This window comes from Lepidochelys kempii, chromosome 2, assembly GCF_965140285.1.
Source record: "Lepidochelys kempii isolate rLepKem1 chromosome 2, rLepKem1.hap1, whole genome shotgun sequence".
Lineage (NCBI taxonomy): Eukaryota > Metazoa > Chordata > Testudines > Cheloniidae > Lepidochelys > Lepidochelys kempii.
In genome coordinates, this window is record NC_136381.1 from 51,943,768 (window position 1) to 52,014,999 (window position 71,232).

The 71,232-nt window shown below is 43.4% G+C and overlaps 3 protein-coding genes and 2 pseudogenes across 3 annotated transcripts; 3 read left to right on the forward strand and 2 right to left on the reverse strand.

The window, feature by feature from the left end:
- Positions 1-2,513: 2,513 nt before the first annotated feature.
- LOC140905884 (fatty acid-binding protein, adipocyte) lies at positions 2,514-5,861 on the reverse strand. The gene is made up of 4 exons (XM_073329376.1): positions 5,789-5,861; positions 4,874-5,046; positions 3,516-3,617; positions 2,514-2,564 (listed from the first exon to the last, which is right to left on the reverse strand). Exons 1-4 carry the CDS (start codon positions 5,859-5,861, stop codon positions 2,514-2,516), a joined length of 399 nt encoding a protein of 132 aa, XP_073185477.1.
- A 1,356-nt stretch (positions 5,862-7,217) lies between these two features.
- LOC140905885 (myelin P2 protein) lies at positions 7,218-9,978 on the forward strand. Its single transcript, XM_073329377.1, has 4 exons — positions 7,218-7,290; positions 9,001-9,189; positions 9,430-9,527; positions 9,928-9,978. The coding sequence occupies exons 1-4, from the start codon at positions 7,218-7,220 to the stop codon at positions 9,976-9,978; spliced, it is 411 nt and encodes a 136-aa protein (XP_073185478.1).
- Positions 9,979-35,246: 25,268 nt separating this feature from the next.
- Positions 35,247-37,456, reverse strand: LOC140906101 (myelin P2 protein-like; annotated as a pseudogene).
- A 2,719-nt stretch (positions 37,457-40,175) lies between these two features.
- On the forward strand, positions 40,176-43,052 carry LOC140905886 (fatty acid-binding protein, adipocyte-like; annotated as a pseudogene).
- Positions 43,053-53,237: 10,185 nt separating this feature from the next.
- Positions 53,238-58,712, forward strand: LOC140905887 (myelin P2 protein). Its single transcript, XM_073329379.2, has 4 exons — positions 53,238-53,400; positions 56,632-56,804; positions 57,068-57,169; positions 58,464-58,712. Exons 1-4 carry the CDS (start codon positions 53,328-53,330, stop codon positions 58,512-58,514), a joined length of 399 nt encoding a protein of 132 aa, XP_073185480.1. The 5' UTR covers positions 53,238-53,327; the 3' UTR covers positions 58,515-58,712.
- Positions 58,713-71,232: the final 12,520 nt, after the last annotated feature.

A 71,232-nucleotide genomic window follows, 5' to 3' on the forward strand; every position in this document is an offset into this window, starting at 1 on the left:
TGTCAGCATAGTATCCCCTAAATAACCTGCAGTTTGTAGACAAGAAATACAAACACACATTCCCATAAGGAGCCTGCATGGTGGTGCAGCTTCCCTGCTTTGGGACCTGAGCTAACTAGCATGATTGCAGCTTAAGCAGACATACCCTGGGATTTCAGTACAAACAGACCCAGAATTTCACCCCAATGAAATTTTGCTTCTAGGTTGATGAGCAACAAAGGAATGACCCTGAGATGATTTTCATCCATTAATTCTTGGATAGTTGAATTGAGATATATAATAAGCAGGGCCCCACCCCATCAATTTCACAGCCATGAAAAATGGGTCACAGACCATGAAATAAACCCCTCCTTTTGAAATCTGATTTCCCCTGTGCTGCTAGGAGCACCCTACCTGGGGGGTGCCTAGCTGCAAGTCCTAGCCCAACCTGGTTTCCTGCAGCAACGAGAAGGTACCTGGAGGTGGATCTGATCCCTCCCTCTTGCCTCGAGAGCAGCCATCTAGGGGAAAGAGCAAGCCCCTTTCATCCCCAGCCTAGCCAGGATTAGCAAGTAGGCGGCCCAGACTGGGTGCTTCAGGCAGCATGGGGAGATCAGACCCACCTCCAGGATACCAACAGGTATAGCTGTTCTCAAGGGGCTCAGCACAAAAGTGATGTGGCAATCCCATGATTCTCCTCCCCCCACCCACAACAGGTGTGGGGCACCTTCCTCCCCCACCTTGTTTTTGGGTCAGGACCATCATGGTTACAACACCATGAAATTTCAGATTTAAACATCTGAAAATGGTAAATTTACCAATTTTCAAATCACATGGCCATGAATATGGTAAGGCCCTAATAATAGGCTTCCAGTCACATATGATTGTGAAGCCCTGTGTTAATAGCAACTGAAGATCTAAACAGGAGACAATGATATACACCTGATTCAGGTATCTATGTCACTATTCAGAGACTGGGAGGTATGGAAGTGGTCAGTGTGTAATGCTATTTACACTGATGTGTGGAAGACTGGTTTTGTTAGCTTTAGAGGGTCTTACTGCTTTAGTTGGGTTTTCATAGAATATCAGGGTTGGAAGGGACCCCAGAAGGTCATCTAGTCCAACCCCCTGCTCAAAGCAGGACCAATTCCCAGTTAAATCATCCCAGCCAGGCTTTGTCAAGCCCGACCTTAAAAACCTCTAAGGAAGGAGATTCTACCACCTACCTCCCTAGGTAACGCATTCCAGTGTTTCACCACCCTCTTAGTGAAAAAGTTTTTCCTAATATCCAATCTAAACCTCTCCCACTGCAACTTGAGACCATTACTCCTCGTTCTGTCATCTGCTACCATTGAGAACAGTCTAGAGCCATCCTCTTTGGAACCCCCTTTCAGGTAGTTGAAAGCAGCTATCAAATCCCCCCTCATTCTTCTCTTCTGCAGGCTAAACAATCCCAGCTCCCTCAGCCTCTCCTCATAAGTCATGTGTTCCAGTCCCCTAATCATTTTTGTTGCCCTTCGCTGAACTCTCTCCAATTTATCCACATCCTTCTTGAAGTGTGGGGCCCAAAACTGGACACAGTACTCCAGATGAGGCCTCACCAATGTCGAATAGAGGGGAACGATCTGCTCGCTATGCCCCTACTTATACATCCCAAAATGCCATTGGCCTTCTTGGCAACAAGGGCACACTGCTGACTCATATCCAGCTTCTCGTCCACTGTCACCCCTAGGTCCTTTTCCGCAGAACTGCTGCCTAGCCATTCGGTCCCTAGTCTGTAGCTGTGCATTGGGTTCTTCCGTCCTAAGTGCAGGACCCTGCACTTATCCTTATTGAACCTCATCAGATTTCTTTTGGCCCAATCCTCCAATTTGTCTAGGTCCTTCTGTATCCTATCCCTCCCCTCCAGCATATCTTTGTTCTGACCTAAGTTGAGCTGCAAGCTGTTGGAATTTTTACATGTACTTGCATAAGCTAGCAGCAGGATAATACTATGGTCAGTTATTTTCACAAGGGTCTATTAGATTTCAGAGACTAGGTACAGTCTTGAAGCATGGGTCTGGGAACATCTAGCTCTCAAGTACTACGGAACTTAAAATGGAGGGGCTTCCCTACTTGAATTCTCAAACCATATCCTCAAACAGTCAGAAGAGAAGAGCTGTCTAAGGACAACTATTGCTTTAGCTAGGACAGCGTTGTGAGCCCTGTCAAAATATTGTTCTTCTAGAAGTCACACAGTGAGACGATTGCTCTCAAAGCCTATGTTACTCCGTCACTACAGAGGTCAGTATTAGACAGACAGTTAACCTTCCTTTGGCAAAGAATAAACTAAGATTACACAATCCCCACTATATGCTCAGAAATGATTTAATAGCCACAGTCACTAACTGCAGATTAGTTACAACTTTACTAGGAATATGCTTGTATCTCAAAGTGATTGAAGAAACTTGTAGAACTGGACAGCAGTGTTGTGCAGCAGTCATTGAACAGATTCTTAACAGCAAGTTCTGATCCAACATGGAGATGGGAATTCCTCAGGCCCTCTCATAGACTCTTGTGCTGGTGACATTATTTATAGTGCATTCCTAGAAGGCAAGATGATTAATTAGGTTTCTATTACAGCAGAGTTCTAGGAGTCTAAGTGAACAGGGATATCTGTCATATCAGAGTCTAAGATGTTTATTTAGTATGTCACTCTGATATTTAATATCAGCACAAGAGTCAAGCATTTCTTGCCTCCTGGAACAGGTTCGAGTGATCCTGATATGAGCTTAAATTATCAGCTAGCACTAGTACACTTGAACAGCACGCTTCATGTCTGCCTCTAACTTTCTATCCAGCACTCAGATTGGTGTTTAGTACAAGAATACAAACTCTTGGGTTTTGGTCTCTTTAGGGTCTCTCCACTAGTTTTGTTACAAGTGGAACTTGCCTACTTTGTAGGTTATGGGTTGGGTTTAACCTTGTTTAAAATGGTGGGTGTACAGTCCCCCTTCATTTGTGAGAAGTGTAAGAAATAATTACGTGCCTTTTTGGAACCAGACACTGAAACACTAGGAGCCTCCACCCAAACACAGGTATATCACCACCTAAGAACAGATGGAGAATTTGCATAATCTAGGCTTTTGTTTGGTGGAGGTTTGCATCTCTGTGCATGGAAAGACACTGAAGTGGCAGAGAAGCAGAGAACAAGGATAGAGCCAGAACCTTAGAACCTAACCTTGAGAACCTCAAGAGACTGCATACTTTTGGACTAAGTACTGGCAGGAGAGGGGCTTGGAACGGAGCAAAGATACTGTGTGTTCAGGGAAACAGGACTTTGTGCACGGTAAATACCAGATGTCAAATCGACTCTTCCTCCTAAGCAAAGAGAGCCCACTAGACCAAGTTTTGCCTAGCTGCTCAGGCAAGAGGGGTAACCATATTTTTGTACCTCACTTGGTTCTTACATGCACCAGCAGCTTTCTTAATGAGCATTTCTGTTTCAGCTAGAGCATTTAGTGCTCACGAGGGTTTAAAAAAAAATTTGAACTCACCACCACAAGCTTAGCATCCACCAGTTTTCTCTTTATTGTCGTCTCTTTGCCATCCCACTTCTGCACATGAATCAAAGAGCCATTGTCCAAGGTGATAATGCTCTGCCAAGACAAAAGAAGCAGAGGGACTCTGGGTCAGATAGTCACAGCACACGGAAGATTTGCCTCTTCAAATCATTTAACAAATCCCATGTTCACAGGAGAGATTCAAGCTGACTTTCAGGAAGCTTCCTGGGAAGATCCAGGTTTCAGAAGCTTCTTTACCACTGCTTGCACAGCTTCTTAGAAGGCACAGATCCCACTGTACTGTGGCTGTGAGCCTTAACTAGCATAGGAGACATGTGCCACCACAATACATCCATTTTGTCAGCCCTCCTCCCCCCCGGCTGGAAGAAAAGTCAGGACACAGGTGGGGATTGGAGTTGGGCTAGTCCCCACTACCTTGTGGTTATCACTTGTGATTTGATGTAGTGCCCTATCAGATAATGCATTACATGGATGCATAGGGGCACCATCTGCTTTGGCCTGCCACAGAAGCTTCTCCAGTAGGTGCAGCTGCATGTTGAGATTTAAGAAAGCATGGCAAAAAAGGGGAGTAGAAATTCTAGCCTTATCTATAGGGGTTTTTCCTCCCTTTTCCATCCGGACTGATGTGAGGGTGAGTAGACATAGTAAGAGATGCCACTGCCAAGGCTACTACATAGCCCTCCCCTCACCCCAGAGGCACTTGTCTTCCCCATGTAATTCTGTCTGCCTCAGGCACCTTGTATTCAGTAAAAACGTCCCGTTGACATTTTGCAGCTAGTCATTTTGAGAGACAGTCCTATTCTACACCATGCAGCAGATAAGGAGCATTTACTGGTCAGCCTTTAGAGGGAAGATCTGGGCTTGTGCCCATTTTCTGCTTTACATAGAATGAAGGAGGGCTGGATGTAGTCAGTTTTTTAGTTGTCTTTTTAGTTGAGCGTTAGCAGTTGAGGTATTTCCTACCCAAAAAGGCAATAGCAACTTAAGTAGTCAAATTACTACTTTAAACAAACACTGAAAGCCAAGCCATTTATAGAAGGCATTTTTTAGAGTAAGCATTTTATTTACCATCCGTTAGTTCCAGTGACTAGTGAACACTTCAAAGAAAGGAAGTTGTTACACCTTATTGATCCAAGGGAGGCCTTCAGTTTGTGGGAGTACAATGGCCATGAGGATTGCCCCAGAGCCAGCCAGAAGTGCCAGGCATGACATCCCCAGTTCTTATGAGGCCAGGGCAGAGGGGAACCATGTCTAAAAAAAATAATCATGAAGCAAGGAAGGGCACAAACCCAGGAGTCCTTTGCAAGTCACCTTTAAAGATTAACCCTCACCTTGGTTTTCCTGTCATCTGCTGTGGTTTCTTCAAACTCTTCCCCCAGCTTGAAGGAGATCTCAATGTTTTTAAAGGAGCTCTCTGTTTTGATGGTTATTATGTCATCATTAGTACTGATAATCACACTCGGCTTGGCCAGGCTGCCAAGCTTCCTAGTAGCAAAACCCACTCCTTGAAAAGAAAAACAAATTAGCAGCTTGGATTTTACATACACACCCATGAGAGAAATTGGTAAATAGGTCTGAATGTACTAGAAGGCATCTCACGCTCAACCATGTAGGCTCTGCAGTTCTAAGAGGAGTACAAAAGAGATCAGCAGATACCATATAGACCTCTTCCCTCTGTATGTTGTAAGAAGGTAGCATTTTAATAGTCAACTTAGCAGTTGAAACAGTAAATTGAGTTGTACTAGTACGCTCTAAGAGACAGCTAGATACAAGCCATAGATGTGGCGTTTGTATCCTAATCCAAGCTTTCCTAAATAATAGTGGTGTTTGTTTGGGCCACATACTTAGTATCAGCCATTCAAGGAATTACGTTAGAGCCCTCATAACATTTCCTGCTTATGAGTAAGAATTAGTTTGTAGATGTACAAACTATCAATAGTTAAGAATGCAATATCGGTAAACAGCACCATGCAGATACAAAACTTCTAGCCTTCCCTTTACTAGGAAGGAAGAGCTATGACTATTCATTAGGAAAGAAATATTTGTAATGAAAGTGTTCTGTCACCCCAAATAATATCAAACAATCAAGACTACAGAGACATTCTATTCTGTTACCAAAGTGAATCATCTATAAATAAAGTAAACCAAACAAACCCCAAATACTATCTCAGTATTTTCTATTTTAAACGGGGGGGAGAGGGGAGGGAGAAAGATGAGCCTTGTTTAACTTATAATATATTCCTCACCCAATTCTTTCATATAGCTCCCAAAATTTTCACTAGAAATGAGTTTCCAGCTTCCTAAAAAGGACTCACACATGATAGAAAATGTAACTGGAAGGACGACTAAGCAAAGAGGAAACTAAAACCTTCTAAAACCAGAAATGTCTATGAAATATAGGTGCTCAATCACTTCATTTTAAAGATGCCCTAAATATGTGATACTCAGGGACAACCAATCAGAAGAGGCAATGTGAGGACTCCAATCACTTTCACTTTTATTTCATTTAGCACAGAAGGGCAATTAATAAAGGTCACTCATCCCAAATTAATCTGCTATTCAAAACTGAATGTTTTCAATGGAGAGACACAGTAAATATGAAGAATCAGCTTTCCCCAATTAGAGAGGGATCAGCTGAAACAGACCTGTCAGTTTGTGTAGATTCAAAGAATCCCTTCCTGATGTGCCTGTGAGGCCCTACACAGGGCTTGATTACTCCCTGTGGTGATGTTTCCTGGCTCCTACCAAGTACTGATCGTGCCCCTAGACTGAGCAAGTTCTGATTGCTCTCAAACCTGGCTCCTGCAACATCTATCTCCTCCCCTCACAAATACAGTGCTCAAATTGGGGGGCAGGGAGTGGTGATGTACTTCAACTTTTGGTCAACTTCCCCCTCCTGCCCCTGCCAGCTTCAGTGCCGAGGGCTGCACTGCCATGACCACAAAAGTCCCTCAATACCTGCATCAGTTAAGAATCCTCCCAATTCATTCCACCTGTAATCCCTAACCCCCACTAATCATTATGTGCCCCAGAGCTCCTGACAGTCCTGATTCCCTGATTTGTGTTCTAGGTCTGTTGGCTCAGCTGTTGCTGGGAGGGAAGGGAGGCAGAACCTGTGTTGTTGGTTTCTTTAAAATACAATATTATATGCTAGGTATCATGGAGACTTTAGGAATATAATCCACTGGTTTTTAGATTCCACTTACTTTATGGGGGCTTAAATAGTTGACCCCGTCCCTTTCAGATAGATGCAACTCTTGTTTTGGAAGGCTATTTTTTTTTCAAATTATCCCCGGTAGTGTAGGTGAAAGCCACGATCATTATCCTGCAAATATGTACTTAACTTTAGAAACACTGAAGCCAAAGAGAATACTTAATACTGCATACGTATTTGCAGAACCAGGGCCCGAGTTTGTGGATTCTTTCTGCCCTTGTGGTTTTTACCGTAAGCACCTTGAGTTTAACTTTGTTACAAGAAAAAATACAAATGAAATATTGGTAATTAGAGGGCCTGACATAATTTTCTCCCATTGGTCATCACCCTAGTATCACATGTTCAGAAAATCTTTAAAAATAAGCTGTTGGGGAGGGGGTGTTATGATGTATTGCTTGTTGGTTTCCTGCTGAAAGTTTGGGGTCCCCCCCCCGGATCATTGTCTAGTAAATCCATAGAGAATGTGTGATCAGTTCTTAGGAACCTGGAAACTTGTCTCCAGTGAAAAATCTGAAGATTATATGAAAGAATTAGGTGAGATATACTGTTTTCTTAATTAATAATCTTGTGATTCTTTCTCTCTTTTTATATAAACTGTAGTGGGTCTGGAATTTACTCTTGTGACTTAAAAAAACCTCAAACTTATACAGATTTTCAGGGGATGCTAGTTAATTCTACTCAATAGCGTTCCAGCTGTATTTCCTGGAGCATGTAGTTTGTGAAGGGCTCAGATACTACCTGAGATTATATAACATAGTTATTTAATTAGCTCTCATCAAGATCACTGTTCAAGATGAAAATTACACTACACTACTTATAGTCTTAAATTGCTATACTGGAGTGGGGAGGGAGGTAAAAAGGCATTGTAGAGTTCCCTCATTGTGTTTCAATAACTCCATATCTAATGTTCTTAGCTTACAAGTAAAAAGAGAAATCCTTGGTACCAAACACAAGTTAGGTTATGAGAGTTAAGTTGGATTTTTGTTTCTATTTTGTACATCCTCAGCAGTGATGAGGGTCAGACTATGCTTTCTGTGGCTGCTGTGCAACTCGACTGCATTCAGTGGGCTTGCAGAGGGGTCAATGACTGGAACTTACTAACCCATTGTGTGTAAACAGGATTGTATGAAGTCTAGCTCCCTGACTCATGTTTGTTCTGCTTCTGTTGGGTAAATAGGAGTCAAAAGAGGTAACAACTTCTTTTTGTCACTAATGTAAGTAGCAATGACTAAATCCACAGGCCACATCTATTGAGTAAAAAGGTGCTTTCATGTGGGGGCTCTTTAGACTACGAAGACTCCTTGAAGGATATGAAATACTAGGTAACTGACACACTCTAGAGTCAATTCTGTGCTCCATAGGTGAATCCGTATTCAAATCAATTACACAGGTGTCACTGAGGCAACCTATCCAGTGGCTTATATGGGGAGTCCTAAATGAAGCCTAACCTCTAAACAGGTGAGATGGAAAGGGGCAAGATTCCAAACTGGCTTCCATAATAATCCTGCTATTAAGATAGACTTGTAGACCCAAATAAAAAAGTATGTATGCATAAAGGCATACAGCTAAAGGTAAAATGGCAGCTGCTATGGTGTAGTAACACAATAATAACGAATACTGAGCTCTTGTATAGTAACTTTCATTGGTAGATCTTAAAGTGCTTTACAAGGGACATCAGTATCATTATCCCCATTTTATAGATGAGGAACTGAGGCACACAGAGGTTAAGTGACTTGCCCAAGGTCACCCAGCAGCCCAGTGGAAGAGCTGGGAAAAGAACCCAGGTCTCCTGAGTTCTGATCTAGTGCTAAACCCACTAGACAACACAGCCTCCCATAAATGGGCCTCCCTGATTTTCTCCTCTACCTACTCCTTCAGTGTTTGGTTTGACATGGGAGATAGGGAAACCTCTAACTCCCCAAAATGTGTGGATTCATCACATCTTTATAGATACCTGGAAATATTTTATCAAAAGGAAAATTTCACTCTCTGAAGTAAGAGATGACCAGATAAGGATTCTTTAAGCCTGCTGACTATCTGAGGAGTGGGGGGAAATGCACACCTATATTTATGATGCCTTTTTTGCCGGGGGGGACAAGCTCTTCATGTCCTTCTAATTGTCCCAGTCTCTGTTTCCAGGCCACCCTTTGTGCTCTCTCCTTCATTGCCAGACAGAACTCCTGTCTTTCCTTTGTTTTCAGAACAGAGTGAAATCTTAGATGGTATCTTGTGTGTCTTCTTCAGGAGTGGGCTTTGCCATGAGGAAACTGGGCAGCCTGGCAAAGCCTACTGTGATCATCAGTGCTGATGACGATATGCTAACAATCAAAACAGAGAGCCCTGTTAAAAATACAGAGATCTCCTTCAAGCTGGGCCAAGAGTTTGAGGAAACCACAACAGATAACAGGAAAACTAAAGTGAGGGGAGTGCTTGGTGTTACTGATCAGCTTGTGTTGTGTGGATTTTTTTTCTCTTTTGGGCGGAGGGAGGGATAGGATAATCTACTTGAAAGCACTACAGTCTGAAAACCATCAGATACAGCTGTATCATGGATCTGGAATTTTGATTAGGACAGAGCTGAGAACATGGTACGGTACACAGGGGGCAAATAGCCCTTTTAATTTGCAAGATACTGGGCAAAATAGCTCATCTTGCTGCTATGTCTTTCCAGAGTTGTAACCTTGGACAATGGTTCAATGATTCATGTGCAGAAATGGGATGACAAAGAGATCACAATAAAGAGAGAGGTGGTGGATGGGAATATGGTTGTGGTAAGTGAGACCGTTCCTGCAATCTGATCAATGAACACTGCTCTTAACACATCGTTGAATCCTCATCATAATCTCTTTATTTTGGATAATGTGGACCAGTGTTTTTTATTAACAAGTGAAAAGCCCTCATACTGTATCTTTGAACAGCATTGGAAATTGTTTTAGCCACTTTTAAGTACTGCTTAAAGACCATTGCTGTACAATGACTTCTTCTAAACTGAAATTTTGAGACCAGTGGATTACTAATGTAATTCAGTGCTAAGTGTGGTGACTTAGACTGCAGTCTACTTTACTGCTCTCTACCTTCAGGTGCATGCTTGACTTACAGAACAGCTTTGTTGAGACATTTCTCTCTTGTATTGCTATTGTAATTTCATTGAACTCCTCTTTGTCCTTCTAGGAATGTACCATGAAGTATGCCATCTGCACTAGAGTCTATGAGAAAGCATGAGGAAATTATCTGCAATTAACTGCAACCTGCTGCGGGGAACTGGCTCAGTTCCCCAAGATAAAGGCTACTGTCTTTTTCCCTCTGTTTGTTTGTAAAAGTTTTGAATAGTCATGTGCCTGCAATGTACCATACTTCAGCTTAGTTGCTACTTGTTTGAACTGTGGCTAGTGAATAAAATATTTCCAGGCTAATGACCTAGAGTATTTGTGTTGTGGTGATGCCTGATACCTTGGAAAGGTATGCTTATATTGCAATCAGGCCGCAACCTGGGCCCCTTCCATCTCCGTGCCCTAGAGCCCAGGGCAGCCTGAGCCCAAACATCAACACTGCAATTAAACACTCCCTTCACCCCAACCCACATCAGCTGGCAAAGGCCACCCACAGATGTCTAACTGGGGAGAAGATATACCTGAAGTGGCCTACTTGACCTGGATTAGGGCGGGAGTGCCCCAAAAAGCCAAACCATAGGCACAAGATAAGCTTCTCCCCGTTCTGGGGGGTTAACAAAAAGAAATGGGGGTGAGGGGGTCATCTATTTGAGGGACAGACCCCAAAATGCTTGGATGAGAGGGTCAAAAGAATATGGGATAGGGAACACCAAATGGAAAACCCAACTGCTCCAAGAAGAATGCTAGGAAGTTAGAGGTCTAGAATGCCCCACTGGAACTCTGTCCAGGTGGGAGAAGGAATAAAGTCAGAGCTTCCCGGGGATGTCTTAGAAATGTACCAACTTCCTAAACTATTTTAAAAAATCACTTATCTCCTCTTTTCTAGATCTTTATATTAGTGATGTCTCCCTCTCCTGAGATGGACACTCAGAGATTAACACAATGCTCAAGATGAGGGTGCTAACAATTTTATATAGTGGCATAAGAAGTTTCTTCCTTTAGTCCCATCTCAATACATTCTGGTTTTGAATTGCTGCACACTTTCAATGACACTTGTCTTGGAGTAATTGTTGTTGACTGAAAATTCTGTAGTGTGTGTAAGTAGCTCAAATTGATCCTTGCCGTATGAATTACCTTTCACTTACCAACAATGATTTTCACCTGCATTTGTGCTGCTCATCTCAACAAAGCTGTTCTGTAAGTCTGCAATTCCCCAAGAGCAAGGCAAACAATCTTCCTTAGTCTCACCTAATCAGTTTTCAAATTACTTGCAAATTCTCACATCTCTAAAACCCCCTGTTCAGGATCATTAACAAACATAAGACTGGTCTTCTTACAAGTGCAGCACTCCAGGAATGTGCACTACTTTACAATGTTCAAAACTACATAACCTTCCTCCTTTACCAGTTGCCAATTATTGGCCTTTCCCCTGAGACTAATTATATTCCACCATAGTCTCTTGAGAGAGACTTACAAAAAAGCTTTTTTCAAAAGACAAGTCAACTGTTTTTCTTCTACTTTAACTGGCACTCAATTCTACGGGGAAGACAACTTAACATTTCAAAACATGTTCTGGCTTGTTTCTTTGACTTTCATCTTTGGCTTTTAGAGCTCTGCCTTTAATTATTGTTGGGAATAATTAACTTTGCCAGATGTTGAAGTAAGGTTTGTTGGCCTATACCTTCCTAGGTGGCTCCAATGCCTCTCAATTTAGGTACAATGTTAGTCTCCTGCTATAGGAATGGACTGTGTGTGTGGCTTTTTATTAAAGAGACAAGGTGGGTGAGGTAATTCTTACTGGACTAACTTCTGCTGGTGAAAGAGACACGCACTGGAAACTCAAAAGCGTAAGAGTTCCAGTGGTGCATTCTAGACCTCTAAGAGGGATGAAGCAATAGCAGAAGAGCTGGAGAAAATCTCATTCCACGCCCCTTTCTGACACAGAGAAAGTGCATGACATAGGAGTTTCACTTAACCATCAGTAGTAGCTTGAATATTAAACAGATAATTATAGTATTGCCTTTGGCACTGTCTGGCCCACCTTCACCCCTAACCTTTTCCAGGAAGTCCTGCTCTTCAATGATGGAGCAATCTATTTGCTTCCTGTTTCTATCACTCAGAAACCTAGATTTCCCCTTCCTCTTAATACAAGATGTTGACTTTAGTAGAGACTGATAAGATCCATTTCAGAGTAACAGCCGTGTTAGTCTGTATTCGCAAAAAGAAAAGGAGTACTTGTGGCACCGTAGAGACTAACCAATTTATTTGAGCTCAGATAAATTGGTTAGGCTCTAAGGTGCCATAAGTACTCCTTTTCTTTTTGATAAGATCCAGTGGTGCAAGTAGAATTCATTTCTTACTGGTACGCCACACTAGTTAAAGCAGGGGCCTGGGAAAGGGCATGTGGCTCCTCACTTGACCCCAGCCCAGGGCTCTGCACTTTCCCCTTCCCTTCCCTTCCCTTCCCTCCCCATGATCCATCCCACGTTATTTGCAGGGGGGGCGCTCCCAGTGGGTAGACACAGCACAGTTGCTGTGTGGACTGCTAAGAGAAGAGAGCTTGCTCTCTGGAACAAGAGCCAGTTCACAGTCAAACCTGCTTAGGGAATTGCCAGCGGAAGAGCTTCAAACCAACTCCCTCTGACAGCAGAGAATATTTTTGTCAAACATGCTGGCAACCGAGCCCCATGCTGGTAGCTGCTCTGGCGTGGCTGTACAGCCCCCAGCCCTTCCACACAGCTGTGTCTCCTGAGTCCTGGCCAAGGTCTGTAAAGCAGCCCCGCCGGAGGACAGGGCTGGGTGCGGGAGGCTAGGATGGTACAGCCCTGCCGGCGTGGGGTTCTGCTCCTTTCGCCGCTGCAGTTCCTGGGAGAGCCCTGAACCACATGTCTCTCCCAGGAACCGTCACGGCAAAAGGAGCCCTGGCAGCCCTACACCAGCAGCTCCTCTGCCATGGCTGTACCGTCCCAGGCAGGGCTGCCGTACAGACCCCGGACAGGAGACACAGGCATGCAGCTCTGTGGAAGGACTCGGGGAGGTACAGCCGTGCTGGAGGAGCTGCTGCTGTGGGGCCGCCTGATAGCCCGACATTCTGCTCCTCCTGTGTCTTTCTGCTATGCCATACTGGCTCTAAACAGCTTACTGGTACAGCGGACTGGACCAGACCAGACCGCCCTACTTACACCACTGATAAAATCTAACATAGCTCCCCCTTTTACTTTGTCCTTGAAATCTACCATGGTGAATATAGCTAAAGCGTCCCTGCAGCTGGCTCATCATCAGTTGCCATAACCTCTGGGAGCTTTTTTGCAGCCAATACAAGCTACAGCAGCCTGTAGACTGCTCAAACCTGTGCTAGGGACCAGGCCAGTGCCTGATGGCCCGAGGATCAGCAAAATGTGAAGGTGAGTTAGTCACCTTTCCTTCCAGCCCTTTTCTGGATGTACACCAAGTACAGCTTTGCCACTTCAGACAAGCAGAGGAGCAAAGGACAGACTCAGCACCTTCTCTCTGAAGGCAGATGCATTTCCAGTCCCCTGTCAAAATAATAATGTCTCACCCAGTTCTTTCATGTATTCCTCAAAGTTTTCACTGGAGATGAGTTTCCAAGTTCCCAGGAAGAGCTCAGGAGTTGTGGGAGTTTGCTGGGCATTGACAAGAAGAGCTGCTGCTACCGTGGAGAAAAAAGAAGGCGTGAGATATGTGAACCCTGACAACTTCTCTTTAAAAATGGCTTGAATACGTAATACTCAAGGCCAACTAGTGACAGACAGTGTAGGGATAAAACAATGCTAGGAATCAGATTCCAGTCACCAGCATTTTTATTTCCTTAGCCACGATATTGAAAGCAGAGCTAATTACAGTAAATGCCCTACAGTTTGGTAGTCCCTGACTCTAATACCCATCAAAAATGTAAGTCTTATGCTAGACGGCCATATTTAAAAGTGGGGACCAAAATGAGCAAGATAAAAAATTACCTAATCTAAATAACAATGCCATTGGCAGCTATCGATCCTTCTGAGCAATCAGCCAATTGTTTTTTTAACCATGACTTACTTATTTGGAAATAAAGCTCGACAGCTCTCTGTCCTTTCAACAACACAGCAAGCAAACATGCTAAAATCCAGTCAGGAATCACAAGTCTCTTCAGCCTTGCCAGCAACTCGTATGGTGGCAGTGTTGCAACCTGACAGACATCTGCCAGTCCCATAATTATTGTATCCACGGAATACTATGCGGCAGCTTGGATCTCTAGTTACCATTGTGGTAAGCTGGACTCAAGTATCCACTATGGCCTTTGTGTCATCTGGTGTGACCCAGACAACTTACATCGCCCCACCCTTCCACTCCCAGCTCCCATTGCTGCCCCAGCAATTGGGTGTGAGGGCAGAGCCAGGGCTGCACTGTTGCGCACAGTCAACCACCAAGACAGCTTATGTCACAATTTCATCTCAAAGCCACATCCAAAATGCCAGATAATGTGACCACTTTTTTGAAACCATTGAGCCTCCCAGACAGTACCTCAGACACAACCTTTCTAAGGAATGGCAGCAACAGGAGGTTCAGGACTATATTTTGCATTGATGTAGCATTTCTTGACAGATAGACAACTCATATCCACATCCTCTAGTGTCTCTGGATCAGCTCTTGCATGCCCCACAGACAACCATATGAACCAAAAGATCCTTCTTTGTTACAACAGGATATATTGAAGTCATGGGCGATTTAACTTACATCTTTACTGTTAAGCTACTTGAGCTCCCCATCCTGCCCCTGTGGAGCTCAAGGACAAACAGCGTGCCATCTGATGATGGACTGCCCTCTTTATCATCTTGATGGTAGATGGATGTGCCTGATGTCTCTAGATAATGCTGCTGTGATAGAGCGGCTACATCACTTACCCAACCTCTAATTCATTGTTTGTGCGGCCAGAAGCCATACGCCAGACGTAACAGTGGATCCAGTTTCTACCATCCCAGGCAATTTACAAAGTTTAAAATGTTTTCTAATGAAATCAATTCCTTTGCTCCTGTCTCACCCAAACTTGGTGTGTGTCTGAGAGAGAGAGAGAATGCACAGCACTAATGGGCCTATGCAAAGTTTCTGGTAGTGTCTGGTTCAAATCTTCATTTTCTGGCTTTCTTTTCCAACTGTTATGTTTTTAATCAAACAATTATTTCAATAGCCTCTTTTCTGTACTTGCAGTGATATTACTGACACACACATGCTCCAGAGACACTTCTAGACTTTGCAAAAGTGGACATACATTTTCCCCTCTTACATATCTTTTGTTGTGAGTAGTTTGTTACAATAAACCATGTTCATTTCTTAAATGCAGATACATTAATACCCGTGGGAAATTCTCACCAAGTTTTAAAGCCTGCTTGCTGAACTACACTCTCATTAGGGCTCTGAAGTGAGAGAATAGGGCCTTGTCTGATCCCCATTAAAGATTTCACACCCCAAGAAGGGAAGGGTTTATAGTCAATTATACTTTGGTTTCTCATTATGGGCTTGACCCAAAACCCACTGAAGACAAAGAAAGACTCACATTGACTTAAATGGGCCCTTTATAAATTGGGCTAGAGAATGCCTTTGTCTGTGAAGCATTCCTTTCCAACAAGACGGTACAGGAAAATTGGATTCCCTAGAAAGACCCACTGTGAACATCAGCAAGGACTGGCTCACTGAGGAGAATGGTGTTTCAAAGATGTTCTCAGTCTGGACAGTCTGTCCTTCAAACCGGTATAAGAGTTGAAGAAACCAGACTACAAAACTAGAAAAACAACCTGGGGACTAAAGTTTTCCTGATCCGCTGGAAAGGGGGATGGGAGCATTTTTAAAAGCAGCAGTAATAAATCTCCAATACAGCAGAAGGGACTGTTCTGCTGAAATCCAAAAGCAGCTGTGGGGTGAGGGATGAATCACCTCTAATCTGCAAGGCCCTGTGCCACACTGTCACATACTTAACAGTGGGGGACAATTCAGCGAGATAGTTAAGGGAGAAAAGATTACTTCAGCTGGGAAGAAGTTGGGACTTGCTGGGGGATGAGTCTGGATATACTCAGTGGTGAGCTGGAGCCGGTTCGCACCAGTTTGCTGAAACCGGTTGTTAAATTTCGAAGCCCTTTTAGAACCGGTTGTTCCGCGAGGGACAACCGGTTCTACAAGGGCTTCTAAATTTAACAAGCGGCCAAAAGTGGCGCCCTAGGCGACGACTCTGTGGGTACTCCGGGGCTGGAGCACCCACGGGGAAAATTTGGTGGGTGCAGAGCCTCCATCGGCAGCTCCCCGCGCCCGGCCCCAGCTCACCTCCACTCCACCTCCTCCCCTGAACGTGCTGCCCCACTCTGCTTCTCTGCCCCCCCCCCTTCCAGGCTTCCCGCGAATCAGCTGTTCGCGCAGGAAGCTGGGGCAGGCTGAGAAGCAGGCGGCAGCTTCGTGCTCAGGCCCAGGGAGGCAGAGGCGAGCTGGGCGGGGGGGCGCGAGAAGGGCTGTCCGCGCCACAGCAGGTAACCCGTGGGGCGCGCAGGGGAACCGCTCCCCGCCCCAGCTCACCTCCGCCTCCCTGGGCCTGAGCGCGAAGCCACTGCCTGCTTCTCAGCCCTTCCAGGCTTCCCGTATGAACAGTTGATTCGTGGGAAGCCGGGGGGGGGGGCATTCAGGGGAGGAGGCGGAGCCGACATGAGCTGGGGTCAGGAGCGGGGAGCTGCCGGTGGGGTCTCTGCACCCACCAAATTTTCCCCGTGGGTGCTCCAGCCCTGGAGCACCCAGGGAGTCGGCGCCTAAGGCGCCACTTTTGATGTGATCTGTGGGGGGAGCAGCTGCTCCCCCTGCTCCCCCCCCCAGCTACGCTCCCCACTAGGAGCCAGAGGGACCTCCCGGATGCTTCATGGGAGCTGCCCCAGGTAAGCACCGCTGGGACTCCCCACTTCGCCCCCCAGCAGGTCCCTCTGGCTCTTAGGGGCAGGGTGGACACCCAGTATGGTGGCCCACAAGATCCTCCTGCCCAGTTCTGGGGCAGTCAGGGGACAGGAGAGGGGCTTGGATGGGGTAGGGGTCCCAGGGTGGGGCATCAAGGAACGCGGGAGGTTGGATGGGGCAGGAGTCCCTGAGGGGCGGGGGTGGGCAACGACCCCCTCGTGGGGTGAGGAGGGAACCAGTTGTTAAGATTTTGGCAGCTCATCACTGGATATACTGGGGAGTCAATGAAAGAAGTGAACTAAACTGGGAAGAGGAAACAAGAGTCATAGATTAGATCACACTATGGAAGTGAGTCTGAAGAAGAGCTGCACTGGTGCTAGACACCAGATTACCACAATACCAGGGAAAGAGAATTGGGCCAGACAACTGGAGGTTGGGAAGGAATTCTTAGATATGGGAATTGGCTCCTTTGACTGTGCATTATGATAGTAATTTAGGATCAAAAATAATTAGGAAATATACCATTAATATAATATCTCATTAATGTCCACACTACAGTTAATAGGTTCAAATCTCCAGTCAGTTACACCCATGCAAACTTAAAGTCAGTTGGGCTGCACGGGTGTAATTGATAGAATTTGCCCCAATAACTTTAATTACATATTACATTTACTGAGTCTTCTATCTGATGATGCAACCTTTCAACTGCCAGGAACACTGGAAATAGAAGAGTTGATATAGGCTTCCAGAATTAAAATGTACATGGAAATATAGCGTACTTGAGTCCAGGAGAAGAAACTGAAAAACCAGCATTTGCAGACACAGCTATCATTGATGGGGTAATTCGTTGGGACATAGTGACCTTTTAATAACAATTAGTGAAAATGGGCTATGGTATTAAAATAAAAAGCCTCCATTTTCACGATTAGGAGAAATAAATGATATGCAAACTGATTGCAGTTTCATGGGTATCATCTATGCTTTATGCACTGCAACTCCCATGTGGTAATATAGCTGAAGTATTCCATACCAGCACTCCACAGGGGATGGAACAGGTACATGGTGGAGCAGGTATCAAAGGCCAGGCTTCTGCTCAGGATCAGTGTTCACCCAGTCATAAGCAGGGTTCTTTACTGCCACATCATCTGTTGAGAAAGAAAACCAAGATATCAAACACAGAACATGCTGTATTTCTCGGGACCACATTGTGAGCCTCTTACTCACACTGCTGAACGATTACTTACAAAGGGTGTCTCACTGACATCAATGGAAGCATTTGCATGAGTAGTATCTGCTCCCACCAGAAGGTGTTCACAATGTGGCCCTCTGTAGCTCTGGTCCTTCACTAAAATGGGAACAATACATACCTTCCTCACAGTGACCGAGTAGCTAAATTCACTCCTCTTGGTAATGTGCTTTCAAATCCGCAGATGGACGCTGCAATCTAGAATTCTTATGTTCCAGCAGATCAGTTCTAAACACACCTTACTTAAAACTGCTGCTGCTGTTTTTCTGCACAACTCTCCAGAACCACACATCTTACCTACACAGGGGTCCACACAACCCCCTAAGCAGGGTTAAATCACCTTTGAGACACAAAAACCAAATATTAGTAGCACAGAGTTTTATGTTCAGAGTTATCCAGTGGGCTAAACACGTGCACTGTGTGTATTTAGACTCGGCTCATGAACAAAAAACATTCAACATCTAAATGTTTCCATCCCTGCAGCTTGCTGACATTTGGTACATTCCTCTGACCTATTAAGTGCTGATTTGCCAGCTCCAGCGGTAGGTGGTGCTAGAGAACACTGACCCCAAAGGACTGGAGCAGAAAAGATACAGCAGAACATTCACACAGGAGATATGTCTGTTCCACGAGTTCTGGGGTGAAGTTCACACCACTGAATAAGCATCAAATTTTACAAACCAGGTGCCGCAACCGATTCTTAAATTTGCTGATGTTATGGATGCAGCTGCTCAGTTATTGCTCTAACCTGCTGCTCTGTTCCAGTGAGCTACCAGGGGGACTCTATTTAATGAACATCCTGAAGTTCACTAAAGCACAGAAGTCTCATCGATTGCAGTTCCATGCTAGGTAGTACATTGAAAGCCTATAGTTACACTATCGCACAGAACCTACTCACCTCCACATAGGTTGATTATATAGAATGGGCTGAGTTTATTCTGATAACGGTGGTGGCTGCAATTCTTCTGTAGGACCTGATGTTGGTTTGGACCCCTGTAATTCAAATAACAAATGAACTGACCAAGTGTCTTGCTTCCCCGCCCCCCAAGACAGTTCCATTTTTCAACGGTCTTGACTCTGTTCTGGAAATTTGACATCTTAAAATGGGACAACTGAGAGTGTCCCATTTTATGCACAGCATCTCTCCTCACTCCTTGACCTAGCAGAGGGCACTGCTACAAGCTGCGGGAAGCCATACTCCCTATCCCCCGCCTACTGGGAGAGCAGCTACAGCAGGCAGAGGACCATGGCAATGCCACCAGATCACCCCCACCAATTAACCATCACCAAACCCCAGCGAGCAGCACCACCACCAGGCCAGCATTAGCAGCAGAACCGCCACCCAGGCTGCCGGAGTGGAACCCAGCTGCTGGTAGCACCAACCCCTAAGGTGAGGGAAGAGGATGAGTGTGAGAAACTAGCTTCTCAAAGGGGTGGGGAGTAGGGTTGCCACTTCTGAGATCCAAAAAAAAGGGGACATCTAGGATTCTTCTGAGCCCATAAAACTGGACACCGGGCAGTGTGTACTGAGCACCTTTGCAGATTTCCCAGGCAACTACCTCAAAACAGGGAGGATCCTGGGAAACCTGGACTGGTGGCAACCCTCGTGGGGAGTAATGACAGTTTTACCTTTTCTGTGTTGGGTTTTTTCCCCACAATTTTGTGAACGTGGTCACCTTAACAACAAATAAATAAATAATAATAAAGCTGTCTATAGTGCTGCCCCCTAGTGGTGACTTTATCTCAAATGTTAGCAGTCTGTGCTCTTTGAACAGAAGGGAAGGAGCTCATTCCTAGCCTCCGGTTTCACCCTGAATGTCATGTCTTGTTGTCTGTGGAATCAATGGCAAGGTTCCTCCGAAGTGATTATCCATCATTTGCACTCCGCAAGGAACAAATTGCTTCGGGAGAAGCTAATTTGTAGGGATGACTCCTTAAGAACCTTCAGCCTGAGGTGAGATCCAGTGGGGGTGGATTACGACTGATAGAACTGGCAGCTCTGTTTATGTAATGCTTCTGCAAAAAGACCTGTTGTTCAAGGGTGGAATCAGGACAGCTTTGTTCTTGGAAAACTCCTTGTTACTGGAGAGGCATAGAGAACAGGAAAACTGGGTCACGCTTGTTGGCCTGTGGGCTGAAGCTCTTGATGCAGGGATGGCAAACAAATAGTGAAGTGCTGGGAAAAAGGGCGTGTTCCTGAGGCACAGACACTAAAGCTCTGATCCTTCAAACTCTTATGCATGTGGGTAATTTTACTGGCAGGACTTGGGCCTAAGTCAGGAGAGGAGCCACAACCCCCTCCAGCACAAATGCATTGGCTTTATTCTTTTGGAATCATTCAAAGAATTTAAAGAACTATTCCACATATAAAAATGTATGCAACTCCGTTCATTTCAGTGAGACTGTATTATTGAGGTCTGCTCGGGCCTAATTTTAAAGGATCCTAGATCTGAACCCAACCCGGACAGAGCTGTCCTGAATCCGATCCAAGGGCATTGAGTCCCTTTCAAATCCACCCCAACTTGGACCCAACACTTTCCTCTAGACCCATATCAGAGCTGCCACCTCATCCTTGGGGCTTGGCCTCTGTGGGCTTCCTCTTCCCCACCCCCTGTGCCCACAATCCATCTCTAGTCCTAGTCCTAGTCCTGCCAGCTGCCACCGCCTCTCTGCACCGTATGTGCTGCGGAGAGAGAGGTACTGCAACTCGTCAGCATACTCGGTCCTCAACGCACGCAGCACAGCAAGGCGGCAACTGGCAGGACCTGGACAGGCAGCCACCACCACACCGATCCCACAGGCAGGAGGAGGTGATCAGAGATGACCTGAGCCCAATAGGGTCAGGTTATTTTCTGATCCTTTCCAATACATGAAGTCAGGTCACATCAGGTTTGGGTCAGATTGGAAGGCTCTACTCTATTAGCTTGGCAAGCTATAGAAGTGTAAAAAGAGACAGATTTCCTCAGGTATCTGTCAGAGGTAGGTAAGAACCACCCAGGAGATGGCTACGTGCTATGTTAGCGTTTCATACCCTGCGTCCCTAATACAGACAGAGTCATGGTGTCCAGAACAATATGACTACCATATTTCCTCAAGTAGATACAATGGGTAGAAAGAATAGTAAATATGGCAGGTGACCAGCTTGGCTTAACAGTGAAATCCTTGCTGATCTTAAACACAAAAAAGAAGCTTACAAGAAGTGGAAGATTTGACAAATGACCAGGGAGGAGTATACAAATATTGCTCAGGCATGCAGGAGTGAAATCAGGAAGGCCAAATCACAATTGGAGTTGCAGCTAGCAAGAGATGTTAAGAGTAACAAGAAGGGTTTCTTCAGGTATGTTGGCAACAAGAAGAAAGTCAACGAAAGTGTGGGCCGCTTACTGAATGAGGGAGGCAACCTAGTGACAGAGGATGTGGAAAAAGCTAATGTACTCAATGCTTTTTTTGCCTCTGTCTTCACGAACAAGGTCAGCTCCCAGACTACTGCACTGGGCAGCACAGCATGGGTAGGAGGTGACCAGCCCTCTGTGGAGAAAGAAGTGGTTGGGGACTATTTAGAAAAGCTGGACGAGCACAAGTCCATGGGGCCAGATGCGCTGCATCCGAGAGTGCTAAAGGAGTTGGCGGATGGGATTGCAGAGCCATTGGCCATTATCTTTGAAAACTCACGGCGATCGGGGGAGGTCCCAGATGACTGGAAAAAGGCTAATGTAGTGCCCACCTTTAAAAAAGGGAAGAAGGAGGATCGTGGGGAACTACAGGCCAGTCAGCCTCACCTTAGTCCCTGGAAAAATCATGGAGCAGGTCCTCAAGGAATCAATTGTGAAGCACTTAGAGGAAAGGAAAGTGATCAGGAACAGTCAGCATGGATTCACCAAGGGCAAGTCATGCCTGACTAATCTAATTGCCTTCTATGACAAGATAACTGATTCTGTGGATGAGGGGAAAGCAATGGATGTGTTATTCCTTGACTTTAGCAAAGCTTTTGATATGGTCTCCCACAGTATTCTTGCCAGCAAGTTAAAGAAGTATGGGCTGGATGAATGGACTGTAAGGTCAATAGAAAGCTGGCTACATTGTTGGGCTCAACGGGTAGTGATGAATGGCTTCATGTGTAGTTGGCAGCCGGTATCAAGCGGAGTGCCCCAAGGGGCCGGTTTTGTTCAATATCTTTATAATTGATCTGGAGGATGGCGTGGATTGCACCCTCATCAAGTTTGCAGATGACACTAAACTGGGAGGAGAGGTCGATACGCTGGAGGGTAGGGATAGGATACAGAGGAACCTAGACAAATTAGAGGATTGGACCAAAAGAAATCTGATGAGGTTCAAAAAGGACATGTGCAGAGTCCTGCACTTAGGATGGAGGAATCCCATGCACCACTACAGACTGGGCACCGAGTGGCTAGGTAGCAGTTCTGCAGAAAAGGACCTAGGGGTTACAGTGGACGAGAAGCTGGATATGAGTCAACAGTGTGCCCTTGTTGCCAAGAAGGCCAATGGCATTTTAGGCTGTATAAGTAGGGGCATTGCCAGCAGATCGAGGGATGTGATCGTTCCCCTCTATTCGACATTGGTGAGGCCTCATCTGAAGTACTGTGTCCAGTTTTGGGCCCCACACTACAAGAAGAATGTGGAAAAATTGGAAAACCTCCAGCAGAGGGCAACAAAAATGATTAGGGGACTGGAACACATGATTTATGAGGGGAGGCTGAGGGAGTTGGGATTGTTTAGTCTGCGGAAGAGAAGAATGAGGGGGGATTTGATAGCTGCTTTCAACTACCTGAAAGGGGGTTCCAAAGAGGTCTAGAAGGTCTAGACTGTTCTCAGTGGTAGCAGATGACAGAACGAGGAGTAATGGTCTCAAGTTGCAGTGGGTGAGGTTTAGGTTAGATATTAGGAAAAACTTTTTCACTAGTAGGGTGGTGAAGGACTGGAATGCGTTACCAAGGGAGGTGGTGGAATCTCCTTCCTTAGAAGTTTTTAAGGTCAGGCTTGACAAAGCCCTGGCTGGGATGATTTAATTGGGGACTGGTCCTGCTTTGAGAAGGGGGTTGGACTAGATGACCTCCTGAGGTCCCTTTCAACCCTGATATTCTATGATTCTATGAATTTCTGAGTGTCCACATGTCCCTTTAAGACTATCACAGTTCTTCATTTGAGAAAACCATTCTCTCCCTTACATATTATAGGCAGGCTGGTAGCACCACCTATTATTAACATTACCTGAGTCATCCCATTATCAAGTAAGTCCCATTTTTAGTTGCTTATTACTGTCTGGGCTGAAATTTTCCATGGTAGATGTCCACTCAGGCTGAATTTGTTTTTGGAAAATTTCAGCCAAAACCATTCAGATATTTCGGATGAAGTTACAGAAAAAATTATGTTGCTTTACCCAACTTAAAAAATTCTAGCAACCTTTTCTTTGACAAGTTTTACTGCCCCGGGCACTGAACCAGAAATGTGCATGTGGTGTGGGGAGGGAGTGGATGGCCTTTGTCCTGAGAATGTGTCACTTTTTGCCATCTCTGTGAAAATCCACCCAACTTTGGCCAGGTTATAAATCTTTGACAATCACAGTTCACACGTGCTCTGTAGAGATTTTCGAGACATTCAGAGCTAAATTCCTCAATGATTCCATTCCAGTGAGCATGCTCCAGCCCAGGACTTTCCCAGCAATCGCGGGTCTGAGTCCAGGAACCAGAACTGAAAGCTGGGGGGCTGTCTCTTCCATGCTCTCAGTGCTCCCACTGCTGACGCTCCATGGTATTGAGGAGGAAGCTGCATGATTCAAATGCAGAGGGGACAACAGTCAGACTGAGGAGGTGGGGGAGAGTAGCTTGGGAGAAGGACCCTGGGGTTTGGGGAGATTGGGACTGGAGGCTTAGCAAAGAGGGAGAAGGAAACTAGGGCTAAGTATTGGGGGTCGGGGTGGGATGGGGGAGACTGGGACCCTGGATGGACACCGGGATAGGCTAGGCAATGTGATTGGGAGTAATGAGGGAAACAGAGAGAGGACAAGGGGCTAATGGGAGTGGGGAAAACAGATCAGATGAAGATCCAGGGGGAGACTGGCAATGGCTGGACAAGGCCAGGAATCCGTGGGGTAGGAGGAGGTAGAGGTGTGGGGACAGATTTGACAAGGAACTAGGATGCAGTGGCAACTGGGACTAGCTGGGCAAAGGGACTGGGTAGTCAAGGATGAGAAGACTGAGGAGTGGAGGCTTGGACTGGGACAAGGAGGCAGAGGTGGGGAAGAGAGAATTGGAAGGGTGACAGCCTTCAGGGGAAGGGCAGAAGGGTTGAGCTCAGAGGTGACAGAAGAGTGTACACACTACTCCACATTCTTCTCCAGAGCTGAGAATGGCACTCAGATTCCTGAATCTGCTGTCAACAGTCTGCTGAGTTTGATGTCAGCAAATAGCTGTGAAACCCCTGGCAAAGAGTGTCTCCTCTCCCCTACTAATGCTGGTCCACATAAAGGAAGACAATCTATTACTGTTACCAGTTACTCCATTAGCTCAAGTGGCAGAGGTCTGGGAATGGATCTAAAGGTTCCAGTCCTCTCAATGACTCAAATGTGTTAATATGACTGAATTCCTGTTTTTATGACAACCTGATTATTTATAGCAGAAGTTTAATTTCCTTAAACATTTGCAACTGACCATGACTAGTAAGTATTACTAATAGGTTTTTTTAAATATAAGACTATCAGGTTGTGCACAGAACTACATAATCATGTGCTCTTAGCATACCATTTGTCCTTTCTCCCATTTGGTCCTGGTGTGTGTTACACTCAGTTGTTGTGTCTTGTTTTAAAATGATTATAAGCTCTTCAGGACAGGGACTACGTACTTCCATATGTTTGTACAATGCCTACACAATGGGGTCCCAATTATTAATGGAGCCTTTGGGTAAGCATAATTATAAGAGTAACTTTTAATCATAGAACTAATATGGTGCCAAAAACTAATGATTAAAGACAACTGAGTAGCTTTATTTATAACCCTACGTTCATCAGTTTGGACAAAACTGTCCAGTTCGCTGGGTGGTGTGAATTGAGTTTCAGGTACCTAAATACCCTCCCTGCAAAAAAAAAAAAAAAACCCTCAGCTAGACTGGAGTGCTTCCTCAGCTTTACTCTGAAACTGGCCGTTAGAAGGGTTCACTGTGAGACACAATGAGTTTTGTAACAAAACCCTCACCACTAAAAGTCACTGGTTTCAGCTGAACTTCTTGCTGAATTCCCCTTTTTTGATCTCTACCGAAGCCAGAGACAGGAGAAAGCTTAGTGAGAGAAAAGGTAAAACTCTGATCCTTTTATTCAGTGACAATCTCCCTGAAATTTGGTGGCACAAAGTGGAAACTTCAGCCTCAACTTGTCACTGAAAACCAAAACTTGGATGATGAGCTTTTGCAAAACTAAATCCAGGCTTTCTTTCCTAATTAGAGATGGAATTGACTCTAAAATTAGCTACTTAAGTTATGAATAGTGCTAACAAACAATTTTGTATTTGTATAATTGTGTTACAAAGAGAAGATAGTAAAGAGAGGAACCCAAGAGTCCACATTAGAGAAATGATTGTTCTAGCTACCTCCTAGCAACAACTCTTCTCTTTTTTGTTATGCTCAACAACCCAGAAAACCCTGCCCTTCTCCTATTAAAGGCTGGTTTAAGGCATGTTTTTGGAATGTTTTAGTTATTTTGGAGAAAAATCAAGTCAATTATGGGTTACACAGTAAATTGAAATCCTCTTCGGTTAACCACATCAGAGATTCACCTCTGCTACTGCAAGCATTCTGGAATGGGTTATAAAATACAGGAGATGTTACCAGTGAGTCTTTCACAGCTCCAGCAAACAAGTTACACTGAGACCACCATTCAAGAGGCACACCCCTAGCACGCTATAAGACTAGGACATTTGCACCTGCAGTTGCCCCAAAGAATCCAGTTTAACAGTGTGTCGTACTACCAACAGCAAATCTAGATAGCCACATTCTCCCCAGAGGTGGGCAACTACCACTTTGATCCCTTTACCCTCCCTGGTCACCCTTAGGCATAGAATTACTTTGCTATAGCTACACTGCTCAAGGGTGTGAATAATCCACCCCCGAATGATGTAGTTACACTGATCTGAAGACAGCACTATGTCGGCAGGAGAGCTTCCCCCGCCAACATAGCTACCACCTCTCAGGGAAGCGGATTAACTACACCTACAGGACAGTTCTCGCCTGTTGGCTTAGAGCTTCTTCATTCAAGTACTACAGTGGTGCAGCTGCACCGATACAGCGGTTTAAGTGTAGACCTGCCCTTAGATAAGGAGCTCCATAGGGGAGAGCCATTTTCAGATATGACTGGTAAGCAGATTGAGCACTACCATAAATAAGTGATAGCGACCCACTTTCCAATAGCCTTACTCCCACCAAGGAGCGGCCTTCTCCATGGCCTACATCAGGAGAGAGGGTGTTGGGAAGTGGGCCACTTTGAGCACAGAAATAGAGGAAGAAACTATTATCTCCTTACTGGTTTCAGAGTAACAGCCGTGTTAGTCTGTATCCGCAAAAAGAAAAGGAGTACTTGTGGCACCTTAGAGACTAACCAATTTATTTGAGCATAAGCTTTCGTGAGCTACAGCTCACTTCACTTAACCTCAAAATGTCTTTCTATACCTTCACCCCCACCTCTTGATGAGGCCTAATTCCCCTCTGACTTAATTAAACACAGAAGCATTTTGAAGCCACTGCATTGACTGTTCATTTAGTTTGTCTTTCTGAAGAAAGATCTTTTGGAAGAATCATTGCTACTGCAGCATTCGTCAACCCTTACTGGCTATTGGGGTAGAGGTTTAGGGTGGTACTTTGCCTCAAACAGTGTAGAATTCACATTACTCTGAATGTGGGTTCCTAGTGCCTTTACCCTCAAATTATGGAAAACAGAGTATACTGGTGAGTTGAGTTCTTGTTGTTACCTCATGCCTTACCAGCAGCAATTCAGTAACCATTAAAGAACTAGGACTAAACACAATCTTACTCAAGGGCCTTAAACTTGTGATCTGGCTCCTGTACCCAGCAAATTAACTGAAGATTTAGATAAGAAGCACCAGTATGCAGGAGATTTAACCACAACATTTGTTTAGGTTTCAGAGGAACAGCCGTGTTAGTCTGTATTCGCAAAAAGAAAAGGAGTACTTGTGGCACCTTAGAGACTAACCAATTTATTTGAGCATGAGCTTTCGTGAGCTACAGCTCACTTCATCAGATGTTTACCGTGGAAACTGCAGCAGACTTTATATACACACAGAAATCATGAAACAATACCTCCTCCCACCCCACTGTCCTGCTGGTAATAGCTTATCTAAAGTGATCAACAGGTGGGCCATTTCCAGCACAAATCCAGGTTTTCTCACCCTCCACCCCCCCACACAAATTCACTCTCCTGCTGGTGCTAGCCCATCCAAAGTGACAACTCTTTACATAATCAAGTCGGGCTATTTCCTGCATAGATCAAGGTTTTCTCACATCCCCCCCACCCCCATACACACACAAACTCACTCTCCTGCTGGTAATAGCTCATCTAAACTGACCATTCTCCAGGTTTAAATCCAAGTTAAACCAGAACATCTGGGGGGGGGGTAGGAAAAAACAAGAGGAAACAGGCTACCTTGCATAATGACTTAGCCACTCCCAGTCTCTATTTAAGCCTAAATTAATAGTATCCAATTTGCAAATGAATTCCAATTCAGCAGTTTCTCGCTGGAGTCTGGATTTGAAGTTTTTTTGTTTTAAGATAGCGACCTTCATGTCTGTGATTGCGTGACCAGAGAGATTGAAGTGTTCTCCGACTGGTTTATGAATGTTATAATTCTTGACATCTGATTTGTGTCCATTTATTCTTTTACGTAGAGACTGTCCAGTTTGACCAATGTACATGGCAGAGGGGCATTGCTGGCACATGATGGCATAGATCACATTGGTGGATGTGCAGGTGAACGAGCCTCTGATAGTGTGGCTGATGTTATTAGGCCCTGTGATGGTGTCCCCTGAATAGATATGTGGGCACAATTGGCAACGGGCTTTGTTGCAAGGATAAGTTCCTGGGTTAGTGGTTCTGTTGTGTGGTATGTGGTTGCTGGTGAGTATTTGCTTCAGGTTGCGGGGCTGTCTGTAGGCAAGGACTGGCCTGTCTCCCAAGATTTGTGAGAGTGTTGGGTCATCCTTTAGGATAGGTTGTAGATCCTTAATAATGCGTTGGAGGGGTTTTAGTTGGGGGCTGAAGGTGACGGCTAGTGGCGTTCTGTTATTTTCTTTGTTAGGCCTGTTGTTTAGGTAGTTCAAGAATTGGCCTCTGGGGTGTAGTGCAATGGGATGGTTCCTTCTTCCTAGTTCGGAGGAATATACTCTACAGCTTCCTCACTAGCTTTTCCTGGTGTTTAATTAAATAGGTGAGGAAATGAGGCTTTGTTGCAAGTTTCCTTTTCAAGAATAACTGTGGAAAGTCTGAAGCAGGCCGGGTAGCCAGGCTTTCATTCCAACAACCCACTCTCTTAGTGCTTACTAAATACCACATCTGTGATTTGTAGCAAGTTGCTACAGATTTGCCTTTTTGTTTCTCCAAAATTGAAACTCTGGAAAGACTTTACCATATAGATCAAGAAGGGAATTATCAGGAGACTGTTTCTTCCTGATTTTGTGCAGTCCCTCAGGTACTACAATGATGGATAGCGGTGTAAAACCCTGGAGGTAAAGAGTGTCCTTCAGGAAAGTTAAAAACTAACCAGATGAATAGCAGTGGATGAAGTGTTAAAGACTGTATTTCTACTTTCCAACTTGATTACAGAATATTGAGTAAATAGAGATACCTACTGCTTGCCAGTCCCCAATGTTAGCATTCACTCAACAGGACTGCTTTCCTTCCCACACAGCTATCTGAGGTTGTTAGTTCAATTCAATCAGGGTATTGCAGCCCTTGTGACTACAGCTATCTGCAAGCTGTTCCTCCTACACACTGAGCTATCCCACAGGAGCAGAAAGCCACAGGCAATGGTGCTAACTTACAATGTGTTAAACCAGATCCTTGCTTTAGTGTTTTTCTACAAGGCACAGGAGCATTTTCCCATCCAGCCCAGCTTTGAACTATTTAGACAAGCTCCTACCTGCTCCCTCCCTTAGATTTCGGTGGTTTGAAGAAAATGGGGACTGACTAGTCACCACACATTTTGCAAAACCAAGTCACAGCCAGTGAAGTTTTGCAGATTTAAAGCCAAACCAAGATTAGCTTCTCTCTTACTGAACCCCTTATTCTCCTTCCCTTTTCTTTCCAGCAAGGGCCCCACACCATCTCCCCCCTCAAGCCATGCATCGCCAACTCATCAGTCCTTGTAACAACCCCAGAGGGATAATTTGAGCCCCATAAGGCCAAGATAAATTGCCAGAAGAAGCCATACTTCTGCTTTAGTGTCACCAGTTTCTGGAATTTAGGTCTCCAGGTTTTTAGCTTTTTCATAATTAAGAAAAACAGGTTTTAGTGAGCATATGTGTGACCATCTTTTCATGCTCAGATGAAGTCTTTTCTGAAGCACTAACCCTCCCCCGCCCCCCATGAGAATGAATTTCAACCAATCCCTTCCATAGATAGTTGTGAGAACTGAAAGAGACAAGAAGGTTCAGATAGTCTCAGTGTGACTTCTAAAATCCCACCCTCAAGTACTTGCTTCCAAAAAATGTTTTAACCAGTAATAAAGCTTCACCCCCTCCCCCAATGAGTTGCAGAGCAGAGAGTCACAGAGGCAGCAAGAGCTCTGTTAGTTTTCATTACAGCCATGGCAAGACCTTACAACCAGCAATAACTTCTAAAAAGAAAGTGAGACATTAAACTCACACACATTTCTTACCCAGTGCTTTTATATAAACCTCAAAGTTTTCACTGGAGACAAGTTTCCAGGTCCCTAGAAATAGGTCACAAATGTTTGAGAGCACATAGCAAGAGACAAACGATTGGAGTGAATTACGAAACTCTCAACTGTTTTTTTTTGAGGATGCCATGAATATGTGATAAGCCAGGAGGACCAATGAGAAAGCCAGGAGGACCAATGAGGAGTCAGAGGTTCCAATTACCAGCGTTTCACTAGTTTTGCTTTGATCAGAAAACCAAAATCTAAGGCATTGGCAGTAAACAGCTCAAAGACTGGCTGTAAGAAAGTGCCCCCCCCCCCAGGGTAAAAGAGTTGCAGAAGAAATCCACACAGAGCTGGGAATAGAATCCAGGACTTCAGGCTCCCAATCACATTGTCCAGCCATATGAAGATCTGTCTTTGATTGCAGTTGTGACTTTATGAACAAAATGTCCAATCCTAGGTGGAATGGGTTCATAAGAGGAAGGGATTACATTGTGATAACTGGGCCTAAACATTTATCCTAGTCGTGAGCTCAACTGTGAAAAGTGAGTGAAAGTTCATAAATTATCACAATAACCTATAACAACAAATGTAGATGGGCAAAGGTGCAAAAGAAACGACTGAATTAGATCAAACAAAAAGGCCTACTGATATAATTCAAAGTCTGTGTTAAGATTATGCCTGGAAACAAGAAAAATGTGGGACTGGCACTCAATGAACCAAATCTGGTGCATCAGTAATTACAGCAGTGGAAGACTGTCATCACACGCATGAGTTAGCCTGCATCCCCATTGTAAAGTGGGTGATTTCCAACCCAGGGATTCTGGGTTCTAATCTATAGCCCCAGCCAGGTAAAATAGATTGGGTTTAAAGCACTTTCTGGGTCAGAGATTGTTTAGTATGGACAATAGGGGAGTTAAGATAAAAACCAGGACATGTCATCAGGACACATCCCTCAGAATGCTAGAACACAGGGTCACTCTACGCTAGCACAGATGACCCCTCCCCGCATCTTGCTGTCTGTGGTATGGATATAGCTGGATATGTATCCTCCTTTTTGACATTGGGTTCCTTGGAACCAGTGCTACCCATTTATTATCTCTTTTTCCTCCAAGGGTCGAGATTATTTCTGGGCCTAAGTTCAATTAGCATTTGTAACCAAAGTCAGCAGTCAAATCCAAAATTATGGGCCAGATTCTACTGCCCTTACTCGCTCACAGTGGTACCTTGCTCTTCGCAATCAGTGCGCTACATGAGGAGTCAGGGTGGTAAACTCAGACCCCATCATGGCATTCATACAAAATACTGTTTGTTTAAGCAATAGAAAAAACACCTTAAAGTGCAGCCTTTAAACCTAGCTTGCCTGGGTGTGGGCTTGGACAAGCCAAGCTGGAATAGATACAATGGTTCATGAACCATTGTACCTGCAGTTCTCAGTTGAGAGAAGAAATTCACACCGTTATCTGCCACCAGGGGGTGTCCGTCCAGTCTGTTTGTATGTTTGTTTGTTTTTCCCAAGACACCTCCACCCTCTTCTGTCTTTCTTGTCACCTACCCAAAATGCTTCTTTTGAGGACTCATTTTAGTCTCCTTTATATAGCCCACCACTGTCATCTTCAACACTGTATAACATGAGCCTCATCCTGTCTTTTCCTTCATGCTGAGACACCCCCCGGAGTGCCAAGTGGGCAGAGTTTTTCTGATGCTGCCAGCTGCGTGCCAGCTTTTTAACTAAGCTGATGCTGCTTTCTGCATTTTGAACCATACAGTCAGTAGGCAAGATTTACCCCCTGGAGCTCAAGCATGTGCAATATCCCCACCTTTTCCACTCACAGGAAGACACCTTTAGACTCTGATGACAGTGAAATCTCCCCATGAGATCGTCTGAATTAGCACATTCCAAGCTGCCCTAACCTCTGTCTTCTTGGGCTGATGATTTTGCAGGCTCTGCAAGCCTGTCTCCAGGCTGCCTGGATGGTAAAGTTATTAGGTGGCTTCTGCAAGGGTTCACCTTACTTGAGATAGACACGTTGCTGGTAGGGTTTGGATGAGGACTTCTGCAAACAAAAGCCCTCAGGACCCAGAAAGCAAGTCTACTGTACTAAATGCAGACTACCGGAAAGAAGAAGCATTCCCAACCCCAGGAGTAATGGGGAAGATAAAATGGTAAGTTCCCTAGGGAGAAGTGCATGAAAAGTTAAAAGTTTCATCCATCCTACTCTTAGGGCCTAATGTATTGATGTAAAGACTTGGGCTGAATATTCTTATTTTCTCTCCTTTTTTATCTGTTTAATTATAGCAGTGGAATTGTTTGTTGCTTTTCTAGGAATGGGATCTTAAGAAGACACCCCTATGCTGCAGCTTCTTAATTGTTTTGTGTAAATTGAATGACTAGACTGGCACACACCCATGTTCTTCTTTCAAGGACTGGTTCATAGAAGAGAAGCTACAGTGAACAGTACCACATTCCAGAGACAGGTCAATTCTCTCCTCTGTACATTACAGAGCGAGTATAAAAAGCTAGCTGATCAGCCTGGCTTCATTGTAAACACATGTGTAAGTGACTAATCAAGGTGCAAGGTAACAGAAAGAACTACTGTGCTTAATCTCCCTAAGAACGGCATTTGTGCTGTCAGATTTGTCCTCAAAGAAAAGCTGGCTGGGAATGCTCTGCTAAAGTTTGAGTTCACTGTGGATTACACTTTCAGATAGAACAATAGCATTCAAGGCTAGAAGGGACCACCAGCTCATCTAGACTGATCTGCTGTATAACCCAGGCCAGCAGGCTCACGCTAGATCCAACAACTGAAATTAGAGTTAAGTATCACAGCCCATAAGAGACTAGACTATTATGTTCCACAGGCAGAAAATAGGAGGGACTGAGGTACACCACTGCCCATGGCCCCCACAGTGACAGGGAAATGATTGAGATATACCCAAATAATCTGGGACACCCCCCCCCATCCTCACGATCACTGCCAATCTGACCTAGGGGGAAATTCCTTCCAAACCCCACATCTGGTGATCGGAGAGAAAATGCTTGGTGCCACCCCAGAATCCTGGCCCACCCCTTCCCATGTACCAGCTCTAGTCATGGCCATCCCTGATGCTTCAGAAGAAGGAGATCAAAAGTACTCTTCCTCGTTTGCATCAATATCATTCATTTATTTAACATGGGTGTTTGAGAAAAGCAGCTGCCTTCATCAGTTGGTATTTTTAGGTGAGGAAATATAGCAGTGTACTCTCAAGGGAAGCATTGTATATTCTGTTGTGCATTGCATTTCTTCAGACCAATTAGAATGGCATCCAGCCCATTCATGCGTTAAGATAGAGACTTTGGTGTGAATTATTGGTTTGTGTATTATGAGGAATGTGACTCACCCTATGAGTTAAGCAGTGGTAATCCAGCATACAGAGGTGGGGGAAAGTTGCACCCTGGGTCCCATCATGTGAGGCTCCATGTTAAATTTGTTTAATCTCTAATATAGTCAGTTAGGGAAGGAGATACAGCCTTTAAGATTACTACAGCAGTGGGGAGGACAAGAATTAAGATATTAATGTACAGTTTAGATGTCTGTGGGGAAGATGTTGTGGTTTTGGGTAGATCAAGGGGACATAACTTAAGAAAGCGTTCCTATAATATTAGGATGGAATATTCACAAACCTCAAGGGAATTAGGCACTTATGCCTTTATACAACTTCCAAAAACCAAGCTTATATTTATAGAAAAGCTTTCTAGAAGGGGACTTTCACTAAAATAGATCTATTTGACTAGATGTAAGCAGGGGAATAGTCCCGCTATTGTGGGGAACTTTCCTGGCTTCTGCACTACCCTGGTGAAGTGGGCAAGCAAAAGGATCTGAGTCCTTGCTCCCACTTCCTTTAACCAGTGGCCTCCCTGCCCTTGAGGGCTACCCTTCCACTCCGTCTGGCGGAGTCCTCGTAACCCCAACAAGGCTGGGCCCAGGATTCCTAGGAGGCTCGACCCCCAACCCGGCTGTCGTCAGCTAGGACAGGGGCTAGGGTGTCCCCACTCCAGGGTACTCTCTGCACTGGGCACTTCTGACCCACTGACCATTACATACAATTTGAAGCAAATGCAAGTTATTTAATCAACAATTAATTTTAAAAAGAATAAGGGAAAATGGGAAAGGTTAAAGGAAACACATCAACCCGCTCTGTGGCGGGAAACATCACAAACAGCGTCTCTGGAATGTCAGGGCAGTTCACAGTCTGTTCCTTGTAAGTCCCAGGCCTTCCTCTCAGGCCCTGGCTGTGCTGCAGGGATGCTGTGGGTTGGACACTTGCTCTGGTGGTGGCCTCACGCTCTCAGGCTCTAAGTGGTAGGACCCTTCTTCCCAGTGTCGCCCCCGCCCTGTCACGGTTATGATCCAAGCCTGGCCTGCAGAGCCTCTTGGCTGAGGCATCTCCCTGTGCTGGGCCCACTGCCCAGGGTCCCCCTCGGTCTCCCCAGCTGCTCACTGCACCCAGCTCCAGACTGCTCCAGCCCCAGCTGCACCACTCGGTCTCTGCGCTGCTGCTGCTGCTCTGCCTCCAGCTCCCTGGGCTGCTTCTCTGGCCCCTCTGGCTCTGGTTGCTGCAGCTCTGCTCCCAGGACAGGTCTGCTCTCTCTGGGCTGTGCCTCTGGCTTTGGGGCTGCAGCTCTGCTCCCAGGACAGGGTCTGGTCCCTCTGGATCTGACACAGCTCTGCTCCCCAGCTCAACTTGGGCCCCTGCTCTCTCCTTAGCTGGGCCCCACTCTGTCTGACCCAGGAAATTCCAGCTCACATGGAGGACGGGACCTCCCTGGCCTCCTGACTCCCTGATTAGCCTGCCCGCCCTGTCATTCAGGCTGACCTGGAGCATTGGCCTCTCCCCATTGTTCCTGAGGGCTGGCAGTCTCAAGGAACTGATTCCCCATCGACCCTTCCCCCTTTTAGTACTGGGAGCTAGCAACTAAAACACCCCCACTGAATGTTAGTAAGGGGCAACTGTCCCCTTACATAGATTAGAAAGAATTAGTGGGATTTTTAAAGCACTTTAAACTAGAATAGACAAGCAACTTGGAAACATTATTATTCTACAAGAATAGAGGAGGACAGAGTAGGCTGGAGAAGGTGGACTGGACACCTTCATCTCACCTCTGTTTTTACAATTCTGAAGGTCAAATCTTCAGGCATAGTTACAAGCTAACAAAGAATATGGCCTCCAATATTCAGTGTCTGAAAGCGTTTTTGTTACTCTGAGACAAGCCTGTACACATTGGAGTTGGAAACAGAAGCCTGTACTGGAGCTTTCTTGTCAAGGGCCATCTCAGGGAGTTTCTAGTCCAGTGGGCAGGGATTGATGTCCTCTTGCTTTCTCATATATTCTGATGCACGTGACGTTGTTCGTGGTACATTCCTAAAAAGGGGGAAGTTATCACAGTATGATTTTAAAATGCCTCCATATGCAGTTCAACAAGTACTATCACACATGGTTTTCAGAAAACACTTAGAGAAGCAACAATGCAATGCTGACATAAGGTAGAGTTCTTTGCCTCTAAGAGTTTCCTTCAGGTTAAAAAAAGTTAGTCAGTCATCTTTGCTACAGTTCAACTTGCTAAGCATTTACTGTGGAGATACACTGCTCAGTGATCAAATAGCAGGAATGGAACCACCACCTTCCTATCCACTAATCTTCTCTTTATTGTGGTCTCCTTGCCATTCCACTTCTGCACCTGAGTCAGTTAGCCATCATCTAAGGTTACAATACTCTACCAAAAACAAACACAAACCTCAAAGTAAAGAGTTTAGCCCACTGTCCTGCAGGTTAGAAGTTATTCAGTCTGCAGGAGGTTAGGAAAGATTGGGGTTTTTGCCTCTATAAGGCTTGTCACTTTGCCCCCATTGTTTAGCCCTCACCTTTGTTTTCCTGTCATCTGCTGTGGTTTCCTCAAACTCCTCCCAAGCTTGAAGGAGACCTCAATACTTCTGAAAGTGCTCTTGGTTTGGATTGTTAGCACATCCCCATCAATGCTGATGGTCACAGTGGGTTTGGTGAGGCTGCCCAGTTTCCTGGTGGCTAAACTCACACCTGCAAGTTACAAGATGTCTCAGATACTCGTTAAGGTCATGGGATAAAAGTTAAAGGAATAAGAGTAGGACTAGTCTCCTATGCTCTCTGTACCAGCAGTTTGTTACTGTAGTGCTTAGACCAGGGGTGGGCAAATTTTTTGGCCAGAGGGCCACACTGGGGTTGTGAAATGGTATGGAGGGCCAGGTAGGAAGGCTGTGCCTCCCCAAACAGCCTGGCCCCCGCCTCCTATCCACCCCCTCGGACTTCCCACTCCCTGACTACCCCCCTCAGAATCCCCGACCCATCCAACCCCTACTGCTCCTTGTCCCGTGACTGCCCCCTCCCAGGACCCCCTGCCCCAACTTTCCACCCAGAACCCCACCCCCTATCCTACCCACCCTGCTCCCTGTCCCCTGACTGCCCCTTCCCCCCTGTGACCCCACCCCCTAACAGGACCCCTGACCCATCCACCCCCTCCACTCCCTGTCCCCCCCTGCAACCCTCCCGTACCGCCATCCAACTCCCCCACTCTCTGTCCCCCCCCCAGGGCCCCATGGGACCCCACCCCCCTCCAACCCTCACCGCTCCCTGTCTCCTGACTGCCTCCCCCACAAACCTCCACCCCAGGACAGTCCCGTGGATTGGATGTGGCCCGTGGGCCATAGTTTGCCCACCTCTGGCTTAGATCCTTTAGTCCAACTGAGGTGAAGCAAAATTTATATAGTAGTCTTACGAAGAAACAGCATCAATGTTACACTTGTGCTTGTATCATGTCTCACAGAGCAGTCCTCTCATGTATAGTTTGAGTAAATTACAGAAAGGCACCTACATCAATTTCCTTGTTGCGGTAGAGTCTAAAAGTCAGCAAGATATTCCAGTTCACTTGTAAGGTGAACAAAGCTTTGTTGAAACAATGCTATGGGTCTAATTCTTTACTAGTTTGCACTTTGAGTCATTCATGCAAAGTGATAACAAGATCAGTTAAGATAGGTAGCATTTGATACACCTGTGCAAAGTGACTACATGAGATGCAATGCAATGGAGCTCTAGACCCCATGTTACCTAGAGTTTAAGTTTCATAATGTTTAGTTTACTTATGTACACAGCAGGCACCTCACCCCTATTATTCTCTCCTTTCCGTAGTCCATTTACCTCCCCCACCCCCAAAAGACATGCTCAGTCTTCCACTAAGAGCAGCTCAAGGGGCAGCATTCATGAGAACAGTTCACATCAGAAAGCCACTTTCCCTTGTCAGCTTACAGTTCTCAAAATAAACCCCTCATGTCCCTTCTGAAGAAATGAGCACTGGGAAGCTGCAGAGTGAAGAAATGTAGGAGCAGAGTTCAACTAGAACATATCCTTTCTAAATCCCACACATTACAACATTTCTCACCCAGCTCTTTCATGTCATCATCAAATTTTTCACTGGAGCTGAGTTTCCAAGTTCCTAGGAACAGGTCACACATTGTGAGGATTTGCTCAGTAGACACACTCAAGAAAACAATAGCAACTCTCAAAGAGAGCCAAGAAAAGAGCCTAAGCTATACACACCCTGAAAGTCTGTTTTTAAAGCTGATCTGAACATGTGACATTATGAGATAACCAGTCAGGAAAGTTATCATGGACTCCAGTGAATAGAATTTTAGTTTGATTTCTTTTAGCACAAACCCACAGTCAGTAAATACAGCACAGGATATAAAAAAATCACAATTTTAGCCCCAATTTAAAACATAGCTTCTCCAGAAATAAAAAACAAAAAAAGAAAATCACCATTCCAAGACAAGAGCAGCACAGTCTTAAAGAGATGTATGAAGGCTCAAGAAGCTAATTGTTTCAAAAAAACTCCTAATCATATGCCATTAATAATGTTATTTATAAAGCACTTGGGCCTATAGGTGCTTGAACTAGGGGTCCTGGGGGTGTGGCAGGACCGCATGGCTTGAAGTGGTTTCCATCACATACAGGGTTTACAGTTTGGTTCAATGGCTCTCAGCACCCCCACTATACAAATTGTTCCTGCCCCCCTGCTTGGGCCCAGATGCCCAACTTTAACTTCCACAATGGCTCTACACCAGCAGAATGTTCCCACTGGCAGGAGCTGACACCAGTGCTTGAAGTGCTGCTTTCTGGCACTGGAACTTCACAGGGCAGTTAGGAAGAGGGTCCAGCAAATGGTGCATTGGCCACTATGGCAAAAGCTCAATTGCCTTCTAATACTAATATTAGTTACTATTTGTGTTTAGACATAGTGCCTAGAGGCCCAATCGAGATCAGGGCCTTATTGTGCTAGGTGCTGTACAAACATATCAGTCTGTGCCCCAAATAGCTGACAATCTAAATACACAAGGCAAAGGGTTGGAGGGGAAACAAAGGCACAGTGCCACGAGCTAAGAGTAAAATCCAAGTCTTCTCTGGGTCCCAGTCTAGTGCTCCAATCACTAGACCACACTTTCCCTGATATAAATCACAATAGTGGAACTTCTAATAGTGGGTGGTGCCAGAACACAGATACATGCCAAGATGCTGCTCACTGGGAGAGTGCGGTGTGTGCAGGGGAGCTAGGTCTCAAATACCACCAAACCCCTTCCATGACTTCAAAAACTGACAAGACCACCTTAAAATCAATCTGTTACTGTCTAGATAGCCCATTTAAGATTGCTGGTGATTGTGATCATCACAACAATGCTCAGTCTGTACAAGGTATAAGTAATGAAGACTTGCTGGAAGCCCAGTTAAGAGAAATGTGAAGTAATTGGAAGTAAGTGTTGGAAGGGACATGTGGAGAAGAGTGTAGCCTGTGCCTGTAATGCAGCTGGAAGGAACATCTAGTCAGACGCATGGGTTTCCACGGAGCCCCCTTACAGAATCAGGGCTTAAACCAACAAAGAGCAGGCGCTTCATTGGAGAATCCTCTTAGATACCCAACCAGAGCCGCAGAAATTTATCAGTTTAACTGACCTGAAATCTCCGCCCTGCCCAAGCATACTACACTTTCTGCTACCGAAACCTTGACAGAAAAAAGACCTGCTGTCTGGTTTGATCAGAGAGGTCCAGCTTTGATAGGAAGCTCCTCAGTGAGGTCCCTCTCCTCAAAACTCACTTCTAACATGAAGCCTAGGAGTGCTAGGTGTGCTCGAGTGTGTTCTGTGTGAAATCTGTTGCTTGTGTTCTGCAGGAGGTCAGATGATCATAATGCTCCCTTCTAGTCTTAAAATCTATTACTCTAACTATATTTGTTTAATAAAGAGGGGAGAAATGCAACAAGAGGTAGGGAGCATAAATTTCTATGATCAAACCTTAGCATGGCTCTACCAGTGTGTTTTTTGCTGTCCATCTGTTTAGACTGTAAGGCCCAGATCCTCAAAGGTATTTAGGCACCTGTCTCCCATTGATTTCAATGAATTTCAGGTGCCTAAATACCTTTGAGGATCTGGGCATAAGCTTCTAAGAGCAGGAACATTGTCTCCTTTGCTGTCCCATTCTGCAGTAAGCACACCATTGGCACTTAACAAATAACAATAATTAGCACTAGAATTCCGTGGATAGGAACAATACAATTTATTTTAATAGATGTGCAACCCTAATGGGGTTAGGATAAAATATCACACAGATCCTGCAACTAACAACAGGGTTCCAAGTGGGCAGAGAGATCCACTCATGCACATTCAGTTGCAGGAAAAGGGCAAAAATCTGTTCCTGGGATCATAGCAAGGTCTAAGCAGGTGCAAGAAATGTCAGGTGAACAGAAACTGATTCAGACTCCAATCCTGCAAAAATTTACACATGTGCTTAACTTTATTAAGCACTGTGAGTTGTCCCACTGATCAGGGCCTAATGCTGTAGACTTTTCTTCCTGAACAAAATGCTTCTTAAATATTTTTCTTTAATGCACATTATTTTTGAATGCTAAAGACCATTAAGTGCTGAGAACACAGTGATCCATGTGCCAATGAGAGAAAATAAAGGAATAACAACACTATGACCTACTAAGAAGGAAAAAAAAAAAGGAGCTCAAATTGGAGTTCCTGATATTCTCTCTCACCATTGGTCATCCCAGAGGGTCACATGGTCAAGGATCCTTTTTAAACAGGTGATGTGGTCTTATGGAAGTCATACTACCTTCTTGTCTGATAGTGAGAGTTGTTGCTTGATTCCTGTAGAAGCCTGTTTAACAAGCCTCACATAATGTATGATCTATTTGTAGGCACCTGGAAACTCAATTCTAGTAAAAACTTTGAGGATTATATGAGAGAACTGGGTAAGGAATGCTATGTGGGGTTACTTCTGGTTGTATCTGTGTCTTCTTAGGGAAAGATCACTGAATTTGCATTTTAATCCAGATTTCTTCTTCCTGGCTTTAGGGACTTTCCTGTACTATTCACTGAGGGCTTCCTTCCCTGCTCCTGCCCACCCCCCGGCTGATTAACTGTCTTAGCCACACTATCTTAAACTGCAGAGTTCTTGGGGAAGCCTGTTGCTTGGTTTAGTGTGTTCAGGCTTCTTAATGTAGAAAGAATTGGACTGGAGGGAGTGGTATCCTGTTAATTGAATAATGCATAATTAACTTCTAGTAGAAATAATTCAGTAGTGCTATTGTCTAGGGTAGAAAAATCCATTGGAGTACTCAGTACCTTTGCCCCTTGGAAACACAAAGCAGTAGAATGCTGAGACTATAATAAGATCCGTAATTAAACACTTGTCTAATCTGGATTTCTGTCTAAGTGGTTGTTTCATTGAAGTACGATCTTATGTTGATATTGGAGTACTAGAATTTCTAGTTCATTAGAACTGGAATTTAAGTACCCTAGGGACTGGAAGTAGTTGCTGCTAGCTGGCTAGTGTGTGCTTAAATTAAGGAATTGCATGGACTCCTGACTAGATACCTGGAGAAGTCTTGACTGGGTAATATGCTTCTCTAAAGACTCCTAGTTTTAAATTGAAGTTGACTTTAAAGGGTCTTATCTCTCCCATAGACTGACTGGAGACTCTGACTAGCTTCTTCTGAGTTAGTACTGTAATCTAACAAGTCTTTCATTTAGAGACTAGAAGCAAAATTCTCAGACTTCTAAATCCTGTTTTTCTTAATGAGACTTGAGCACCCTGGAAAACTCTCCTAAATCTTATGGAGAGCACAAGTGTTGCCTTTTAGTCACTTTTCAACTGCTACTAGTTCTGTAGCAAACTGTTTGTTTGGGGAGGAGGGGTCTAAATCCCTTTAAAAGCATTTATGCTCTCTGGAAACTAAAGGTTGCATAACTTGGTGAAATTGACTCACCAGGATTCTCTTGGCCTTTAAACTCCAAGGGCATATGCAACTGAATGTTCAATTCAGTAAAAGGATTGAATTTGCATGGCATTGCACTTCAGAATAGTGGCTGTACCAAAAATATCCTCACTTCATACTCCCTGGACTGGGCTTGGAATGCCCTTATCAGAAGTTTCAGGCAGCCTCTGAAATGTAGGATTACTAAAATAGAGCAAGGGGCAGATTCTCACGGAAACAAGTCATGAATGTTTTAAATCCCTGGTTCCCTGCCTTCCCTTAGTTGAAAGCAATAACACTAGGCAAGAGGGTGTTCTGGAAGTGAATAGACTATCTAATATAGTCTCCTGCATGATCTACAGGTGTGGGCTTTGCTACCAGGAAAATAGTTGGTGTGGCCAAGCCCAATGTAATCATAAGCACCAATGGAGATGTGGTAACCATCAGAACATTAAGTACCCTCAAAAATACAGAGATCTCTTTCAAGCTGGGTGAGGAGTTTGAGGAGACCACAGCAGATGACAGGAAAGTTAAGGGGAGTCTTCCTTATCACCAGCTGGGGTTGTGGGAGGGAAAGGATTTCAAAACTGCTCTTGAAGTTAGCATGTCTAACATGAAGAAAGTACTACAAGTGTTATGCAGAACTATAGGTATACCCAGTCAACTGGGGTCTGTTAATGTTGGACTTGTGGTCAAATCTCCTTTAATCTGCGGGACACAGACTAAATAGCAACACTTTGTTTTCTTGTCTCTGCAGAGCATCATAACACTAGACAATGGCTCACTGGTTCAGGTGCAGAAATGGGATGGAAAAGAGACCACATTAATAAGAAAATTGGTGGATGGGAAGCTGGTAGTGGTGAGTTAATGCCTGGTATTTAATCACTGAATGCAACATGTGTTCCATATTGGCTTCTAATGAGGCGGTGGGATGGAAACATGTAGGATGTGAATTATGATAGAATGGGGGTGGGGCTGTAACCTCAAAACTAGTGAGACTTGCACACTAAAATTCAGGAGTGTTAAAGATGGAAGAGCTGGAGAAGCCCTCAAGGCATGGGCATTCTCCTAGCCTTCCATCTGCCTATCCCAAACTGTGAAGTGAAGAAAAATGTGCACATAAAGCTGTGTAACAATGAGTGGGTAAAAGTCCAAAAGTCAAATTCTCATGAAAGTTGTGTCCCTTTTCATGAAAATCTAAGTCTTGACCAGTTGTAGTAAATCTTCTTGTAAAAGACACTCCCCACCATCCCCTGCAGAGCCACTATCCCAGCATGATAGTCTAACACACTGACTGGTGAGCTTGCATCATTGCTTGTCATTGTGGTATGTTGACTGACATGTGATCTGTCACTACTGAATTGACAATGTGGCTCTTTGCCATATTTCTTCCTGCTCTTGTTTCCTGGGTGCTGGAAAAAGGAATTTTTGTAGCAACTCTGAACCCAGGATGTTTCAGAGAAAACATATATGGGCAGTTCCTATGCTAAGTAAATGGTGCCTATGCTCCCTCCGCATGCTGCCTTGAATATTAAAAATACTCCTGTCAGGTTGGCCTCCTGCTGAGACCAAACTGTGATTGAGAGGCCTATACACTCCTTAGGTACAGAGAGTTTGAGTTGTTCCCTATTAACTTCCTTGAAGGGAGGAATGGAGGTGTTATCTAAAGCTTGCTATTGGTTTAAAATAAAAAGTGAGTACTTGATTTGCTGCCTAACATACATTTGTTCAACAATCTGTCCTCCTAGGAATGTACCATGAACAATGTTATCTGCACTAGAGTCTATGAAACTGCATGAAGAAACCCTGTCTCCATAATGGACTGGGATCTAAGTTGTGGAGAACCAGCTCAGTTCCAGGAGTGAAGCTCCACAAGTCTACTTTGTGACCGAACCAGACTGTTTACAGACTTTATGCCAAAGCAGTGTTGTAGCTAATCTGAACTCTTGTGGTTATGCAATAAAACATTCAACTGTCTAGAAATGGTGGTTTTGGAATTTGTACAATATAGCACTAGCTAATGGGAGGGGGGGGCAGAGGGTCTTAACAAACTGGGGAAGGACCAGGGTGTCCAGTAACTTTTGACTCCCTTCCTTTAGGGAAGAGTAGGTAGAGTACTATGGCAAGAGTAGGTAGATTTAATCTTAATAAATACCAAGTAATCAAGCTGATTCATAGGGTTGCAGCAATGGTGACAACATCTTTGTGCATCTGGCTATAACACTCAAAGCTCTTCTGACAGAACTCAGTCTCCATATGCGGGAGACAGGTAAATAGTCACAATTTTCTAAAGGGGGAAGTTTCCACAGGAATGGAATTCCTCCCCCAGAGATGAAGACTTTCTTCCTCCATTTTAATATTGGATCTTAGTATGGGAAAACAATGTGAAATAGATGTGATTCTCAGTCTAAAGGACTTCTGTCATTGGGTGACAAGCAAGAAAAAAGAAAAAGCGTACTTGTGGCACCTTAGGAGACTAACCAATTTATTTGAGCATAAGCTTTCGTGAGCTACAGCTCACTTCATCAGATGCATACAGTTTTATGCATCCGATGAAGTGAGCTGTAGCTCACGAAAGCTTATGCTCAAATAATTGGTTAGTCTCCTAAGGTGCCACAAGTACGCCTTTTCTTTTTACGAATACAGACTAACACGGCTCTTACTCTGAAACCAAGCAAGAAAAAAAATTCTACTAAGAAAACCATAAAGCAGGAAGAATACCTTTTGGAAGTATAAAACATTCCAGGGCAAGAGCACTAATGGAGGCAAGTGGTGTACAAGTATGAAAAGGTATGGTGAATTCAATATAACAGTACCCTCAGAATGGCAGGCAGATGGGTCTTAGTGGGTAAGGTGGCCTAAAAAGCTAAGGGCCCACAGGTGGGGCCAGATTGTCAAAAGAACTCAACTTTCCTTTAGGCCCCTACATAAGGACCCCATTTTCCAAACAGCTCAGCATCCAATGTATTAATCTCCTTTTGAAAATCAGGCTGCTTATTTTGATGCCAAAATGGGTGCTAAGCTCTTTTGCATGCACTTAGGGCTGGATTATCAACACAAACCAGGGACTTCATTTATTATAAATTCCAATACACTTGCACTCTAGTGTGTTTTTAATTTAACATTGTCAACAATTCACATTAGTGATGCTGCTTTAAAATATGCCTGTGTACAACAGTCCTTTTCTTGAGGAAAGAGCAGTATAGAACTTTCTTAACTTAGCTGGAGTTTATCTGGTGTACAGAAAGAGGGCATTGTCTCATATGCTCAAACCCTGCTGGAGGGGGCATTGCATATCCCAAGGAGATGAAAGAGGAATGAGTATAATTTTGTGATTTTTTTTTTTTATTTTAAATAGCCTTTAAAATTAACAAGCAAAGCCTCTTTTCTTGTATCCTCTCTGTTCTGGTCAGTCTCTAATTGACTTCTCTGAGGGCACACCAATGGCAGAAAGTTAATAATGAAGTCAGTTGGAGAATGACCAGAAAAGAGATCCTGAACACAATCACCATCGTGTTTTTGGAGATGCTGAGATGTGAGCTGGGTACTTAGAGACCATCTCTAAACTGAGTGGTCTTCATCCTTCTCAAATTGCTTTTCAACTTAGGGCAAATTAATAATATAGCAGCATATTGGCTTCTAGTGCTGTCAGTTCATTATGGCTTCTCCATTTCTTTGTTAACCCTCCAACATCTACCTTGTTCCTTCCCCACTCTATCCCCTCTTTTGTCACAAACTACATCTGAAAGCCTAACTATATACAGCATGAAAGAGCGCCAATATTCTCTGTATCTGTGTAGCACCCAGGTCCAGATCCTCAAAGGTATTTAGGTACCTAACTCTCATTGATTTCCATGAGAGCTAAATACCTTTGAGGATCTGTGCCCCAAAAAATTGGTAGTTTCCCATCTGCCAGCTTCCTGTAGTCTCTTGTCCATTCCGCTTCTGTACTTGAACTAGTGAGCCATTCTCTAAGGTTACAACATTCTGAAGAGACACCAGGTTGGAAATGAGTATTTACCATCAAAGTCCTTCAGTTTAAAAATGAAGCAGTTCACCTAATTTTCAACAAGTCCCATGGTCTATGTACCTAGTACACAAGGTACCTTTGAGTTCCAGTAGGACATTTTCTCCAGCTATTTCATTTCTCATTAATCATTTGCAGATTTATTAATGAGTGACATTGAGAGACACCCATTTACACCCATATCCAGCAGCTATTTTTTACCTTGATATTAATGTCCTCTGCTGTAGCTTCTTCAAACTATTTGCCCAGTTCAAAAGTAATCTCCATATTTTTGAATGTGCTCTTGGTTTAGATTGTCATTGTGACTCTGTCACTGCTGGTGATCTCCTACTAGATTTTTCCCAACTTCCTAGTTTCCTAAGGTATGACTAAACCCATTTCTTTGAGTCAGACAAGACACTGGCTCAGATTTTAAACATCATGCAAAAGTCATTGAGGGATGAAAGAAGGAAGAATAAGGTTAGTTTTCTGCTGAAATTTCCTACTTCAGCTCTTCCCCATACACAACTGATGGTGAATATTTAGGCACTTTGGTCTAAGTTTTCAAAACACAGTGATTTTGGGTGTCCTGCTTGAGTGACTTAAAGGGGCCTGATTTTCAGATATAGATGCTCAGCACTTTCTGAAAATAAAGCCCCTTTATTTTGGATACCAAAAAATATCAAGGCATCCAAAAATATTAGTCACTTAAAAAAATTAGCAAAAAGAAAAGGAGTACTTGTGGCACCTTAGAGACTAACCACAAGTACTCCTTTTCTTTTTGCGAATACAGACTAACATGGCTGTTACTCTGAAACCTGTCATTAAAAATATTAGGCACTGATGTAGAAATTGGGCCTCATTCTGATCTCATTTAAATCTAAAGTAATTCCACTGATGTCAGTAGAGTTCACACCAGTTCAAAAATAGTGTGAAATATGAATCAAGCCTAATGTATTAAATGGTTGACTAAAATATTATCTCCATTATATTTTCCACACACTTTTTTTTGTTGTTCTATGTTTAAAATATCCAAGTTTGCTTGGCAATACTTTTTTCAAATAAAGGCATGCTTCTTACTGCTTATGGCACTGTTATTCTCTAGGATGCAATCCTGGCACCACTGAAATAGCGCAACTTCAGTGGGGGTCTGAGTTTCACCAAGATTTTTTGTTTTTACTATTTTCTCCATTATTCCATGATGAAATGAAGTTAGATTAACTGGATGATATTTGTCCAGATCTTCGTTCTTTCTTTATTCTGTAAAATTTGTAAGCACATTTGCTTCCTTTCAGTTTTCTAATTACATCCTCTTTGAGAAGGAGAATCTGCATTTAGACTTTATTCCTGGACTGTTCGTTCATGGCTCCTGTGCTGTCTATTGTTCGCTGCTACTAATTCACTGAGGTAAATGAATTTCATTCTGATCTTAACCTGACAAAGGGAAATGTACCATCTTTCCCCCACTCACCTGAGCTTGGAATTCCTGTCTCTTTTTAATTTGCTTAGGAGAAAAGGTTTGGGCTTCAAGATATGCTATTTCCACTTGTGATGGTGCTGGTATTTCTTGCTATTCTTCTTTCTAAGCTATAAATCCTTTGCATGAGCTGCTGTTTCTGCATAGGGACACAAGGATGGATGGTAGCAATGTCGACACTGTTTGAGTAGCTTAAGAATGGCTTTTCATCTGTATAATTAATGCACTGTCCTTTCATTCTTAACATTACTGGTACTGCAGTATAACTGCTGTATTCTGACTAAGGGCTTGCACAATGCATTAGTCTGTGCTAGAGGGTGTAAATTCTAGTGTACAATAATGTGTGATGCACTAACTGGCCTGTGTGGACCCTTCTGGTGTGCACTAACCATTCCCTAGTGCACATTAACTTAGTACTGTTTGAAATGGGACTACTCTAGGGGACATTTTGTGCACCTTCAGGGTCCACATGGGCCAGTATATGCTAGTTCACGCTCAAATTCACACTCCTCTAGTGCAGACTAATACTCCATGTAGACAAGCCTTAATTCTCTCTCCTTGCATGTCTTAAGGGCTGATCCTATGAGTTTCTGAGCACATTCAACTCCCAATGACAGCAACAAGCAGTTACCTTATAAAAGCGCCGCCCTTTGGATGGGAACATTAAATGGAAAAACTGAAGAATTCCAGTTGACTAACTGTAGTAGGATCCTTGTATAATTCACATGGGGAAGCCTTGTGAAACAACAGAAGAATCTGACTTACCCAAGAAGCTAGGACACTTTTTCTAAGGGGGCTGCCTTTGTTTATACTTTGAAACATATGTGATAAATTAATCTGTGCTTTGGAAAACGGGTCATATGGACAACATCTGCTAAGATTAACATTAATCTTCATTTTGTGGATTTACTCTCATGTTGGCGCTTTTTTACTTTTTAAAAAAAATGTTCTGCTTTTGGTACCTTTCATTCCCCTGTATTTCAGATATTGCTCAACCATTGCAGCACCGGAATCAGGACTGTGCCATAGAGCAGGGCAGAAAATGCTTTTCCTGTCCTGCATGAAGTTTAGTGAGTTCAAAAAAATTCCCATTTCACAGTGGGATAAAACTGAGACCTTTTTGAAAATTTTCACGGATATCAGAGGTGCAACCCTACACTCCCGGTCACTCTTTCTTCTTAAGAAAACTGAAAAGACTGACACTCTTTCTCCCATAATGAATATTTAATTATTTATACAAAGTAGAACAGCTTCAACAGGAGAGCTCGACTCAAAATAGCTAATAGCATTAGTGGTTAGGGCACTCACCTGGGCTGCAAAAGACCTGGGTTAAAATCCCTGTCCCAAATCAGGTAGTGCAGGGACCAGAACCTGGTTCTTCCATGTCTCCTGTGTCCCCAGTGAGCACCACAACTGCTGGACTATTGGCTAGAATGTGGGGAGGGTGTTTCTCTGGCTTTCACAGAAATTCCATCCTAGCCCAGAGTCACTTTCTGACAAAACGTTTGCCAAAACTGGTCCTAGGGTTGCTACCCATCCGGGTTTTACCCAGACTGACTGGTTTTTGGCTTCTGTGTCAGGGTGCCATTGAAAGTTGCCAGGTGTCTGATCAAAAAGGGAACTTGGCAGTGTCCAGTCAGATGTACTGATCAAACGCCAAAAGCCAAGTTACTGCAGGGCTGGGGGAGGCACCTGGTCATTAACCCACACCAGCCCCTACTCAGCCAGGGCCAACCCCTACATGCAGACAGGCTCCTTGTCAGGCTGAAGCAGCTCCTGTCTCAGCCCCAGAGCAGAGGGAACCCAGCTGGTGTTGGGGGAGGGAGGTAGAAATGATCCAGAGAGTAACGGGGGAGGTGGGAGAAGAGTGAGCAATGAGGGTGCAGCCTTGAGGGGGAAGAGGCAGAGGGGCAGGGTTTGGGGGATGAGGCATAGAAGGGGCAGGGCATGGGGGAAGAGGTGGAGCAGGGGCAAGGCCTTGGATGGAAGCGGCAGAGCAGGGGCAAGGCCTTGGGGGGAAGAGGTGGGACGGGTGTGGGGCTTCAGGGGTCCGATTACCAATGATTAGAAAGGTGGCAACCCCAACTGGTCCTCTCATGGGAAAAAGGTTTAACTAATCAGCATTTTGCAACAAAAAACTATTTTATCAAAAAATTCCCAACCAGCTCTACTGGCAGTAATGGAAGCTTAACTACACTAGCTTACTTTTGTCAATATTATGAGATACTTGATGGAATAAAAGTAGATTCTTTACATATACAGTTGTATTTAATAATGTAAGGCCCAATTCTCCCCCTACCCTCATGGTATGTCCCAGAGACCACAGCATGTTATCTACCATTCTTCACATCATTTCCCCACTCAAATAGGATCCCCTTTTCATTGCTCCTGGGTACCACATTTGGCATCTCAATATTAGATAGAAGCCCCAAACTCAAGCTTGAGCTGATATAAATACTGTTTCTTCTTTCCATCATGACAACCTGAGATGCAACCCCACCATCTATATTCCCAATATTCTGCATATCCTTACAGTGTAAGCCTGAGAACCCAATGTACGTAATATAGTCCAGAAGCATGAGCACATTATAATCATGCAAAAAAGACCATCTGATCAGAATTTAGATACTTCAGAAAGAAGACTCATTTCTTCCAAGGAGCAGGTAGTATAGTTCCCTCCCCACTAAGGAGCATTTGGGAAGGTAAGGGGCAAAATATGAGTGATGTTGATGCTGTTACTCCTTTGGACCCAAGCTGCTGGTCAAAGTTCAGGGCCCTATAGGTTGTTTCCAGTAGAAAGAGAAATTGATAGAGCCCGGTATTTTCTTTGATGCAATCTTGTTTATTTACAAAGATTATACATAATGTCCTGTTTCCTGCACTCAGTAGGACTCAAACAGCAGTAGATAGCTACTTTGTGCACTATTTCAAACCTGCCTTTCCAGACAGCATTCTGTGTCCCAAAAGCTTTTTGTCAGGACCTCATTACCATCACTTCTGCTACGTCTGTCTACCTAGCTTGTGCCTTCTCTCTCTCTGTGTCCGCGCCACCCTCACCCCCAAACACATGTACACCAATGAAAGCCCTAGTCCCAGCATTTGAAAACCCGTGGGCCACATCATTTATTTTCTACTCAAGCTTTTTCCACGTGCTTTTGTTTGGTACTTCTGAGATTGTTTCAGCCATTTCTTTACACTTATCCTGAAAGAAAAGCAATGGATACGCCCAACCCATAACAACAAGGTTTAACCCAACTCACAATACGTTCACTTTAGTGTTCCAGAATTTTTGGTATTTCTTTGAACTACAGAGATCTACACTCCTGCCTTTCAGACATGTTTGTTAACTGCAACACTGTAGTTATAAAATGAATGGTCCTTTTTAGAAGCTGAACTTTATATGCCTGCAAATACAAGGACATTGATGGGTTCTATGTCATGCAACTTAGATAATGGAACTCTAAAACAGGGGTTCTCAAATCACCACTTAATGGTCTCATCTCATCTCATAGTCATTATATTATGAACCACCTCTCTTCTCCACTTGTCCACTAGTAATGGGGGAGGGAAAAACAGCAGGTGTGGGGGTTTGGTCTTAATAGTGTGATGAAAAAAGCATTTCACAGTTTGTGATGAGAACTCCAAGTGGAAGGGTAAAAGACAGAGCAGAATAAAGAAATACATGTTTAAAAGATCAAATAGACATGTCATTTTGAAGGTGACTCATGAGAGAAAGGTGGTTCAGTAGTTTAATTACTGAGTGTTCTGCCTCCAGCTCTTCTCTGTCTAAAAGACTCGTGGACTTTAAGGCCAGAGGGGACTATCATGGTAATCTAATCTGACCTCCTTCACATTGCAGGCCACAGAACCTCACCCACCTACTTATGTAATAAATCCATACTCTCTGGTTGAGTTACTGAAGTCCCCAAATCTTGATTTATAAGCTTCAAGTTACAGACAATCCACCATTTACTTTAGTTCACTCCAGCAAGTGATCCATGCCCCACACTGAGAGGAAAGCAAAAAAAAAAAAACCAGGGTCTCCACCAATCTTACCTGGGGAAAGATTGCTTCCCAACCAGAAATATGGTGATCAGTTAGACCCTGTGCATGTGCGTGAAACCCACCAGCCAGACAGCTGGGAAAGAATTCTCAATGGTAACTCAGAGCCCTCCCCATCTAGTGTCCTATCTCTGCCCAGTGGAGATATTTGCTATTAGCAGTCACAGATGGGCCATTGCCATTGTAGGCAATCTCATCATACCTTCCCCTCCATAAACTTATCAAACTCAGCCTTAAAAACCAGTTAGGTATTTTTGTCTCCACTAGTCCCCTGAAGGCTGTTCCAGAACTTCACTCCTCTGATGGTTAAAAACCTTCATCTAATTTCAAGCCTAAACTTATTGATGGCCAGTTTATATCCACTTGTTCTTGTGCCAACATTTTCCTTAACTTAAATAATTTCTTTCCCTCGCTGGGGGACAGACAGCAATCATATCAATTTACAGACAGCAATCATATCTCCTTTGTTAGGGTAAACAAGTCAAGCTCCTTAAGTCTCCTCTTGTAAGGTAGATTCTCCATTCCTCTTATCATCCAAGTAGCCCTTCTCTGTACCTATTCTAGTTTGAATTCATCTTTCTTAAACATGGGAGACTAGAATTGCACACAGTATGCCACATGAGGTCTAACCAGTGCCTTGCATAATGGTAATAACACTTCCTTATCTCTGCTGGAAATATCTCACTTGATGCACCCTAGGATTGCACTAGCCTTTTTCATGGCTGCATCACATTGGCGGCTCATAGTTTTCCTGTAATCAACCAATACACCCTGGTCTTTCTCCGCCTCTGTCATTTCCAACTTATACGATCCCCTCTTATATCAAAAATTTTTGTTGTTAGTGCCTAAATGCATGACTTTGCACTATTACATTTCATCCCATTTCTATCATTCCAGTTTTCAAGGTCATGTGTGATATTCCAGTTCTCCTCCGTCCTGGCAATACCTCCCAACTTTGTGTCATCCACAGATTTTATTAGCACACTCCCACCTTTTGTGCCAAGCTCATTAATAAAAATGTTAAATAAGACTGGTCCCAAGACCAATCCTTGAGGAACAACACTAGTAACCTCCCTGCAGCTTGACAGTTCACTTTTCAGCATGACACACTGTATTCTCCCCTTTAACCAGTTCCTTACCCAATTTTTGATTCTAGTATTAATCCTATTTTCCATGTGGAACTGTACAAAATGCTTTACTGAAATCCAGATAGATTAGATCTACTGCATTTCCTTTATTTAGAAAATCAGTTATCTTCTCAAAGAAAGAAATCAGGTTGGTCTGGCACAATATATCTTTTGGAAAACCGTGTTGTATTTTATCCCAATTACCCCTATGTCCTTACTACCCTCACTTTTAAAATCTATTTTAACACCTTGCATACAATTGAGGTCAAACTAATGGGCCCATAGTTTCCCAGATCACCTTTTTTTCTCCTTTCTTAAATATAGGTACTATATTTACAATTTTCCAGTCAGAGAGTATGACCCCTGAGTTTAAGAGTCATTAAAAATCCTTGCTATTGGGCTAGCAATGTCACATGCCTGTTCCTTTATGTTCTACTGAATGGAGATTATTCAGGTCCCCCGATTTGGTCCTATTCATTTGAGTTTGGCTTCGACCTCAGAGATGGTAATTTCTACTTCCATATACCTGTTCCCATTAGCTGCCCTGCCACTGCTCCCAATGCCTCATTACCCTCATTAAAAACTGAGGCAAAGTATTTGTTTAGGTGTTGGGCCGTACCTAGATTATCTTTAATCTTTACCCCATCCTCAGTGTTATCACTTTTCCCCTATGCTTTCTGACCTGCAAGAGGTAGCTTTCCTTGCTGACCCATCCCATCTTCCATTCCTTGCAGGCTTTCTATTTTCTCTTAATAACCCTATTTGAGATGCTTGTCATCCAGCTTGGTCTGCAACCCTTCCCTATGAATTTTTTCCCCTGGCTTGGGATGCAGGTTTCAGCTAGCTTCTGCAACTTTGACAAAGTAATTCCAAGCCTCCCCCACGTTCAGATCCTTGTGAGATGACCCACTGTGTGGCTTTAGCTTAATTCACTGGCACCAGGGTGACAATAGCAGTGATGATGGTGGCAGAGGAAGATGTGGTGGTGTTGGGAGGAAGGCAGCATTAATGTTCACAGTAGGGTGGTGCCGTGCTTGGCATCATGATTTGTCTCAGATACTACAGCAGCATCACTGAAATGTTCTCCTGGCACTGCAACAGCAACCTCATGTGCTGGCCCCCACACCCCCCTGATTATTCTGCTTTATTCAGTGGAGGAAGCAGTGGCAGGCACAACACTGAGTCTTGGTACTAACACAAGTGGCTTTGGACAAGGTGTGCATTGTCTTGCCCCTGATGTTGTTTCTCCTGGTTGGTCAGTCTTGAGAATTACAAGTTCAGGGCATCTTTATAAAGAAGCTATTGAGGCATGCACAGCTCACACAGTCCTTTTGCCACCCACCAAGAGCTGCTGCTGTCATTGCCTTTCTCCTGAGGAACACTGCCTCACAAAGCCAATATAATGTGCAACCGGTTTGTGGGAACCTGGAAGCTTGTCTCCAGTGAAAAATTTGATGATTATATGAAAGAATTGGGTGAGAAATGCTATTTTTATAATCTTTGTTTGGAAATGTCTCTTCTTCTTCTATTTGCTCCTGGAAAATGTCTTCTTCCCATGCCTGGGGACTCTTCACTCTGGTTATATCTGTGGTGTAGTTCTTTATTTTTTTCCCTCTCTCTCTTCAATTTCAGCATCTTAAAATGAAAAGCAGAAATCTCTGGTTTGTTATAATAAATTTACTAACTACCTGATCTGCATCTCTTATTCCCATTTAATGAGAAATGGGGGAAAAAACATATTTTTTGTCCCTCTTGCATACACTGTTAAACTTAGAACTTACAATCACTTACTGTATTCCATCAACTTGTGATGGTGCTGCTGTCTCCTGACACTGAGCTTCCTGGGGTCTAAATCCATGAATGAATTAATCTGTTACTGAGCAATTCTGGGAATGAAACAAATTAGGCATTCTTTTTTTAGTTTAATACTGGCTTCATCATTTTATAATGATTGCACTAGCGGTCACTCTCAACATTACTGTTGTTATTGCTGAGACCTTAATTCCCTTTACTTTAAAGGTTAAAGAGAGTAGCAGAATAATTCCAATTGACTAACTACAAGCAATTTTGGGTATAAATTCTGCTAGGGAGGTTTTTGGGAAGACACCAGGTCTTAAGAAAATTATTTCAGCATTGAATATTTGCAGTGACTAATGTTGTACTTTACAAATACTTTGATCTCACTATACCTAGTACCTTTCATTGAATTTAGCACATCATAGAATTTACAAAGATGGTAACTATTATTATCCACATTTTACATTTAAGAAACCAAGATGCAGCAAGTCAGAGGCAGAATGAAGAATAAAAATCTCAGACTATTGCTCTAACTAGTTGACCAGAATGTGGGCTGTGTGGTATAGTGAACCTTGTAAAAAGAACCTTGTAGATGGCAGTTGTATTTGTAGCTTTTTGCTCCCATTTACTTTTATATTTGAATTTTTCTCTATTTGACATGTTTACTTTTCACTGATGTTTAGTTTCAGAGTAGCAGCCGTGTTAGTCTGTATCCGCAAAAAGAAAAGGAGGACTTGTGGCACCTTAGAGACTAACAAATTTATTTGAGCATAAGCTTTCGTGAGCTACAGCTCACTTCATTGGATGCATTCAGTGGACAATACAGTGGGAAGATTTATATACATAGAGACCATGAAACACTGGGTGTTACCATACACACTGTAATGAGAGTGATCACTTAAGGTGAGCTATTACCAGCAGGAGAGCGGGGGGAGGAGGGGGAACTTTTTGTAGTGATAATCAAGGTGGGCCATTTCCAGCAGTTGACAAGAACAAGAACATCTGAGGGCTATCACCAGCAGGAGAGTGAATTTGTGTGGGGGGGGTGGAGGGTGAGAAAACCTGGATTTGTGCTGGAAATGGCCCACCTGATGATCACTTTAGATAAGCTATTACCAGCAGGACAGTGGGGTGGGAGGAGGTATTGGTTCATATTCTCTCTGTATATATAAAGTCTGCTGCAGTTTCCACAATATGCATCTGATGAAGTGAGCTGTAGCTCACGAAAGCTTATGCTCTAATAAATTGGTTAGTCTCTAAGGTGCCACAAGTACTCCTTTTCTTTTTGCGAATACAAACTAACACGGCTGTTACTCTGAAATCTGAGGAACAGTGTGGGGTATGGGGCGGGGGGAGGGGGGAAGCTCACCTTAAGTGATCACTCTCGTTACAGTGTGTATGGTAACACCCATTGTTTCATGTTCTCTATGTATATAAATCTCCCCACTGTATTTTCCACTGAATGCATCTGATGAAGTGAGCTGTAGCTCACAAAAGCTAATGCTCAAATAAATTTGTTAGTCTCTAACGTGCCACAAGTACTCCTTTTCTTTTTACTGATGTTTAGATATTCCAGAGACACTTAAATGTTGTAACTACCCTTCCATAACAGAGAATACTAACTAAGAGTACCCCAATTAGTCTCTTGTATATTTTATGTTGTGAAGTACAAACAGAAATGTGCTAGATTCTAGATACTTTGATTCTCTACTACAGCTGGTTGAAAAAATTGAATTTTGAAATGTTTTGACTAGTAAAAGACAAGGGGAAAATGTTTCAAAAATATTTCTGTGAAAAACGTTTGCCACCAGCTCTATTCTCTACATAGGTGCAGTGCAGATTAATAGCTGCCTGTGTTCCTGCCTACCTGAAAATACATAATTCTTGTGTAGTCAGTATATCCTGGTTTCTAACTAGACAGTTATCTGAATTCCTTTTATCTGAAAATCCTAGTTTTCAGAATCCACAATGTGTCCCCAAGTAGCCCTATGTGAATTAGTCACCTGCTAATAACTTCTAAATTAGCCTCTGAGAGCCTCTTAGGGCAGGTCTACACTACATCTGGGATCGATGCTTTGAGATCGATCCACCAGCAGTCGTTTTAGTGGGTCTACTGAAGACCCACCAAATCAACAGCAGATCACGCTCCAGTCAATCCCTGTACTCTACCCCCAACAAGAAGAGTAAGGTAAGTCGACGGGAGAGTTTCTCCTGTCAACCCCCCGCGGTGTATACCCTGCGGTAACTCAACCTAAGGTAAAGCTCGACTCCAGCTACGTGAATAACGTGAAATACGTGAGTTGCATAGCATAGGTTGACTTACGGCAGTAGTGTAGACATAGCTTTAGTGCTAATCAATGACTTTGTATTTTTGCAGTGGTTTTGAGAGGTTACCTGCAGTTACTGAGACCAAATCCAGTTTCAGCAGCAACAGCAGCTTGGAAAGACTAATTAAATTATGTTTAATTTGAATTAATCAGTATTAAGTTATGTACACAATGATTCTAATACCACTCAGTAAAGTTGTTCAAGTTGTTTTTTTTACTCTTTTATAAAGTACAAATTATTAAGCAAACATCAGCATTACACTCTTCATTCCCCATATCTCTCTATCAGTGTAACTGCAGCTCAGAATAGCACTTCCGTTTATCTCAATGCCCAGCTATCCAAAACTGTCAGAAGTCCCCCAGCCCATTCAGATAAACAGAAGTGTACTGTACATACACTGGACTGGGGAATGCCTCAGCCTATGAAATGCAGTTTTATATGTTGCCTCTGAATCTGAGGAATTAGTGTCACATTCCAAACTGTGGTATCTGTTTAAAAGGAAATTGCTCTGATGCTCTGTAAAGTGATAAAGAATTTCTTCCTTCATAGAGTATAATGGTATTTTTATGTCTGATTTGCAGGAGTGGGCTTAACCACCAGGAAACTAGGTGGCCTGGCCAGGCCCAATGTGATCATCAGAATGAAAGGGGATGTGATAACCATCAGAGCTGAAAGCACCTTCAAAAACACAGAGATTTCCTTCAAATTGGGCCAAGTGTTTGATGAAACCACAGCAGATGACAGGAAAACCAAGGTGAGGATAATGATTTCCTTCAGAGGGTTTCTGATCTGCTGGATGACAAATGGGAGGATTTTTTTATCCTTAAAAGCATAAATCTGCAAACCATCAGTGAAAAGGACCATAAGAGGAGCAAATGTTGTGTATAAAACGAATGTTGCTGAGTGGGCTGTGTGCCGAGAATGTGGAATTTGCTCAATGTTAAGTGAATTGTCTCTTTAATATGCAAGGCTCTGGGGAAATAGTCACATTTTGACTCATTCTTTGGGTCTTTGCAGAGTGTCGTAACCTTAGAAAAAGGGTCGCTGGTTCAAGTGCAGAAGTGGAATGGCAAAGAGACCACAATAAGGAGAAAATTGGTAGATGGGAAAATGGTGGTGGTAAGTGACTAGACCATCCCTAACCATTAATCACTGAATGCTGCAATGATGTAGGCAACAGCTTAATAGTTTAAATCTAATTATACTGTCAATTTTCACCTTCTTTTTGGTTTCACTTACGACAGAAATAGTGAGAGAGTGGGTCAAGAAATGACTTTAGGAAGCAAGTGGGAATGAAGTAAACATTATATTCCACTCACACCTAAAAAACCCTCTATATTAAGGTGAAGTTAAAGATAAGACTGATTCATAGATTTGTAGATGTTAGAGCTCGAGGGGACCATTGTGAACATCTATTCTAACCTCCTGCATAACACAAGCCAGAGGCTTCCCGGAATTAATTCTTGTTCAAGTCCAACAGCTATGACAGAACTAGAGCAGATCTTTTAGAAAAACATCCAGTCTTGATTTAAAAATTTGCCATTATGAAGAATCCACCACAACCTTTGATAAGTTGTTCAGTAGTTAATTGCCCCTGCGCTGGTAAAAATGTGTGCTTTATTCATACTCTAAATGTATCTAATTTCAACTTTCAGCCATTGGATCTTGTTATACCTTTGTCTGTAGACTGAAGAGCCCGCTATTATCGAATTTCTGTTCCCCATGTAGGTACTTAAAGACTCTGATCAAAGCACCCTTAACCTTTTCTTTGATAAAGTAAATAGACTGAGCTCCTTGAGTCTCACTAGAAGGCATGTTTTCCAATCCTTTAATAAGAGGGGTATGAGGGAACAGCAAGGGGTAGAAAGTGCTATATACAGCCATCCCCGCCCACAGTCTTAGGAAGCTCCTTTGGTTTATTTGCAACTTATGAATTTTAGGTGGTTCATCAGTCTCCTTGCAACGAAAAGTTCATTTTTCCATTGACAGTCCATGTTTGTAATCTAGTTACACTTTGAACTCACTACAAGGAAGCGGGGACTTCTTTTTAAAATGAAAGCAGTCATGTGAATTTCTATATTAAGTTACAAGAGCTGATATTGTTGTCATTGCAATAATACTCATGAAGGCAACATGTGTTCTTGGAAGAAATTTGAAATCTGTGACTAGCTACCACGTCATGTCTAATTTTATGAAGTATGGTTTTCTTTAAGCACTCTTTTGAAAGTTTATGCTGTTGAAGTAGAATCCTTTCCCACTTGGAGGATAAAAAATAATTTTGCTGTTTGGGGATCTATATAAATTAATGAAATAATATATAGGAAATATTTCTATTGACTTCCTTGGTCTTTGGATTAGATGCTTATGCACTGTCATTCAGAAGTTTCTATTAACCCTTCTTTTTTTGTCTTAGGAATGTGATATGAAGGGTGTTGTCTGCACTCGAATCTATGAGAGAGTGTGAGGAAATCCCATCTCTACACGGGACTAGAAGTGGCTCTGGAAACCCAGTTCAATGAACAAAGCTCTATCTATTATGCACCTTTTTTTCTTATTTCCTTTATCAGGAAAACAACTAAATTATCAAATGATATTTCAAAGCCGTAGTGTAACTAATCCAAAGTATCGTGGTGTTTAAATAAAAGCTTCCGGACATGTGAAATGTAGCTTTTGTCTGTCTTGTAGAATTGTTTTGATTTCCTTTATTGGGAATTGCACACCTTTCCTTAGACTCATAGATATTAAGGTCAGAAGGGACCATTATGATCATCTAGTCTGACCTCCTGCACAATGCAGGCCACAGAAGCTCACCCTCTCACTTCTGCAATAAACCTCTCACCTATGTCTGAGCTATTGAAGTCCTCAAATCATGGTTTAAAGACTTCAAGGTGCAGAGAATCCTCCAGCAGATGACCCGTACCCCATGCTACAGAGGAAGGCGAAAAACCCCCAGGGCCTCTTCCAATCTGCCCTGGAGGAAAATTCCTTCCCGACCCCAAATATGGTGATCAGCTGAACCCTGAGCATGTGGGCAAGATTCACCAGCCAGATACCCAGGAAAGAATTCTCTGTAGTAACTCAGATCCCACCCCATCTAACATCCCATCAAAAGCCATTGGGCCTATTTACCATTAATAGTTAAAGATCAGTTAATTGCCAAAATCATGTTATCCCATCATAGCATCTCCTCCATAAACTAATGGAGTTTAATCTTGAAGCCAGATAGGTCTTTTGCCCCCACTGCTTAGGGATGATGTACTGCGTAGAAGATATGAATCTACTTTCCTTGATGTATGGATGAACAAGACTGTTTCTGTTTGAAATGTTACAGTACAGACTGCAAGGCACTATCTTTCTTTGGAGGTGTTAAGACACTTTTACTGAAAGCATCCTATCTAGAATAATCCTTATTTCATGGCTTTGATATTACAGTTTCTCAAATAGAAAAGGAGTACTTGTGGCACCTTAGAGACTAACCAATTTATTTGAGCATGAGCTTTCGTGAGCTACAGCTCACTTCATCGGATGCATACCGTGGAAACTGCAGCAGACTTTATATATACACAGAGAATATGAAACAATACCTCCTCCCACCCCACTGTCCTGCTGGTTTTCTCAAATGGTTTTACTATTGAACAGTACACATCAGGATATCATCCTTACCCTGCAAAACTCATAAGGCTCTCCACACAATGTATAGTGATTGTGCTTGCAGAAGAAATTGCAGTACATCAGTATTACCACATTATTACTTCACTCTGAAATTCTAATCTGATCGCACAAGTTTATACCTTTAAATGTGATGTTTTTGCCATCTTGGCTCTTATTCCCAAAAACACTTCCTGGAGAAAAAACAGCATGTGTCTCATTCAGTATTTCTATCTGGGAAGGAATAGATTCTCTAATGTCAAATGTTTCTTTCACTGTGAAATGAAATGTGAAGTGCTGTCTTGAATCCATTCTTGAAATCCCAGATCGACAAGCACTCGACCTTTAAAGGTGCTGAGCATTCGGGCTCAGATCCAACAAAGCACTTAAGCCTGTGCTTAACATTAGGCACAAGTGATCCCTGTGACTTCAATGAAATTACTCACATACTTAAAGTTAAGCATGTGTTTAAATGCACATTGTGCTCTGCACCTTGAAGGATCGAGCGCCACAAGAGAATACTTTCAGACTTTAACTGCACATATATTTTGAAGATCATTTGAACACCAACTCTTCCTTTTCACTTACCTGACTTGACTTAGAGTTAAGCATATTGTGCTTCACTTCCAAGAACTAGCTTAAATGAAAGCAGAGCAGGAAAGTAGCATCAAAACCTATTCTTGCACATGGCGCTCACATTGACTAGAATGTGAGATGCACAAAGAAAATGCAATATCCTGAATTGGGTGGTCACATTCTACCATCAGTTTACACCCTATGAAGTTTCATTGGAGGTTTATACCAGGATAACCAGGGGTAGAACATGTCACCAGGGCCCAGATTTTTAAAGTTATTTAGGCATTGCTGTACTCAGTGCTGCAATGCCTTTCTAAAGGGATTTAGGTACTTAGCAGTCTAAATCCCATTAGCTGTCATGCTTGTAATTTATGTAACAAAACTAGACTACACCTGTAAATATATTTAATTGAGCTGCGTATTTGGCTTGTCAATACTTATTTCCTTTAGTTCTTCCACTTTGTGATGCCAAGTCATTCAAAGTGAGTACATCCAGCAGTATCTATTGACTCGTTAATCAGACTGACCCCTGTGCCATGACCCAGCTACGTGGGAAGTTAACATTGGATTACATGACTTTTCCTGCTTGGCTAGAACTGATGTGATAGAAATAAATGTTTACTTTGGCTTGATATGCAGCATAGCAGTGGCGTGAATCTTATGCTGGCCAGCTGTGTGACCTTGACTATATCATTTCAAGTCTTGGTCTTGATTTCCCCATCTGAAAAGTGAGGATAATTATATTTTCCTCCTTTGTAAAACACAGCGAGGTATATGGACGAATGCTCTCTAAGGGTTATGTATAATTATAAGGCTCCTATCCTGATTCCCTTAGACAAGTCAATGGGAATTTTGCCTTTGTCTTCAATGTGAACAAGTTCCAGCCTTAACATTTGTGAAAGTGAAGTATGAACACTTATGACCTGAAGCAGATATAGAGGTAGACTCATCCTTGCACTAGAGCAGGGTCCAATGCAGGGGCAGAAGGGAGGCAGCTTGTGCTCAGCATAAGGCCTGTGTTCATGGAGAGCACTAAACATTTCCATGTAGCCTCCTTCTTAATACACCATGCTTTCTGTACATATTGGGAGTCTTCAGTCTGCCGTGTGGCATTAGGAAACACTCAATATATAAGAGATACTGCTGATTTTAATACACAGGAGAACGCAGTTATAAACATTTAATACCAAGACTTTCCACATTTTTAAGAGGACAATGTGTTAAAGCAATCACAGTATGTGGGACCATAGATCGACATTGCTAATATCAATACCATTTAAGTGGTCAGTACTCTGAGACTGTTGTGGGGAAAAACGTTAAGTGAGGCTTGTTTTAATGGTTCAGCCAGTTTTAGGGGCAGGGGAAACATACAGACTACAGCCAATTTCTGGAGTTGACTTTAAAGATATGAACCGCAGTTAAAAAAGAAGTGTGGCTGTCATATACATGTACACTGAGGATATGTCTACACTGGAGCTGGAAGGTGCAATCTCTAGCTTGTGTAGCTGTGCTAACAGTAGCAATGGAGCCATGCAGCATAAGCAGAGGGAAGGGCTGGCCACCCTACTACATGCCTACAGTCTCAGATGGGTTTGTACTCGGAGTGGCTAGCATGTCCTGCCACTTGCACCACCAAGGCTGCACTTCTGTTTTCAGTGCACTAGCTCAATCAGAGCTAGCAAGGATATGTCTACCTGAGCTGGAAATTACATCTTTAATAGATTCAAAGGCCAGAAGGAACCATTGTGATCATCTAATCTTACCTCCTGTTTGACACAGGCTATAGAATTTCCCCAGAATAATTTCTAGAGAATATCTTTTAGAAAAAATACCCAATCTTGATGTAAAAATTGCCAGTTATGGAGAATCCACCATGATCCCTGGTAAACTGTTCTAATGGTTAATTACCCTCACTGTTAAAAATTTACTCCTGATTTCCAGTCTGAATTTGTCAAGCTTCAGTTTCCAGCCATTGGATCATGTTATATCTTTCTCTGCTACACTGAAGAGGCCATTATGAAATATATGTTCCCCATGTAGGTACTTATGGACAGTAACCAAGTCACTCTTTAACCATCTTTTTGTTAAGATGAATAAATTGAGTTCCTTGAGTCTATCACTATAAGGCATGTTTTCTAATCCTTTAATCATTCTTGTGGCTCTTCTTGGAACCCTCTCCAATTTATCAACATCCTTCTTGAATTGTGGGCACCAGAACTGGATGCAGTATTCCAGCAGCAGTTGCACCAGTGCCAAATATAGAATAAAAATAACCTCTCTTCTCTTACTTGAGATTCCCCTGTTTATGCAGCCAAGAATTGCATTAGCTATTTTGGCCACAGCATCACATTGGGAGTTCATGTTCAGCTGATTATCCAATACAATCCCAAAATCTTTTTCAGAGTCACTGCTTCCCAGGACAGAGTCCCCTATACTTTAAGTATGGCCTACTTTCAGTATAAGCCCCATATCAGCCTCGCCATTATCTTGCCTGGGATTGATGACAGACTGACCGGCTTATAATTACCCAGGTAATCCCATATACCCTTTTAAAATATTGGCTCAACATTTGCTTTCTTCCAGTCTTCTAGAACTTCCCCAGTGTTCCAAGACTTTTTGAAAAATTAGCATTAATGGTCCAGCTATCTTCTCAGCCAGCTCTTTTAAAACTCTTGGATGTAAGTAATCGGGACCTTCTGATTTAAAAATGTCAGACTTTAGTAGATGCTATTTAACATCTTCCCAAAATACTAGTGGAATAGAAATACTGTTTTCAATTATATGACTACTTCATCTTTTTTCCCGAGATACAGAATAGAAATATTAATTGAACACTTCTGCCTTTTCTGCATTACTATTGATAATTTTAGCAGTTCCATTTAGTAATGTCTTCCAGCTCCAGTGTAGATAAACTCTTAGATATATACATATTTAGATTAGGAAGTTTCATTTCCCCATTCTTTGTACATCTATACATGTTTTTTAAAAATATATTGTCTCATCATACTCACTTTCTATTGAGGGCAAACAACACTGGACTGAATTCTGCTCTCCCTTTCACTAATATAAAATCACTGGTTTAACTAGGTGAGATGACAGTGATTTGTCAATAGATATTGCTGAGGTTGCCTTGTTAAGGGAGTAGATTGGGGCTTGGGAGATCTGGGTTCAAGACTTGTGGCTACCTGTGTGATTTTGAGCAAGTCACTTAATCTCTCTGAGCCTCAGTTCTCATCTGTAAAAGTGCAGATTACAGCGCTTGTGTTGTCAGTTTAGGTTATAAAGCTTTCAAAGTAGGCACCATCTATCATTATGTGCAGAATATAACACAATGGGATTCTGATCTCAGTTTGGGCTTCTCTAGGTACTAATGAAATACAAGAAGTAAATAGTAATAATGCTATAAATATATAAAATGACAGAGGATCCTAAACTATTAAAGTTAAATCCTGACCTGGCTCTAGATTCAAACTTTTCCAAAGTTCCAGGTGGTTTCAGTTAAGCCCCATCTCTAATCTTGCCGAATTACACTAGATCTATGATCATTTTACTAAAAGGAAAAGGAGTACTTGTGGCACCTTAGAGACTAACCAATTTACTTGAGCATAAGCTTTCGTTAGCTACAGCTCACTTCATCGGATGCATACTGTGTGCATCCAATGAAGTGAGCTGTAGCTCACGAAAGCTTATGCTCAAATAAATTGGTGAGTCTCTAAGGTGCCACGAGTACTCCTTTTCTTTTTGCGAATACAGACTAAAGCGGCTGTTACTCTGAAACCGATCATTTTACTGTTTGGAACATGATGAAAAGGAAAGCAGCCAAGCTGCAGAGTTTCTGTTTAACTGTCTTCTACAGTTAATGACAGCAATCGAAGTGCATGCCTCTTAATACTAATCTATTCACTTAACACTTCACCTAGTCCTTAAATAAGCAAGACCAGTTCTTGTGAACAGTTCAAAGCTAGTCACCAGACACATTGACATTGTGCTGACCGTACAGATCAGAAATGAAAATTTTCTGGGCTCTTTCCTCATGCATCTCTCTCCCAGAAGGTGACTCAAATGTTCCATTACATTCTAAATAAAGACAAGATGCAACAAATGAGAGTAATAAAAAACAAGACAGAAGTAGGAAAGGAGGACAAAGGTAACAATATCATGTGGTTATATAGGCTATTAGTGGACCCAATTCAAAGGCCACTGGGAGACTTTCCATGGACTTCAGTGGATGTACCATCAGGCCTAGTGTGCACAGCCTGATGGTCCTGAATCATCTAAACTTTTTAAAGTTATAGTCTTCAAGATTCCCTAACAAATCATAAACTCCAGTGCTCCCTGGACATTTGCCGTCCACTCAGAAACCCTTATCTTGTGTTCACTGTCTGCAATTAATTCTTTATGGGTTTATTTGTCTTTCCTTGTTTTATCCCTTTCACTGGTATCTGGCTAACCACTCACACCCTGCCCCTTCTGCCTAGTGGTTTTTGGGTTTAATTTTCCCCAGCAATTTAGGGCCAGGGTAATTGCTGCTCTAGGTTTTTAGCTCCTGAATAAATGTTACTACTTGTTATGAACTCAGTATTTGGCATGTTCACTCTATACAAGAGTCATTTTTAAACTGTCCTGGGAGCTGGGATTTTTCCAGAACCGGAAAAGTGCAACTTAGCTGATAGTGAAGAAAGCAGAGACAGCTGGAGTAGGTGCTACATTCAGTCAGTGCCGTGAAGAAGCATTTTATAACACTAACCTCCTTAAAGTACTGCAGGGAGAATCAGGAGAAACTTGAGGCTTTCTGAAACCTCACAAAACTTTATAGAAACATATTTTTCCGCAGAAAATTAGTTTTTCTCCACTTCTATGCTTCTTAAATGGAACAGGTGCTGTTGGGACATACACCATGATACTCGCAACAAACTACATCGATACGTTTTGGTCTACAGTTCGACCTGTGCTTACACCCAGACAAGCAAGTTTATTTGCTCTTTCCCCATCCTATGGGGCACACAGTCAGGAACTTGGTTAATTCACAAACACCCTTAACTCATTCTCAGAACTTGCATATACACACTAGTCTATTATGCAGCACTAATGGCTGGATCCAGTGCCCACGGAAGTCAGTGGAAAGACTCCCTCTGATTTCAATGGCTTTATGTCCCTTACCATGCCAACCTACTTATCCTGTCTGTAACACTTGTACTTTTTCAGGGCTCTGCGGGACTCTCGGTTGCCCTCAAGGAATACCTGTGGCACTAGGGGCAGGCACAGCACTGCCATCATTGCCCTTCTCTGTCCTTCCTGTCATCCCCTGGCATAGGATTGTGCCAGGGTTGAGAAAGGCAAGTGAGTGGGCATGGCCATGGCATGTGGTGTTCCAGTTTTCTTGGCATGTAGATGACCCATAGGAGGCAGTATCGGGGTCATTGCAGCCAGAACATAAATTAGAGCTGTCCTGAGGATGCTCTCACTCATGCCAGGGGATGGGAAAGTCCCATGTAAAGACAGAATGCAAAAGTAGTTTAAAGCCACCGGTGCTGCCTCCGTGTCCCTCCCGCCACCTCTCACACACATCTTTTTCCTGTACAAAGAATTGAGACCACTGATTTTAATGTGTGGATATGACACAGCAGGGCCTCTCCTCATCTTAACAAGCACTCACTGCCGTTCCCAATGTCCTTTAAGTAGATTTATTTGTCCAAACATAAACACATAACACAGTTCCTCAGCTCGCCCTTTGTCCTAGGATTTCACAGCCTCCCGTCCCAGGGGAATCTGGTAATCCTGCTTCTTGCAGCTTCCAAATCCCAGCCAGCTCCATTCTCACAGTCAGTTCTCATTCAGGCAGCATTGTTCTACCTCTGGAACACCAGACCCAGGGTTACCGCCCTCAGCACCTAGCCCCTTGTTTCAGGGACCCATCACTGGAGTTAGTTCCATTCCCTGTGGATCCTCTCCCCAGCCATAGCCTGCCCCCATCCTTCTTCTTCTCCCTCTACTTCTTCATCCTGTATTTAATGGCATTGCAGACTCACACTGGGAGTCTATGACCGCCAGGTGCTGGATTTCATAATCTATAGTTACAATCTCTTCCTTGTCAAGTACTTTTTAAAGAAATTGTAATATTGCTTGCTTAATGGTGCCCCATTTTCTTGATGTTCTTACAAGGTATTTTAGTGTAAACTTTGTCACTTCTGGATGTCTGAGTTTGTCATACAAAACCCCCCTACAAATGTTATGCTCTTTAAACTCCCAGAGGATGTGATAAACTATTTTTTTTACCTTGTTTGTCTCACACTGTCCATCTTTGTATTTGTTAATTAAGGTCAAGTTACTGTTTAAGCCACAGTGTCTGGTAAGTACTCGAAGTAGAGATACCTCACTCTTTCTCTCAGGCTCTTGCAGTATGTCAGCATTTTCAGTTTTAGGGCATAGATCATGAAATCTTTTCCCCTTGTTTCTTTTGTCCAGTCTTCCTGCCACTCGTCTCTTAGTTCATTTTTAATTAGCTTTCTAAATTCCTATTTACTTAGAGCAGTGGTCATTAACCGGTAGATCACAATCGACTGGTCGATCCTGGAGCCACTAACAGTCGATCACAATCTCAGGCCGCTAAAAGTCCGGCAGTGCAGTGGGGCTAAGGCAGGCTTCCTGCCTTCCCTGGGCCCGCACTGCTCCTGGAAGCGGCCAGCACACCCCTGTGGCCCTTGTAAGGGGTCTCCATGCGCTGCTCCTGCCTGCAAGCACCACCCCGCAGCTCCCATTGGCCGGGAACAGGGAACTGCAGCCAGTGGGAGCTGCGGGGGCAGTGCCTACAGGGAGTGACAGCACACAGAGCCACGTGCTGCCCCAGGGGCCACAGGGGCATGCTGGCCACTTCCAGGAGTGGCCTGGGGCCAGGACCAGGGCAGGCAGGGAGCCTGCCTTAGCCCTGCATGCCACCACCAGGGAGCCACCCGAGGTAAGTGCTGCCTGGCTGAAGCCCACACCACTCCCACACCCCAACCCTCAGCCCTGAGCCCCCTCCTGGAGCCAGCACCCTGCACCCCCTCCCGCACCCGAAACCCCTGTCCCAGCCTGCTGAAAGTAAGTGAGGGTAGGGAAGAGCGAGCGATGGGAGGTGGTGGGGGATGGAGTGAGCAGGGCAGAGCCTCAGGGAAGTGACAGGGCCTCAGGGAAGGGACGGGGTAGATCCTGGGTTGCACTTAAATTCAAAAAGTGATCTGGTACATAAAAAGATTGGAGACCACTGACTTAGAGGAATCTCTATGTCAAGTTTTTCATCTTTTACAGTATTTTTTGCTACTTTGTCAGCTGCTTCACTTCCTGCTATCCCAACATGTGCTGGGATCCATGCTGTTTCAATGTTTGAACTCCCATCTGTGCCAATTCTGTTGTTAGTAATAATATTTCATTAATTATATCAATACTGCTATCTGAATTCCCATTTTTGTTAGCCAGTAGTCCTGGCAGTGAATCTGTCAGGCAGGTTACACATCTAATATCAAGTATAATACCAACTTTATCTCTGCTAGTTCTGCTCTCATAATGGGTACAAAATTTGATAGTCTAATGGATTTCTTTGTTTCAAGTTTTGGGACACAGAATGCTGTTTTTTCATCCTTATACCATCCATAAATATTTGGCAATATTACCCAATTTATCACAGATATATCAATTTGCTAAATTTAATACTTTAGCTCTCCTTTTCCCCTTTTACTTTCATTAGATACTTCCAGATTTTTAACAGGGAGTGATTTCCCACCCATATGCATGTTCCTATGGCTATATATGCTAATTTTCTTTTAGGCCTTTCTTTTCTTTTAGTTCCTTTGTCCATACTTTAATCCTATTAACATGATGCATTTTGGGTTTTTTCCCCCATGTTGTCCAGTATTCTTCATATATTTGTTTAGTGTTTCTGTTTTTCCTGTTTCCTCTGACATTTGCTCAAACGGGTTAAGTTAAGTCCATAACTTCATTCTTAATGCTCCAGACATTTCACCAGCAGCTCTTTGCATTACAAAGATGTCATGATGAAAACACCACATGCAGTGCATAATCCCTGGTCTTGGATTGAGTCTTGTTTCCTTAGGTTCATTTTTGATGCTGAACTAAATGATTAGCATCTGGATTCTGTTCAGATTTATTAATGCTCTCTAAAGCTTTACCCTTTCTTTCTCGTCTGTGCCACAGTTTGTTTTGGAAATACTTTTAAATAGATTGATTTTACCTTTACATTTTCAGTGTGATCCTTCAAATGTTAGCTTTCTATCAAATGCCACACCCAGGAATTTGTAGCTTTTAACTATGCCTATTTGCCGTCCATCTAGAGACAGCTGACAATTTTTTTAGTTTTCCTTTTAGTGACTATCATTGCTTTAGTTCTGAGAATTGAAATTTAAAGCCTGACATGTTTCCCGATACTGCACTTTTCCTAAGTGCTCCATTAATTTGCTTTTCAGCTATTTCCTGATTTCTGTTTTTAGCCAACATGGCACAGTCATCTGCAAACAAGAAAATACCTATTCCTGCACTTACCCTTTTCAGAAGATCATTTATTGTTATGTTAAATAAGATAGGGTGGGTGACCCTCATCCTTGAAGTGCCTTTTGTGATTGTATATATGCTAGAATAGGCTTTCTCTGCCCTGCATAGTTCTTTCGCTTACAAAATCCTTTAACCACCAATATAGTCTTGGGTTTATGCCCAGGGATGATATTTTATGCAATAAGCACTTTCTCCATAATGTGTCATGTGCTTTTTCAATATGTAGCAAAGCTACTGTCATATATTCTTTATTTACTCTTACTTTATGATCAGCTGTACTCCTTCAACCAATTGTGATCACTGTCGATAAGTCCATCTCTCTGTAGGTATGTTAATAATCTTTCCGTCATCATTCTTTCCATGGGCAGTGCATATAAGAAGCCAGAGGAGGCTAAGTCTCCCCAAAAAAGGCCAGCCATGCAGGGAGGAAATGCCGCAGATGCGGCGTGAGCCACTTCTCTGAAGGCACGCTGCCCCACCACCGCCTATGGGGCGCTGGAAGTTAAGCTACATAGAAAGGGGGGCACCAGCTCCAGGACCATGGCCCCACCTGCGCTCTGCCCCACCCCCACTCATTTCTTCCCCCAAAACTCCCCACCTCTCCACCCCACCCCCACTCCATCGCTCAGCTAAGGCAGGAAAAAGTGATGGGGCCATGGCTCCACGCCCCCCCTGAGCTCCCTGTTCAGAGAAAGGGGTGGAAAGGAGCCAGCAGCGGGTGGGAGGGGGCTCCAGTAAAGAGGCAGAGAGGATTAAGTGGTGGATGGGGGGACCTCAGTGGAGGAGATGGAGAGGAGCGAGTGGCGGGTGGTCAGGACCTCGGCGAGGTGGTGCAGGCGAGCAAGCAGTGGGCAGGGGGACCTTGAGGGAAGAGGCAGAGAGGAGCGAGCAATGGGTTGAGGGAACCTGGGGGGAAAAAGGGGAGAGGAGTGAGCGGTGGGCAGGGCCTCAGGGGAGGGGGCAGAAAGAGGCGGAGTGAGGGCGGGGCCTCATGAGGAAAAGGCTGAGTGGGGGCAGGGCCACGGTCCAGGTGCCTGTGCGCCCCCCCCGCCCCCACACACACACACTTCGAAGGAGCTTCCCGCACTCACGTGTGACCCTCCCCAAACGGAAAATTCACACCCCCCCTATGATTATTTCCATGCCTATACCCATGGAAGGAAATTGGACTGTATGCATCAGGTCTTGTTCACAGCTTCCCTGGTTGCCACACTGCAACTACAATCCATTCCGTTGGTAGCTTATCTATTTCCCATATGCTGTTGTATAGTTTTAGTAATATTTTCAGACTCCCTTCGTCCAGGTTTTTTAGCATTTTGTCAATATGCCGCCCTTGCCTGGTGCAGAGTTTTTCCTTTTAGCTGTAGATTTTTGAAGTTCCCTCATACAGAAGGTTTCATTCAATAGCATCTTCCTCCAACCTCCTGCAGTTCGGATGATTTTCTTTAATAATTTTTTTTAACCTTAAGCACATTCTTATATTTTGATTTTCATCATTACTAACATTGTGGAATATTTCTGCCAGGCCTTCTGCTTTTTCTTCATTTGAGCTTTTTAGCCCTTGGCCTTCTGCGGTGAGGTCTGGTAAAAAATTGCTCTTACTCTGTATTCCGTTCATTTTCCTAACCTGCCTATATACCACCGATATTTTAGTATCTTTATTTATTTTCCCACAATACTTTATCCAGTTTTCTTTTTTTGCCTTTTTAATAGGCCTGTGCACAGTTGCCATGCTTCATTTATATTTCATTAAGTCCTCACTCTTCATTGTATTTTTCACTTTCTTATATGTTTAGTTCCTTTTTTTCATTGCTTTATTACATTGCTCATTCCATCACTGTATATGATTTCTACCTTTAGGATGACTTGATATCTTAGGTATAGCTAACTTTGCTGCCACCATGATTCCATTAAATATAATGCTACCAAACTCCTCAGTGTCATCACTTATACAGTGTTCATTACTACTTTTCCTACATTTGCTTCTAAACAGTTCCCAGTTTGCTTTTCTCATATTCCAAATAGGGGCTCCTCCTCTTCCAGCCCTCTGAGAGGCCTTTATAGCCCCAGTTGTAGCTGTGCCCTCTTTAAGTGGCTTATTTGGGCCCACTTGCTCTGACACAGTGGCACTGGGCCTGGTCTACTCACAGGGGCTAGCTACCCTGTGACAGTGGGAATATTTGTCTCTGCAGACATCGTACATGGTAGCTTTTAATTCTCCTAGACTGTTTTGGTGAAGTGAACTTGGATGCCAAATTGGGGGCAATAGTGTTCTCTTGGGGGGGAATTCACACTTGAGCAGAGGGCCAGTGCAAGATGCTATGAAAAATGACCTTCAGAAAATCTGGAATTTAGATGTAATCAAGTTCTTTGTTAGGGAGGTAATTACTGCATATCCTTGTTATTTCAGTGTG

What these genes read in the sequence shown, in the direction of transcription:
- LOC140905884 (XM_073329376.1), bottom strand. Translation starts at nt 5,861, where the DNA reads ATGTGTGAGTCCTTTTTAGGAAGCTGGAAACTCATTTCTAGTGAAAAT. An exon ending in CAGATGACAGGAAAACCAAG is followed by an intron (nt 3,618 to 4,873) that starts GTGAGGGTTAAT and finishes TTGTCTTGGCAG; the next exon opens with AGCATTATCACCTTGGACAA. An exon ending in TGGATGCTAAGCTTGTGGTG is followed by an intron (nt 2,565 to 3,515) that starts GTGAGTTCAAAT and finishes CTTGCCTTCTAG; the next exon opens with GAATGCACTATAAATAATGT.
- LOC140905885 (XM_073329377.1), top strand. Translation starts at nt 7,218, where the DNA reads ATGTGTGATCAGTTCTTAGGAACCTGGAAACTTGTCTCCAGTGAAAAA. An exon ending in AGATTATATGAAAGAATTAG is followed by an intron (nt 7,291 to 9,000) that starts GTGAGATATACT and finishes TGTCTTCTTCAG; the next exon opens with GAGTGGGCTTTGCCATGAGG. An exon ending in TGGATGGGAATATGGTTGTG is followed by an intron (nt 9,528 to 9,927) that starts GTAAGTGAGACC and finishes TTGTCCTTCTAG; the next exon opens with GAATGTACCATGAAGTATGC.
- LOC140905887 (XM_073329379.2), top strand. Translation starts at nt 53,328, where the DNA reads ATGTGCAACCGGTTTGTGGGAACCTGGAAGCTTGTCTCCAGTGAAAAA. An exon ending in TGATTATATGAAAGAATTGG is followed by an intron (nt 53,401 to 56,631) that starts GTGAGAAATGCT and finishes TCTGATTTGCAG; the next exon opens with GAGTGGGCTTAACCACCAGG. An exon ending in CAGATGACAGGAAAACCAAG is followed by an intron (nt 56,805 to 57,067) that starts GTGAGGATAATG and finishes GGGTCTTTGCAG; the next exon opens with AGTGTCGTAACCTTAGAAAA.